At 38.3% G+C, this 61,431-nt stretch overlaps 2 protein-coding genes across 2 annotated transcripts; one reads left to right on the top strand and one right to left on the bottom strand.

Annotated features, from left to right (window-relative positions):
• Positions 1–23,227: 23,227 nt before the first annotated feature.
• On the bottom strand, positions 23,228–27,088 carry LOC115959348 (purine permease 3-like). The gene is made up of 2 exons (XM_031077698.1): positions 26,336–27,088; positions 23,228–23,977 (listed from the first exon to the last, which is right to left on the bottom strand). The coding sequence occupies exons 1-2, from the start codon at positions 27,047–27,049 to the stop codon at positions 23,633–23,635; spliced, it is 1,059 nt and encodes a 352-aa protein (XP_030933558.1). The 5' UTR covers positions 27,050–27,088; the 3' UTR covers positions 23,228–23,632.
• Positions 27,089–32,912: 5,824 nt separating this feature from the next.
• LOC115961302 (6-phosphogluconate dehydrogenase, decarboxylating 1, chloroplastic-like) lies at positions 32,913–33,446 on the top strand. The gene has a single exon (XM_031080302.1). The coding sequence runs from the start codon at positions 32,913–32,915 to the stop codon at positions 33,444–33,446; it is 534 nt and encodes a 177-aa protein (XP_030936162.1).
• Positions 33,447–61,431: the final 27,985 nt, after the last annotated feature.

Genomic DNA, 61,431 nt, shown 5'->3' with positions numbered 1-61,431 from the left:
CAACCTCGTTAGAGTAAGAAGCTTGGAGGGCTTAGGTACATCGGGTAGATTAGGCTTGGAGGGTCTATTGCTGTTCATGTATCCCAACTACATTTTCTAGTGGATTATTGACCGCTTGGAGGACAGCGGAGAGGTTTTACGCCGAGGGCTTCGGTTTCCTCTTCGATAACACATCGCGTGTTGTCTTTGTGTTTGCTTCTTCCTTCCTCTCTATCTTTGCCTTTTTATTATCTGCTGTGGATTATATTTTGCTTTGGCTTAGATAGTTTTTACCAATTCCATATTATAGCATATGTTAAGTTTTCGCACACTAGTTGTTTGACATATTGCTTGAATTGGTTAAGTTGTAATTTGGGGGTCTAAACGTTCAAAGGTGTTTTGTACACGTTTTTGAACTTTCAAAAACATATTAGGCATGTGCGGAGTAGTTTTGATATATAGAACATGATGGTGATTTGTAGAGTTATCCACGACATAGGTACAAAAGGAAACTGCTATGATGTGTGGCTAACAACAATTCAAGATTCCCATCGGGCTTCATTCTGTTAGGTGATTGCTTGTCGTCCTACGTACCAAAGCAATATTGTGGTCGATTCTTGGGATATTATTGGTTGTTTGTGCTAGGTCCCTGTCATTATTTACTATTTAGGAACTTTTTTCCATTTCTGATTGGTTTTTTTTTTAATATATCCTTAATATTACCTTCCTACTATATATATATATATATATATATATATATATATATATATGTATATATAAATATATATATATTACCTTTTATTCTTTTTAAAATTGGTATGGATTTGGATATGATAGAAACATAGAATGCTTTCACTCAATCTTTAATTTCGATCAAATGTTTGATCATGAAACTCCTAGAATTGTTGCTGAGATTAAGAAAAGAGAGAGCAATTATAGAGCATAAATAGTATTATAGTTTGTTTGAATACAATTTATTTTTACTAAAACTGAAAACTGAAAACACTGTAGCAAAATAATTTTTAAATATGTGAATAGTGTTGTGGGACCCATGAACAGTGCATAAACAGTGCACTTTGTCTCCTGCAAAGTAAATCCATGTGATGTTACGGTTTATACGCGCTCGAAAAAAAAAAGGCAGAAAATGCAAACGTGGATCCAAACACTCAGTGTAAAATTGGCTTGATGACCTAAGTCCACAACACACAAAAATTGAGTGTATATTTTTATAAATTTTTTTGATAAAATATATTTTCATCATTATCACGGATCTTCTTGTTCTTTCAGGTTAAAAAAAAAAAATTTACTTTAGTGACTTCTTCTTCTTTTCTTCTCTTTTGTCTTCCTAGTTACACCATTATTCGTCTCAATTGTCAACTTCCTTCGTATGGTCCGTCAGATTTTCCGTTCCTTGTTTTAGTTTCTAGTTTTCTGCATCATTACATATGTTCAAATCATGTTGGAGTTGGATCAAGAAGTGTGGATGATTATCATTATCCTGTCGCGGTGGGAATCACCAATACTGACAAAGAGAAAATAATTAAATCTAATGTTGACAATGTGTAAGGACTCAGAAGTCCAAGCAGTATTTATAGACTCTAAATGACTGTCAGTAACAATTATGTTTCTTCTCTTAAAAATGCATCTTACCTAAGAAATATAACCTGTCAATATATAGTAAAAGTGCACTATATTATATTATGGTGTGATCACCCATCACTATTATTATATAGTAACATCTCTTACTTGATCGCACCATAATTAACAGTGTTAACTATGATAAACATACATTATGATATCACCAAGGTCCAGTATTGCCCAATGTTATTCTTATTTATACTCTTTGTAGATTGGTGTCAGTGTCGGACTCTAACAAAACTGTGTACACATCTTGTCTCGCACAACTAACCTACTAGTCTTGCCTTTTGAGTGGAAGATAAATTTTCTTTTGTCACTCTCAAATGTAAATACTACTAACTAGTAACTACCAAGATTAATACCCATGCAAATGACTCCTGACCCATTTCTAGGTCTCATTGTTTCACAATACCAGTTTTTGAAATAGATCGTTCCAAAGTAAATTGTAGAAATTTGGATACAAAATTTTTGAATGATGTAGACAAAAGCACTTGTCATTGTAAAGTGGCTTTAGGATGTGTTTGTTTTGGCTTCAAACCACTTTCGGAAATGCTTTTCCGTAAACGTGTGTGTTTGGTAGTTACTGAAAATTGGGTCAAACTGAAATTGCTTTCTGCGTTGACCATAAAATAAGAGCTCCCAGGCGTAAAAGCATTTCCGTTTTTATTTTACCTTTAAATCACTTCCGGAACTCACAGACGCACAAAGAGAGAAAGAAGGACTCACAAACGCGCAAAACGGTAGAGAGAGAGAAAGAAGAGAGAGTAGGGAGAGTGAGCAGCGGCCTAACCCCAGACACAGCGGCGAGATCACGCCCCAACCCCAGACACAGTGGCGAGATCGCGCCGTCAAGTTCCGCCGCTGAGTTTGCAATTTGCGCCGCCGATCTCTCTTTCTCGATCTCCCTCTCCTTTTTGAATCGGATCGGATCGTCTCCAATCTGCTTGATCACCGATCACTCTCTCGTCGATCTGCTTTCTCGCTGATCACTCTCTCACCGATCTGCTTGATCTCTTTGATCTCTGATTTTTTTTGTTGTTGTTGTGGTGGTGCGGGTGGTGGCATTTTGGTGGTTTCTGTGTTGTGTGGTGGTGGGTTTTGTGTGGATAGTGGTGGATTTTCTGTGGGTGCTGGTGTGTGGGTGGTTGTGGATTTTTTGATATAAAATTTGTTTGGTAACTGAGAAAATGGTTGAGAAAGTGTGAAAAATTTGTAGCAAAATAGCATTTTTAGAATATAACTGTGGGGCCCAAATGATTTATGGGCCAGACCCATCTACCTGGAGAGAATCCGAAGGCCCAAGCCGAGGAGGGCTACGGCCCAAGCTCGACAAAATAGCCTATGGATACCGCCGAGAACAGCTCAGTCCTCGGCAGACCCAAAGTCCCCCCTGAAAGAAGGGTAAAAACGGTATAGGACTGAAACTAGGAAGAAAGATCTAAAATATCCAGGGAAAGCTGCCCTTACTGCCATTCAATGCTCTGAACTTGACAGAGCCGCATTCTTTGACTTTTACAACCACCCCCAACGACTTTGAATATGGGCTGATGGGACAAGTATCAATCTTGGAAAGGTTGACCCTATACCTGGACGAAGGACAATGAACGCAGGCGAATATAAAAGGAAAAAACAAGTAACCTAAGGGAGGGGTTGGGAAAAGTGGCCAAAAACCAGAGCCTCCCAGCCCACCTCCAGGAGAAAAACTCCAGGGGTGAAGGAAAACTTAAACTTGTATGAACACCGCGAAAAACCCACCGCCTGTCAACCAGGGCCTAGCCTTCCAAACCCACGCTCTACAAATGATATTGTTAGGGGCTTTTTTACGTGCGAACCCGACACTGTTACGGTCCGCCACGAATCGCGTCCTTACAATTGGTGCCGTCTGTGGGAAAGGCTTGCGTGTTGGTATAGGATGTGGGTCGATAGAGTTTCTTTGTTATTTCTAACCATTGGTTATAGAGTTCTAGTACAAAGTTCTGTTAGGGGCTACGTTTCTTGACTAGGGGCTTGGCTGAGGAACTAACACCTTTAAAGCCAAGGTCCCCCGTAAAGAGCAAACTAGGTACTTGATAGCGTTAATCGTACGGATAAACTTTAGGGGCTTGGTTGAGGAGCTAACTCCCATAAAGCCAAGATCCCACACAAAGAGAAAACTAGGTTTTGGACAGAACCAGGGCATTGCATGGTCCACGGACTCAAGCCTATGGGGAAACCAACTACCTGGATGAGGAAAACTAGGTTTTGGACAGAACCAGGGCATTGCATGGTCCACGGACTCAAGCCTATGGGGAAACCAATTACTGGATGAGGAAAACTAGGTTTTGGACAGAACCAGGCATTGCATAGTCTCGGACTCAAGCCCATGGGGAAACCAACTACTGGATGAGGAAAACTAGGTTTTGGACAGAATCAGGGCATTGCATGGTCCACGGACTCAAGCCTATGGGGAAACCAACTACGGATGAGGAAAACTAGGTTTTGGACAGAACCAGGGCATTGCATGGTCCACGGACTCAAGCCTATGGGGAAACCAACTACCTGGATGAGGAAAACTAGGTTTTGGACAGAACCAGGGCATTGCATGGTCACGGACTCAAGCCTATGGGGAAACCAACTACTTGGATGAGGAAAACTAGGTTTTGGACAGAACCAAGGCATTGCATGGTCCACGGACTCAAGCCTATAGGGGAAACCAACTACCTGGATGAGGAAAACTAGGTTTTGGACAGAACCAAGGCATTGCATAGTCCTCGGACTCAAGCCTATGGGAAACCAACTACCTGGATGAGGAAAACTAGGTTTTGGACAGAACCCAAGGCATTGCATAGTCCTCGGACTCAAGCCTATGGGAAACCAACTACCTGGATGAGGAAAACTAGGTTTTGGACACCAAGGCATTGCATAGTCCTCGGACTCAAGCCTATGGGAAAACCAACTACCTGGATGAGGAAAACTAGGTTTTGGACAGAACCAAGGCATTGCATAGTCCTCGGACTCAAGCCTATGGGAAAACCAACTACCTGGATGAGGAAAACTAGGTTTTGACAGAGCCAAGGCATTGCATAGTTCTCGGACTCAAGCCTATGGGGAAACCAACTACCTGGATGAGGAAAACTAAGTTTTGGACAGAACCAAGGCATTGCATAATCCTCGGACTCAAGCCTATGGGGAAACCAACTACCTGGATGAGGAACCAACTATCTAGAAAAAAAAAGCTATGGCACATAAATCTCGAAATCCATCCAAAGAGAACTCCGCATTAACAGATGGGTTAATACCTTGATTGCGCGGATTCCTCGGTCTACCCTCAGATCCCCAGTATCAAAGGGGTTGATGCGATACGGCGCAACATATTACCCAAAAGCACAACCAAAGCCCCTCGATACTCGGCTACCCTCTCGGACGAATGATTTAGAGTTTATCGTTCTCGGACATCGCTCTAGTATGCATCGCGCAGCACTCAGCGGTTATCCCGGTTAGTTCGAAGAGTTTAATTTATTGATGATTAACCTTGTTATGCTTGATAATATTTGTAAGTTTAAACTAGTATGAATCTGTGTTAAGACATTTTTCTGCCTAGAATGTCATTAAGGGCAAGCTTATATTTAACATTCATGCACAAAGTAGTGGTTACGGAGAAGAAAGATATGTATAGAGAAATAGACACATATTTTATTAAGACAAAGGAACAGTACAGTGTACAATGAAAAGCCGAGACAAAGCCTATATTGAAGCTAACTACGTAAGTAACGAAAAATACAAGAGAGTGAAGATAAAGCCGTGGAGGTAGCAAAGAGGAGAGGTTGACTGCTGCCTCGAGACCTTATTTCTCCTCAATGCTTCTGCGCGCCCATAACTCAGGCAGCAAAAGAACCCAACTTGAGGCCTGCACCGGTGAAGAAAATGTGCAGGGAACCTGACCTCAGGCTAACACCATCTACAGGAAAGGTGCAGGGAGCCGGAAGTTGGGGAGCCCCCACAAAAATTTGCCTGCTACAAGGCAGACGGCGCTGATGGCGGAAATTCTTTTTTCTGACATACCAAAAATCTGGCATGACCAGAACCTGCTTCGGATTTTGGCTAAAAGAAGGAGGAATACTATCTTCCTCCTGTCAAGGCGGAGGACTGGCTTGGATCTGTGCCATCCTTGTCCATACCACATCACCTTGAGGATTCGGTGCCTCTGAAGCGGGTGGAGACCTTTCATCCCCATCCACGCCTCAAACATCTTGCTTTGAGGCAGTGGCACTAGAAAGAGAGATCGCGGATATGGAAGAAGTATGGTTCTGAAGGGAACATGAGAGTTCATGTGCAAGTGAAGTGACCCCCTATCCCATTTATACCCAGAAATAAACCGGTGGCATTTAATTCACGCAGCGTCCCAAGGAACGCTACAGACAAAACGTCTCAGGCTCGATTTCCAACGCCTTCTGCAGCCTTGAGGTTAAAGAAGTCTCGAGAAAGCGCACCTCGAACACTGGGACGCCAAAAAGTACCGCGTGATCAAAGACTATGGAAATACCTCTTAATTTATGGGCCCAGTAAATTCGCGGCCCAGGCCCGTTCAGCATATGGGCCCAGGGACAGAACCAAGGCCTTGCATGGTCCTCGGACTTAAGCCTATGGGGAAACCAAGTACAAAAAAGAAAAAAATCACAAGTTTTGGACAGAACCAAGGCCTTGCATGGTCCTCGGACTCAAGCCTATGGGGAAACCGAGTACAAAAAAGAAAAAAAATCACAAGTTTTAGACAGAACCAAGGCCTTGCATGGTCCTCGGACTCAAGCCTATGGGGAAACCAAGTACAAAAAAGAAAAAAATCACAAGTTTTGGACAGAACCAAGGCCTTGCATGATCCTCGGACTCAAGCCTATGGGGAAACCAAGTACAAAAAAGAAAAAATCACAAGTTTTGGACAGAATCAAGGCCTTGCATAATCACAAGTTTTGGACAGAATCAAGGCCTTGCATGGTCCTCGGACTCAAGCCTATGGGGGAACCAAGTACAAAAACGAAAAAATCACAAGTTTTGGACAGAACCAAGGCCTTGTATGGTCCTCGGACCCAAGCCAATGGGGAAACCAAATACTTGGACAAGGAAAGGTTTGAATTTTGTAAGATGGGTTACTTGATAAAAATGTCAGGTCACTTCACCCACGGCTTAAACACCATAAAGAGGTTAAGACCAGTAAAGTTGTGAGGAAGGTGGTGAAACGCCCCAGCATTAAGTCGCATAAGAAGGCTATTCATTTGGTGAGTGAGATATCTTCAAATGGTTATTCCTCACACGGCATCAAACCTTCGTTTTACTCCTCGGCTAGCATGGGGTAAATATTACTTTTCACTGGTCGGCCTTATTGTGCCAAGCGTTTCTATTAAAGTTATGGCGACATCTTTTTATTATCAAGTATTTTGATCTTAGTCGTCATTGATTTAGATGTTATATTATTGTGCCGAGCAGCGTTTGTAAATTTAAAAAAAGAAAAAAAAAAAGAAAAAAAAATCCATAGAGACAAAACATGCGAAATAAAGTAACAACAATTTTTATTAATACGAAAAATTATTACAACGTACAAAGAGGGGCTCAAGCGAGCCTATACAAAATGAGAACTGCCTAAGCAACAATTACATCCGTAGTACAGATAAGTAAACTGTCAGGCGTCTTTTAAACTCGTCTTCAAAGTCTCTCCAATCTCTGCCTCAATACTGCTCATATTACGATAAGAACTTTCTTTGAAAAAAAAAATGAATGAAGGAGAAGGAAATAGTAAGGAAGAAATCAATGAAGAAGATGGAGGAGATGAATGAAGAAGATGGAGGACATGAGTAAATAAGGAGGAGAAGAAGAGAGAAGAGATGAAAAGAAAGAAAAAGGAACAAAAGAGGGAGAAGTGAAAGCACCAGGATGGAACTGGTGCTGGGAAGACTAAGAAAGGGAGACGGAGGATAGCACCAGTGAAGGAAGAGAGGAAGAAGTAGGGGCACTTAGTCCCTGCCTCGATCCTGACTCCCAACACACTGGAGCCATACTAGGTATGCTCATAGGAGAGCGGTTGGTACTGATGGTAGGTGTTCTCGACTCAGTCACGCCGAAAGTTGGACGTGACAAGCCCCTGCTTCGGATTTTGACTGAAAGAAGGGTGAGGTTGATTTTGAGTCTTCGCCATCCCTGTCCCGATCGAGCTATAATGAGCTTTATTGGAACATGGCGTTTATGGGAGGGGTTTGGCTCCTGCATCACTCGTTGTTATGATAAAGTATACCACGATTTAGTTTGTGAACCAATGGGTAAAATGAACCCTAAGGGAGGCCAAGTATTTCAAATCTCAAAAAGATGAGAAGGAATTCTTTACGAAAACAATAACCTCCTCCCTTCCTTCTTATACAGAGGGTGGAGCGGGAGACATTTAATAGGTTCAGATCTCCAAAGGAATCTGCCAACACCAACATGCCGGTTCCGTTTCTCCACCCCATCAAAACAAACCGCCGAATTAAAGTAGTCTCGTAAATAGTGGTCATTAAAAGCACGTTTTGGGAAACCCAAACGATAAGAGCGCATCAAGTGCGAAATCAAAAACTGTCTCATAGATCGGCGCATTTCTTGGACAGATGAAGAGCCGCCAGTATTATTAATGGGCCAAATTGATTGGGCCGTAGGAAGAGGTTCGGCATCACCAAAACCCCCCCTTTCCAACCAAGAGGTTGGACAGCTGAGTTTTGAGGGGCTATTGTGGGGCCCAAATGATTTATGGGCCAGGCCCATCTATCCGGGGAGAATCCGAAGGCCCAAGCCGAGGAGGGCTACGGCCCAAACTCGACAAAATAGTCTATGGATACCACTGAGGACAGCTCAGTCCTCGGCAGACCCAAAGTCCCCCCTGAAAGAAGGGTAAAAACGGTATAGGACTGAAACTAGGAAGAAAGATCTAAAATATCCAAGGAAAGCTGCCCTTACTGCCATTCAATGCTCTGAACCTGACAGAGCCGCATTCTTTGACTTTTACAACCACCCCCAACGACTTTGAATATGGGCTGATGGGACAAGTATCAATCTTGGAAAGGTTGACCCTATACGTGGACGAAGGACAATGAACGCAGGCGAATATAAAAGGAAAAAACAAGTAACCTAAGGGAGGGGTTGGGAAAAGTGGCAAAAAACCAGAGCCTCCCAGCCCACCTCCAGGAGAAAGACTCCAGGGGTGAAGGAAAACTTAAACTTGTACGAACACCGCGAAAAACCCACCGCCTGTCAACCAGGGCCTAGCCTTCCAAACCCACGCTCTACAAATGATATTGTTAGGGGCCTTTTTACGTGCGAACCCGACACTGTTACGGTCCGCCACGAATCGCGTCCTTACAATTACCAAACACTGAAAATTGTTTTCTAATATAATTTTTAAAATGCAATCAAACACTAGAAAATATTTTCCTTTCCCGAAAATATTTTCGCCTGAAAATATTTTACACCCAGAAAATATTTTACACCGAAACAAACACAACCTTAATTAGATTACTCTTATAAGCTGGTTTCCGTGCATGGCAACAAGATTCTAGCCTTTGTTTTAGCACCTTTGGCCGACCTATCTTGTCAAATTTGATTGGAGTTAAAATGACCACTAGCTGAATTTGAAAAATATATATCAATTTGTGTCTTTGTCTAATGTTGTTTTGTGCTGCAAATTATAGTAGAGTAATAAAAAAAAATTGTTTTTTTTTTTTTTTTTTTTTTTTTTTTTTTTTTTTTTTTTTTCGTTTGGATTTTGTGAGAATTATTTTAGTATCATCTATATTTTATTAGTGAAATTTCCTTCTCATTATCACTTGCAAATTTTTAGTATCCTCTCTCGTGTGTTTTAGTGTTTATTTTTCTCTTAGATTTTCTTTGTTCCTATCATTTGTTTATGAGAATATTTCTCAACCCCATGATAGTTTTTTTCAATCGATTTTGTATGGGAGTGCTTCTAGAATCTCTTTCACATGTATAACAGTTGTAATTAACAAAATGGTCCTCTCAGGGCACTGAATAGGATATCCCATGAAAATTTTATTGTCTTTCTTTTGCATACTAAATCCAGCACAGGGCTAATGTTTGCCTTATTTATATGTTCAAGTGTACAACACATCATTTTTTTTTTTTTTTTGAGAGTAAAACGGCAGGTGTACAACACATCATTAATATCGATAACAATGTGTTCCTCAAAAAAAAAAAAAAAAAAAAAAAATATATATATATATATATATATATATATATATATATCGATAACAATGCAACAAAATATTCTTGTCTTTCTCCATATATTGCATTTGTACTATCCTAGGCAATCACAGCTGTGCAGCTAAAGATGATGTTTTTCTTTCATAGAAACTAGTGGCACAGCGCCATCCACGATCTTGATACTAGTGATCCAATAAAAGTTCACAATATCAAAAAGTTTACAATATTTTGATATGATGTTGCTCTTTAAGTACACTTGGAGAAGCGGGTTGTAACCTTCCATTAAACAAATCTTAAAAGTTTGGTCGTAGCCTGTAAAACTGTTTTTTAAAAGTCGTTTAAAAAACACAAACTATTTCACAAATTTAATTTAACATGTAATTATGTTTGTTGCTTCACCATAAGTTACTTCTAGTTTGTTTTGTTTTTTTTTTTCAATAGTATCTTTCAGTTATTTCACAGAAGACAATTAATTTGATTCAAATCCTCCTATCCAAATTTTTTGTGTAAAAAAAAAAAAAAAAAGAAGAAAGAAGTAGAAGAAGCTATATATCCAAAATAAAATCTTAAACAATGTCAATGGGGAAAAATTTAAGTTATTCAAATTTTTATATGTAAAATACGCAGGAGTGTTGTTAGATAAGAACGTATATATAAGTTTAGTTTTCCCATCAGTTTGCTCAAAAGTTCTGCAAAGATTATCTTAATCAGTTGAACCTTTCTAGAAGAAATGAGAAGTAATTTCATTTTGCAAAACAAATGGACCTAACTCGGATTTGATCAGATTGGTGCAATTGTGACGACAGTGGAATCATGTGGCACGTTTTGAGGGATAGCGTGCTGGTCTAAGCCCATAATTATATCATAAGTGAAATAAGTTATTGGGCCTTAACTGTAATTTTGGACTTTCTGGTGTTTACGATGCCATGCCGTGGCCTTTCTCTTGGTAATTTTCATTTACACGTGCAAGTCACGTGATTGACTAACGGCACTTTAAAGTTTAAGCAGTTTGTCTACCAGATGGCTTGAATCTTGATTCCGGAACTATGTAGAGTTTAAGAAATAAATTGGTTAAAATAAAAGTTATTCATAAAGTGTATTGACTTATTGAGCATTTAAGGGGTGTCTTGGTATTCTTATAAATTTCTTATCAACAATTTCTTGAGATAGGTTGAGTAGTTTCATGAGTTAGTCACAATTAATATGATTTTGACAGTGCGATATTGATAGTAACTATGAAAAATAGAGAAGAAAGATAAATAAAAACCATAAAAAAAAAAAAAAAAAAAAAAAAAAAAAAAAACAATAAAGAGTTACATTAAAATCTGTAATTTATTTATTATTTTTTTTAGTATGTGTTAGGTGGTAGATAAATTAGTTTGTTATTGTGAAATTGTTGCAAACTTAGCTTTATATAAATATATATATATATATATAAATTAATAATATAATATCCTCACTTGTATTTATTAGTTGAGTGGATGTGCAGAGAAAGATTTGATTGAATTTAATCTATTGTTTAATGGAAGCGTTGAATCTAAGTTACATATGTTTCATAAAAAAATAGAATCTAATATGTTACAATATAAAATACAAAGGAGTTAATGAGCAATATTGGGTTTGCTCTGATCTTAGACACGAGATGGCAAAACAATTGCGTGGCTTATCAGTTGGCTCGCTATGCAATGAAGTGGTTCGGCCCATATGACGATAATCGGCACGGCAATTATTTTTAATGAAATTTGATATAGTTGTCAATATCATACATATCTAACAAATGCTTTAAAATACATTTTCCAAAAAAGAAAAAGAAAAAGAAAAAAGAAACTAGGTTATTTTGGATATATACTACTATAAGTTTTTTTAAAAAACCTTCTCTCTCCCTGTGTGTGTGTTAATACTTAGTATTCTAAAAAAAAAAAAAAAAGCTTTAAAATGAGTTTTTTTTTATTATTATTTATTTTATTTGAGACAAACAAGTGGTTAGACTTGTTTCAACTCCAAAAAAAAAAAAAAAAAAAAAAAATAGATTACTTAATTTAACATAATAAAATAATATATCCATAATTTTTTTTTCTTCTCTTTTTTGATTTCCTACTAAATTTGGACTGCACATTACACTTCACGTTTATATTTACAAATTTCTTTTTCTATACTATGAATAAGGTATTAACCGACAATATAATAATTTTTTATTTTTGTAAAGTCAAAGAAACTAGAATACCAATAATAAATATTTTTTTTTAAAAATTATTAAAGTAAAAGAAAAAGAAGAGATAGTAAATGTTGATGATAATGAAGAAATTTTCAATTAAGATATAAGTTTGTAAAATGATGAACATGATGATATAGTATTGATTTAGATGGAGTTAGTAAGGCAATATGATGAAAATAAATTATTATTTTTGGTTATTTGTAATGTGTGGGGGCCGGTTAATCAGGAGGTACTATTAAGGCTGTACTAACTAGGCATATGGCCTAATCTGAGGACATTAGACCATCCGAGGATGTCCAGATGAGATTATAAGGGGAACAGAGTAAAGAGAAGAGTAGAAATAATAAGAGATAAGTCCAACGAATGTCCGAGGAGAAAATCCATCTCGGTAACAAGGGTCTGAGATTAGTAAGAGTGCCATATCATCATGGACCTTCTTCGAAGTTACATCGCAACTAAGGGTTAGACGTTGGATAAGGGGTAAGAAAGGAAAATGGTAACAAATATCTTCAAAAAGCTGCTACCTCCGTATTAAATGCCTCCCAACCAACTCTCTGGCCGCATTAATGTGGAGGTGATGCCTGAGCAGTGGTTAAGTAGCCTTACAGCTACTAGTTGATGGTTTTGGGAGGTGTTGGATGAGACAGGAAGGAGTTCCCCGAATCTAACCTACATGTGTGTGGTAGAGATGATACTAAGATTGTAGTATATAGCATGGGAAGATGTACTAAAAAGGGGGATCGGGAAAGAAATCAAGTAACTTTTCGATAAGACTGTGAACTCTTGTAAAACTGTTGAAAAACAAGACAATATAATATAAGCTCCTCAGGCTACTCCCAGGACAGACTTTCTTATCTTACTTATGTTTAGTAGCCTTAAATTAGCAAATTTTATCATTTTATTTTGGAGTAGATCTAGTTCTTTCATCCATGCTCTATAAATTAATTGTTTGGGCTTCTTGGGCTTAAACCCAATCCTATATTGGGTCCAATCCAATTTCAGTCCTTACATAATGTATTATCACTTTTGAGTTTAATTAATATGAATGTGTATGTTATAGACACATGCTAGTTTGATTTATTTAGTTAGCTTGTTAATAATTATTACATAAGTGATAAATAAATTAGTCATTAATTAGTTGAATATATTCAAAATTTATATGAATATACAGTTTATATATCTATATTTGTAATTTTTAATAAGTTTTATTAATTTTATTAAGTGTTTGTATATTTTACAATACATGATACAATATATAATACGGAAAAATCAAAAAATAATTCATGATACGATTTACATTTTGACAACTATGAAACTCGATATCTTAGAAATCAAATGCCATGTAAAATGTAACTCAATATCTAAGAAGTCGTGTACCATGTAATATTAACCGCCGTTGTATTCTCTCTCTCTCTCTCTCTCTCTCTCTCTCTCTCTCTCTCTCTCTCTCTCTCTCTCTCTCTCTCTCTCTCTCTCTCTCTCTCTCTCTCTCTCTCTCTCTCTCTTTGAACCATCCAATGCTCTTCATTCACTGGGAAAATTGTGAGGTCTCCAAATTTTACCTGGCAAACTCTCATGAAATCAACAAAAAGTAAGAGGCTTCAGTACATATAGTTATAGATATAGATATAGATATAGATGGTGCCTAAAAAAAAAAAACAATAAATACTGTAATATGACCCACTTGAATAATAACAAATACATTTTAGAATTATTTGTTCAAAGCAGTTACCTAAAATCATGTTTATTTTTTCCAAACACTCTCTTTAAACTTGAGTTTTAGTGGTCCAAACTGACTCCAAATCTTCTATTTCACTTTTTTTGCTCCACTCTATCCACTCTATACTTTACAAATAAAAACTTTACACATGTCCACTTTTTAAATTAAATTTTATTTTTTTCCCTTTCTTATTTTAGATACCTAAAATTAATATTAAAAAAAAAAAAACACATGTTGCCGGTGATCTTTTCTAATGGTGACTAGTGGTGGCGGTGGTAGTGGGAATGTGTAAAAACAAAAATTTAGAATTTAATTAAATAGGTGGACATGTGTTAAATTTTTATTCATGGAGTATAAAGTGAAGTAATAAAAGTGAGACAGAGGATTTGGGCTCGTCTGAACCATATTGAACCCAACACTTACTATTAAACAGTTGAATCGTATATAATTTTAGGTCGAATGAAAATAAATACCAGATTTGCAATAATAACAATAGTTAAAGAGCTAAAAAATCAATTTTTTTATAGAAAAAATTGAACCGCACTGTTTTATTCGAACTATTTGGTTTTTAATGTTAAGTTATTTAACCCAAATAATCATATTTTACTTCTATTTTACACTTTTATTTATGGCCTATTAAGTGTTTTGCATATAAACTAGAAAAGGTAGGCAAAATATTTGTAAGGTTAGAGCATCTCTAGTAAATTCTCCAAATTTTTATATTGTTTGGAGAATGAACAGTGACTTTTACCTTTTAATTACCTACTTTTTTAAATACAATTTCCAACAGATTTTCTATCCATTCTCTAATTCATTTAAATATTATTTCTTTATTTTTTTTAATATTTTTTTATTCTTTCTTTGCAGATCACCCTTTGTAGTAGAAAGAGAACAAGAGGAGAGAATAACTCCTTTTTTTTTTTTTCTTTTTTTCTTTCAGTTGTTTGATTTTGTTGGTTGACGTCAATGATCTCACGGTGCTAGAATTTGAGAAGACAACAAGAAGAATCCAAGAAAAAATATAAAGGCAGAGCCTCCTTTCACTTGTTCTATGAGAAGCAACAGAGAGAGAGAGTGCGAGAGAAAAAAAAAATCCAAAGAAAGAGAAAGAATTCATATAATAGTAGCTGGTATAATATTTTAATAAAAAAAATCCAATTGCTAATGTATAGTAGCCCATCAGACTCTTGATGAGCTACTGTTTATGAGCACAAAAAAAAATTTTGTGATTTAAAGAATCTGCTGGAGACCATTTTTTTGGTTTCATTCTCTACTATAGAGATTATTTTGCTTTTACCTAAACTATTGGAGATGCTTTTAATAGTTTATAGTATTAGCAAACCATGTCAAATTGTACTATTTTAGTAATCTTGAGTCTCTAAGTTGTGAAGAATATGTTGAGGATCGTATACAAGAATAATTTTAAAAATAAAAAAATAAAAAATTTAAAAAGGTTGTTTCTATCCTAGAGAGAGCCACCTTGATCATCTCTCAACCGATTGAGATTAAGCTACCAATAGCCAGCTTGATCGACTCTCAATTGATCGAGATGTATAAGGCCAAAATAATGCCGAGGCCTACAAGTCGACAATTGTTTAGGAATTCGTGCCCTACTACTTATTGTATATAAGAAACCATTAAAGTCAGATCAAAAATAGTTTTTAGAGAACTGTATTTGTCCATCTAGGATTTTGTAACCAAGTTATCATTCACATCAAAATTAGAGAAAATGTAAAGATTTAGATTAGTGATTAAGCTGAAGCTATTTAAATTGAGAGAAATGTTGAAAAATGCCTTAAGGGAATTGGTAAATGAACTATTTTTGGAAATATTTTTTATGGAAAATGATAAAATAATTAATGTTGTTGACAATTTTTTATATTTCTCATAAAATTATGTTAAAACTTTCTTAATATAGTTTATTAACAATTATCGTAAAAATACTCGTTAACATGACCCTTTAATTGATATAGATTTTTCTTCTTAAAAAAAAGCTAAAGCTATTTCAATCAATATAGACGTGTTGCTATGAGAAGCTTCTAGGCAGTCATTAAGGTCACGAGTTGTTTGTTCACGTGAATATAGTCCGAAATAGAAGATTCCACAACTGGATTGGAGCTAAGTTTGGTTACGTTAGTAAGTCTATACTTGAGGTGGCATTAGAATTAGGACTAATTCTTTTGTAAACACTTCACATTTTACTAGTGATTTTGTTTTCTTAAGCATTCACAATGGGAATGGTATATGCCATATGTTACCTCTATTTAGCATTGTCTCTCAAAAACCTCCACCATCCGAAATTGTAAAAACTTAGAATTGTAAAAAAATTTACAATTCTACTACATTGCCATCCTACTTTTATGATGGCACTGTAGCAACTTGTATCCTATTTATATTATATTTTATATGCCTCCTTCTTTGAGTTCTCTCTCTGTGTCCATCTTCTCTCCAGAACTAGAAATGCTCCAAGCTTGTCTCTTCAGTCTTCTCTCTTCGTATCCATGGTAGATTATTTTCAGGTGTGGGTGTGGGTTGGCATGGGTCAAGTGATAGCGTGGGTCTTGCGGCTTGGATTTAGCGGTGTGGGCATGGGTTTCTAATCGGAGGCTTGGGGTTGCTGATTAGCGTGTGGAGATCGACAAGTTGGCATGGTGGGTTTCTTCAATATTTTTTTTTTCTCTTGGTGGTTTTTATGGTGGCCGTTTCTTGTGATTGTGGTTGTTGGTGGTGGTTTTTGGCAATTTTTTGTGTTGCTTTTCCTCTTGGTGTTTGTTTCTTGTGGTTGTTGTTGGTGGTGAGTTTGGTTATGGTGGTGGTTGCTGGTCGGTGGTGTGGTGGTGGCAAGGTGGCAGATTTCATGTGGTTGTTCTTGCTATGGTTTTTGGGTTGGGTGGTGGTGGCAATCGGCATGGATTGATGGTGGGTTTTTCTTCAATTTTTTGTTTTGGGATTGTTGTTGTGATTTGCTAGGGTGGTTGGTGGTGTAGCAGTGATTTATGTCTGTGTTGTGGGTGATTGTTGCTGGGCAGAGGATGGGTAAGTGATTGTTGCTAGGTGGAGGTGGTTCGGGTTTGGGTTTGTTCACGGTGGAAAGAGAGAGATAGGGGAGGAAGGAAGAGAGAAAAAATTAGAGAGAGGAGATTATTTATTTGGTCATATATTTTAGTGGATAATATATATTATTTTAATAAGTAGAATAGGAAAATAAAAATTGGGATGTTGGGTGGGTTGTAAAATGGTATAGTATAATTGATAAAGTAGCTTTTTGAGATTGTAATACAGGATAAGATACAATTTCCCATTGTGAATGCTCTAAGAGCATTCTCATTGGCAATTGTAAATGGGAAATGTAGGGGAAATTTAGCATTAAGGCACAAAAAGAACCCAGTAGCCGAACTTGTAAAATCTGAGAATTGCAAATTTTTTTGCAATTGTGCTACAGTAGCACAATTGTAAAAATTATAATATATTTTAATCCCTTTAATTCTTTCTCTCTCCTCTGTGTTAGACTCTTTATTTCTCAACTCTCTCTTTCCTTATCTCAGATTCTCAGTAGTTCGTCTCCCTTTCTCTCTATGACTTCTCTCGTCTCTCGCTCTCTCTCTTTGTGCTGGTGGTTGGGCCTCAACACCGGTAAGAAGTAGAGGCGGTCCAACAAAGAGGCGAAGTAGTGGTATCTTTCTTTCCATTACAAACAACATGCTTCACTTGCTCCCTCCTCGTGTCCACTAGCGCTCCTGTCCAGAACGAAGAGAAGGCTAAAAAGCGTCGCTGAAGTGGGTTTGAATTCGGGTCGTGAGTCGGATCTGGTGGCGATTGCAGCTTGGGCCATGAGTCAAATCTGGTGGGTTAGGTGATAGGACCTTGGGTGCTGGTTATTTGATGGTGGGTTTGGAATTTTGGGTTCTTCTAGGTTTTGTGTGTGTGTGTGTGTGTGTGTGTTTTTTTTTTTTTTGTGTGACGGATGCCTAAAGGAAGAAGGGGGTATAGCTGAATTGGGTACGGGTTTGATATGGATGGTGGCGAATTTATCTCTGCTATTTCTTCTTTGTGAGTATGGCTAAATTGGCATTGAAGAGAAAAAAAAAAAAAAAATCAAGGCCTTTTTTAAGTTGCAGGCGTGTATTGGTGGGTGGTTCTTCTGGGTTTGGGTTGGTGGTGGGTGGATGAGAAAGAGGGAAAAACAGAGAGACAGAGAACAGAGATGAAGAGAGAAGAGAGAGATTTTTTATATTATTTTAATATGTTGTATGAAAAAATAAAAATTAGGGTATTAGGTGTGTTATAAAATTGTAAGGTATAATTGATAAAGTAGCTTTTTGGGATGGTAAAATAGGGTAGGATGGCATTTTCCATTGTGAATGCTCAACGTTGATAGTAAACTCTCATAGTACTTTTTTCTATTAGGATTTTCACTTCATAAACATATTGCTTGTATCCTTTTATTTTCCACATTGTTCTTTAGCATATTGTTTACGTGGCTTGACTAATTGAAACTAAACGTTATACACATAATTTGTTAGTAAATTGATTTGGCTTGAAATTGATAATTGGGGTCTAAATTTCCCAAAATCAATTCAAGTGCCTTAATTTTAGTCATTTTTTTTAAAATCATCAAATTCAATATTTGAATACATTTTTTGAATAGTAATATCTTATCAATTTCAATCTTTGCTACACTTTTTTTTTTTTTTTGGTAAACGGGAAATATATTAACACAAAAACTAAGTGGTGTCCACAACAATATTACACAAACGGTCCTGGGTCAAGCCCATCTTGTCATAATGCAACAGGTTCAAAATAAAAACAGGGGAAGACTCAAAGACAATAAAATCCTCCTCCATGGTGGTGCCAAACTTTGCAAGGGCGTCTGCACACCGGTTGGCCTCTCTAAAGCATTGTTTCAGCCGGATCTGATGGATGTTCTTCATAAGGTTCCTATAGTCATCAATAAGAGAAGAAAACTCCCCATTAGTATGGATATCTTGGGCTAACAATGATATCGCAACCGAGGCATCAACCTCAACTTCCACCGCCTGGAGGGATAAATGACAGCATCTAGCTAATCCATCGTAGATGGCCCACAGTTCAGCAGCTAAGCTCGACGTAATGCCAATGGCCCTTGCAAAGCTCGAGATCCAATTGCCATGACAGTCACGCAAAAGGCCCCCACACCCTGCCATCCCGGACTTCCCTTCACTAAACCGTCTGTGTTCAACTTCACCTAACTCTCTGGAGGTTTAGCCCAACTAACAGCAACAATAGATCTACTCCTAGGCTCAACATGGTCAATAACACAAAACCAGAACTCATGAACTTGTGCCTCAACAAGTTTGTATAAATTTTGATGGGAATGGGAGGGTTGGAACATCACCTTATTCCTACTGAGCCATAACTGCCAAATGCCAAAAAGGAAGAAATAAGCCCAGGGGTGACTTCTCCTCTTTGCGAGCACTTTACAGCAAGCATTTACTTTAATCCATTCCATCACTTCTAATCCAAAAGTGTGGATCATCTCATCAGGCCGATTGGCCTCAACCCAGAAAGCCTGTGCTGCCTTACACTCCCTTAAAACATGACTTATGGTTTCCGGTTGATCATGACAAATATCACAAGTTGGAGAAATTTGGATGCCTCTCTGAGCTAGTATCAACTTAAATGGAATGCTATTATGATAGCATTTCCAAAGAAACATTTGGATTTTGGGCATAGTTTTTAGCTTCCATAACCAGGCACCCCTAAAGCACTCGTCTCCTGTGTTAGCTCCACAGGCAATAATGTAAGCTCCTTCGGGATCAAAATCCCCTCTCGGGCTAGCAATCCATGACAAGTGGTCCTCACTAGTTGAGGTAGTCCTTATCGGTGTAGCTTTGATGGATTGGCTGAGAAAAGGCAAGAGTGAGAAGGATAGCTTATGTAGTTCCCACATGCCATTGTTGTAGATATCACAAACCCGTAAAACTGCCTCATCCTTTTGCAGTGGCCCCTCAATGCATTCTCGAACAGTACCCAAGTCCAACCATTTATCATCCCAAAAGGACCGTTGACTATTATTTCTAAAAGACCATTTCGAACCCACTTCACATACCACAACACCGTGAATAATTGCCTTCCATGATCTTGACTTAGGAGCCTTACTTGAGATTGTCCTTCTTTTGTATTTGAACTTCAGTACTTTAGACCAAAGTTCCCCATTCTCTTCCCTCATTCTCCAACAGAGCTTAGCTGCTAAGGTGGTGTTTCTTTCCTTTGCGGCATGCAAACCCAACCCCCCTCTGTTTTTTGGCTTAGTCACTTTAGGCCAGCCAACCATATGAAGCTTTTTCTTCTCGTCCGTGGACCCCCATAAGAAATTCCTGCATTCCTTATCCAAATTTGTAAGGATTCGACTTGGCAGTAAACACCCTTGCATAGTGTATAAGGGAATGGCTGAGAGCACAGCTTTAGTTAGCATTAATCTACCAGCCATGGACAACATCTTAGCTTTCTATCCCTGAAGCTTATTATGGACTCTTTCCAAAACAAAGTCAAAGTCAAAGTCAAAGTCAAAGTCAAAGTCTCGAGAGGAAAATTTTTTGTGTTAAATGGGGAAATCGAGATATTTTCCCAAGTTGGGCATTGATCTAAAGCCCAGAATATTGCATAAAGAATCCCGGGTCTCCTCATCAACATTTGGTGAAAAAAAAACTCGCGACTTGTCCATACTCACTTTTTACCCTGATAGCTCACAAAAGGTATCTAAAGTGTCTCGAATACTCTGACAATTTTTCATATCTGCTTTGGCAAAAAGAACAAGGTCGTTCGAAAAAAAATATGCAAAAAGGAGGGTCCACTTTGGGAAGATTTGAGTGGGTCCCAAAGATTTGAAGCACACTGGTCAACGATTAGAAACCCCAACATCTCCATGCATAGGATGAATAAATAGGGAGAAAGAGGGTCACCTTGTCTGATTCCTCTTAAGGGAAGGAAATGATCAATTTTTCCTCCATTAAAAAGAACCGAGATGGAAGAGCCCGAAATGCAGCTCATAATAAGCTTCACTGTGTCCTGGGGAAAGTTATAGAGAGTAAGCACATCCCGGATAAAATGCCACTCAAGTTTGTCATAAGCCTTCTCAAGATCAATTTTTATTGCCATATATCCCTGCTTACCCTTCTTCATGCTTATAGTGTGAATGAGTTCCTGCACGATGATCATATTATCAAATCCTCTCCTGCCCAGGACAAAGGCAGTCTGTAAGGGGGAGACCATCTTATCCAAGAGAGGTCTAAGTCTTTGTACTATGATTTTTGTCACAATCTTGTAAATAGTATTACAAAGGCTAATTGGTCTGAAAAGGCCAAGGCAGTCAGCTCCTGAGCACTTAGGTAAGAGAGTGATCAAGGTTTCGTTAAGATGGCTTGGCATGACCCAAGTGCAGAAAATTTCACACACTTCCCTCACCACCACGTCCTTCACAACATTCCAATTCCTCTGATAGAAACCTGCGTGCATTCCATCTGGACCAGGGGCCTTAAAAGGCTTCATGCTCCAAAGCCCCTCTTTCACCTCCTTTTCTGTGACTGGGTAGTTAATCATCTCACCTTCCTCACTTGACAGCTTGTTATGCCAGCTTGTGATATCCCAACTAGAAATGGGAGCACTTTCTTTGTATGTAGTGAACAAGGAAATGTAACCCTCCCTAATAATTGAAGCAATAATCTCCTCATTATGCATCAGATTACCCAAGCTATCCTTAAAGCAATATATCATGTTCCTTTTCCTCCGGATCAGCGCTGACATATGGAAGAAATTTGTGTTTCTATCTCCCTGGATCAGCCAGTTATACCTGGATTTAATCGACCAAAATTCCTCTTCCTGCTGATTTAATACCCAGTACTCTTCCCTCAACTCTCTCTCCAAAACTAAGAGGTGGGCATTTGGCCCATTGCCAAGGGCTTTCTTTGGTACACTTAGAACCATACGGTACCCTGGCTAATCATTTTAGGGTAGAAGGAAAAACTCGACACATGTCACATGATTTCATCATGTATCCCTAGAGGTAGATCATTGTCTTGTATGTTTGTATAGGAGGTCCAAGGGGTCTTTCTTCCCATTGAAGGTCTTGAGCTGTGAGAGTGAGCACAGATAAAATTCTAATTAAAGAAGCAAGTGATTTGGAGGAGAAAGAAACTTTTAGATGATTTTAATTAAATGTTATGTTAACGGGTGTCTTTAGGACAATGGTTAATAAACCATATTGAGAAAATTTTGACATTATTTTTATGGAAAATATAAAAAGTTAACAAAAATTAATTGTTTTGTCATTTTTCCATAAAATGTTTCTAAAAATAACTTATAAATCAATGTACTTAGGACATTTGTCAACATTTTTCTTTAATTAAATGTGGTTTGCGCCTAGGGAGCACATTGAATATTTTAAAAATGTTTTGGTAGAACCTGGACTCTGGTATTAAGCACCTTAGGGATGTTTTCCCAAAATGTGACTATATTGAAACGGTGAAATAAATTTGGTAATTAATTTTTATCTGATCTCACGGTAAATTGATTTGTCTAATGCACTTAATGAAAACAGCTCTCATTGAGTCATTGTCTTCTATAAGTTACGTCCATAAATTTTACTTATGTTGGAGTTGATGCAATAGTGCTATATAAAGCATGATACATGCACAAGAATAAGCACCACTACCACCATCGATCCTTGATACTATATGAATATGGGTGCCTCGGGTGGTCCTCATAACAATATAGGCAGCAGTTTCATGGTATCACTTATTTTATTGCTCATTTTTGTCCCCTCATCACAGAGTAGCTTCTCTGATAAATTGAAGCGAGCCTGGAAGCTGGAACAGTTTTGCTCATCCTTATCCATTCACTAGTACACTTAAACTCACGTCTTATATGGTGTTCTCTTCGTTTAGCTTGTGTGTTGGATGAAGGAATTCGGAAAAATGGCCACCATTAAAACAGGCCAGTCGTTTAGCTTTTAATTTACAGAAAGATCCCCTGAAAGAAACAACATGATGTGTTTGAAACAATCCATGATGACAGACCTGCAACATCTAGCACAACTTGGTTTAACCATCCACACCATTTTAGACTTAGCTTCTTTAGCTATTAGAATGCCGATCCAGTATTACTGGGGTATCTCTAGTAGTTCTGTAATGATAATTTAACCTCTTCTTGTTAATGTTTTTCATGGTACCAAGAAAAGAAAAAAAAAGATTGAGTTGGACTTGGAGGATTGCAAAATTTCACAAGGGTGATATTTGAATAGGAAAAGTAGACACAATCCATAAAACTTTTACTATTTCTACTATGAATGAGTAGAGTAGTAGTATATAAGATAATATATCTTATTTATTTATGAGAGAAACCATGATAGAATGGTATCCTACATTTCTACCAAAGTTCATGGGCTCACACTTGAAAAAAAAAATGAAGAACAAGAATTTTGTTTCATCAAAATTGAGTAAACCAACATATTACATTTACAAACAAACAGCTTCACTGAAAACAAAGCCAACATGTAAAACAGTGCAAGCATTTATAGTGTATCTTAAATTAAAAACAGAGTATAACAATTTCCAAATACAGCACAAAGCTTTGAGATGCATTGTACATATTCTTCATCTTGATCCTATTAACCACTCTTGCTATCGCATGAATTTGCATATTAGATAAGCAAAGTAGGACATCACAAGTATCACCTTCGAAATTTTCCACATGCATGCAAGCCAAATTTAGAGTTTTTTTCCCCGTGATATTATCGAATTCGAGTGAAGCGAAGCCATGCTTAAATACCTTCAAACTTCAAACATATCCTACTATATGTGAAAAATCAAGAAATACAACTAGTTTTGTTATCATGGATTAGGAATATCTTGAGGTACTTGTGTTTTTATCAGAATCTGCTTCTTTTTCTTGTCATCTTTTATCTCACCATAAAAATATGAAACAAATCCCCACAGAGAAAGTGCTAGAGCAACTCCTTTTTCTGCTTGAAATTTTTCTCGGAAGAAAATAACTGCTAGGATCTCTGTCACTGGGAGTAGAACTGCAATTACAATTCCAGATAGCAAAGACGAAGCACAAAAGATGATTCCCACTGCTCCCATGAAGAAACACTGCCAAATAATTGCACTCCACACTATCACCACGTAGTACTTTGTTTCCCCGAGCTCAAATGCCCTCGCTTCTCTTGGAATTGCCTACAGAATAATAGAATTTACACTGCATGAAATATTCGTAGCTACAATATTATGGAATTAACTTGTTAAAATTTCACTTGGGTTGGTTTTAAACATGTTGTGATATACCATCACTGCTTCTTTACATAACATACAACCCACAGCTCTAGAAAATGTTTTATTAGGAGAATTTATTATGACGTTTAGCTTAATTAGGAAAGTGATCCAATTGAGCAGCTACCACTAGTTGCTTCCGTACGCAACTATAGATCCATTTTTCATACATGATGCAACTTCGCAACCCTTCACATCAGACCGTCTTGCGCTTATAAAAGGTAATTTTTATACTTTCAATGATGAGTTTTTCAATATTACTAATAAAAGGTAATTTTTATACTTTCAATGAGGAGTTTTTCAATATTACTAATAAATTTTTTTAATTACTTAATTCCATATATAAAATTTAAAATTTTATTGAATAAAAGTGACATTTGTTTACATAAATTAGGGAAAATTACACTTTACCCCTAAGTTATACTCTTTTTTACACTTGCACATCTAAATTATGAAAATGCACACTTTATCCCCCTAAACTATTTCTCAGGTAATACTTGTCCCCCTAAACTATGTGCATTTTCATAGCATAAGGGAGGTAAGTGTAGAAGGATGTATAGTTTAGGAGGGTAAAGTGTGTATTCTCATCATTTATGAGGGTAAGTGTAAAATGGGTCATAAATTAGAGGATAAAGTGTAATTTTTCCAATAATTTAAATAGGTTCGTATCAAAACTGGTCAACCCAATAATGATATGAGTTATTTTAGGTTGTAGGAAATACAAAAAATACAAAATTAACCCATTTTTTAATCAATTTGCATCAAGCCAAACCACTTTGACATAAATTTATTAGACTAAACATTAAATAGCAAAAAAAAAAAAAAAAATCATTTCATGTTTATATTGGTGGATTAAGCTAAATATTGTCACACTTTACGAAGAAATTTGAATATGAAATGATTTTTTTCCCTTTATTCAATAGTGACAATCAATTGATCACACATATCAAGAATGACACTATCATAATAAAACTCACAATTTTGCAACAATTTGTCCAAATAACAAATTGTGAGTGATGGAGTGGTAGACTAACCACTTTTATTCAACTATGTACAACTCACCACATAGATAAGTTGTAACAAAAACTACAAGTTTTATGGGCAAAATTTAAGTACAATACTTAGATAATGTTTCTTAGATTTCTCTCTTAAAATTCAACCATGTCACTATACTTAATTAAAAATACACTTCCTTCTCATAAGAAAAAAAATTATATAACTGAATTTTAAGAATAGAGTTTAAAGATCAACACCTAAATTTTGTTTGGGCTTTATTTTGACACAAGTATTATTCTACTTTAGACTTTCTAACCTTGGGGGGCGCTGAGGTGATTTCCATATTTGGGGAACTCATTGAATTGATGTGATATAAACATCTTGACCCATCAAACACCTCTAAAGGACTTGTAAAACACATAATTTCAACAATGTTTTAATATTGGAAAAAGTCAAAATGTAGTGATTGGAGTTTGTGTAGAAATTTTTTTTTAATGATTTTAGTCAGGGTATATATAAGTAAAATTAATTTTTAATCATATTAAATTGAAATATTATTGTCATTTAAAAAAATTAACTCTTTGAAGCCATGACAAGCGTATAAAACAATTTTTGTTAAAAAAAGGTATTAGACAATTTCTGTTATTATTATTTAATTTATTTCTTCGATGGATATGTATATACACACACACGTGAAATGACTACTTAATTTTATATATATATATATAAATATATATATATATATATATATATTTTTTTTTTTGCTGAAGTGTGATGAATACTTAATTATTATGCCAAAGAAAGTTCTGACATAATCCAACGTTAAAAATATAGAAAATTAACTTCTCCTATACTTTAAGAAAAGAAGAAAAAAAAACAAAACCCCTTCTCCCATTCTCAAAAATATATTGGTCAACGAAAATAATTAGGCCAGCGAAGAAAGAGAGAGGCCAAAGATGGACTGGCCGAGACACTAACATATACCAGAAGAATTTGAATTTCACAAGCCGTAAATTAAACTCATGGTTTATACTATTTAATAGATTTTTATTTCAACTTTTTACTTAAAACGTAATATATTATAATACATCTAATAATATTTTTATAAACTTTAAATTAAATTCGATTTTCAGATAGATAGTAATTTTGATTTGGTATGGTTATATTTAATTTTTAATATAAATTATCAGTTATTCTAAAACTTTAAACTAAATTTTAAACTATTAAAAAATGTAAATTCCATTATTTAACTATAATTATATCACATACCTGGAAGTCTTTGTTAATCAGCATCCCTATGGTGCAAAAAAGAGTTGCAAACAAACTCATCACCATCTGAATCTCCATCACCAATGAATAAGTGATGGCCTGCTTGGCCTTCTTGTAGGTCAATTCCACCAACGGCAACACAAACCCATATAGTGCCGAAGCACCTAGTGTCATGAAGAACCCAGCAAAGTACTCCTTATTAGATTCACCATTAGGACGATCATTGCTCGTATGTAAAGCCAAAACACCAGCACCAATGGTGAGCAAAACCACTGCGTTGATGGAATAGGAAGTGAACTTTTGCTTCACTAAAAGGAAAGCAAAGGCAGCAGTGAAAGCAAGCTGTGAGGCAATGATTAAAGAAGAAGTTGAGACGGGAAGGCGAGCCACGCCATACGCGTAGAGATAGTCATCAAGGCCTGTGATGATTCCTATAACTGCGGAGGCAATGAGCAAAGGTGGTTTCATGAAGAAGAGCTTGGTGGTTGTGCCTTGTTTGGCTCGGCGGTTTAAGTATGTGATTATGAGAGGGAAGAGAATGATAGGCCAGCCACCAGTTTCAAGCCAACTTGAGAACCAAACTCTTTTTCCGCCATGGATGAAGTAAAGTCGCATTATTAGTGGGCCGCCACAATTACCTATAGATAATAGGATGCAGCTTAGTATGAGAAAAACTTTGTTCATGGCGGGGTTTCCTTGAGCTTCCAGTTCCATGATTGTAGAGCTCTCTTTCTCGTCCTCTGTGTCTGTGTTTCTCACTTTCTCTTATCTCTATCTATGATAATATATAATAAAGTAGGGGTGAAAAGGAGACAAAAGAAAGGTCAAGAATCAAGATATTTTATTGAGGAGGTATGAATGAATTTCAAAGTGCCTTTATATTGGAATATTTGAGTATTTATTTTTGGATCCGTTAGCATTTTTAACGATTATTTAAAAAAAAAAAAAATTGATACGATTTTTATTGGAAAATATAAAAAGTTATAACAAAGTTTACATAAAAATTTCTAAAATTATTTATTAAACTGATGTTTTTATAAGGAAATTTGTTAACTTTTTTTTTTAAAATAAATTTTGGACAAGACTTAAGTACAGTTTTTAAGTGCTGTTTCTTAGACTTTTATTTTAAAATTCTGTCATGTAGATTTTTTCTAATGAGTAATACTACAGACATAAACTATTTTATAATATTTTACAAACTGCTGATGTGATTTTAGTATTTTTCAAATAATTATTGTAAGTAAAAATATGATATTAGTGATGGACCCATATTAGAATTAGTAAGAATTTGCGCTACATCAGTAGTTTGTAAAAATATTGTAAAATAGTTTGTGTTTGTAATATTACTCTTTTTTTTATAGAATGGAAGTGTATTTTTTAGTTAAGTAGCCGCATGAGTAAATTTTAAGAAGAGAACCTAAAAAACAGTACCTAAGATATTGTAACTAAATTTTGTCTTTTATTATTTATATATAGGGTTGTTTCAAAGTGTGTGTTACCGACCTTTAATTCGACCACAATTTGAACAAGTTGGTTTGATTGAAAGTGACTATATATATATATATATATATATATATATATATATGTTTAGCTAAAAAAGAGTGACTATATATGAGGCAATAAATGCAATGATACATCCAATTTCATAACATGTTAAAGTGATTTTTTTTGTTTGTTGAGAAGAACATGTTAAAGTGATTGATTAATAATTCATCAACAAGTTCTGTTCACTATATTTTATTTGGACCTATCCCTCTTTCTCTATTATTCATATTTGACATTTTCAATCTGCTAACTTTCATATATATGATGTTAAGAACATATAGAATATATAATCTAATGGTGAGATTTTTAAAATATAAATTCAATAACAAATTATTGGATTGTGTAATATCGCTTAGAATTACACCATTTGTAACTTGAATCTAAGCTCTCTCTCTCTATAGATATATATATATATATATATATATATATATATATAGTGAACCTAGGTATGTGCGGAGTAGTTTTGATATATCTAACATGATGGTGATTTGTAGAGTTATCCACGACTTAAGTACAAAAAGAAACGGCTATGATGTGTGGCTAACAACAATTCAAGATTCCGTTGGGGCTTCTTTCTTTTAGGTGATTGCTTGTCGTCCTACTAAAGCAATATTGTGGTCGATTCTTGGGATATTATTATTATTTTTTTTTTATGGGATTCTTAGGATATTATTGGTTGTTTGTGCTAACTAGAAAAGCTTTCGGAAAGTTAAAATAATAATCATAATGCTAGGTCCCTGTCATTATTTACCATTAGGAACTTTTTTCCATTTCTGATTGATTTTTTAATATATCCGTAACATTACCTTCTTACTCTCTCTCTCTCTCTCTCTCTCTCTCTCTATATATATATATATTATCTTTTATTCTTTTTAAATTTAAATGGATTTGGATATGATAGAATCTCTCTCTCTCTCTCTCTCTCTCTATATATATATATATATATTACCTTTTATTCTTTTTAAATTTAAATGGATTTGGATATGATAGAATAATAGAATGCTTTCACTCCATCTTTAATTTCCATCAAATGTTTGATCATGAAACTCCTAGAATTGTTGCTGAGATTATTGAGATTAAGAAAAGAGAGAGCAATTATAGAGCTTAAATAGAATTAATGTAGAATCGGCTTGATGACCTAAGTCCACAACACACTAAAATTGAGTGTATATTTTTATAATTTTTTTTTTTTGGTAAAATATATTTTTATAGGGTTTTTTTCTTCTTCTTTTGATAGGTATATTTTTATAAGGTTGAACTATATATGACAATGGAACCTACTATTATAATGAGATGGGTACATCATCATTATCACGGATCTTCTTGTTCTTTTCCCTTTAAAAAAAAAATAAAAAAATTTACTTTAGTGACTTGTTCTTCTTTTCTTCTCTTTTGTCTTCCTAGTTACACCATTATTCATCTCAATTGTCAACTTCCTTCGTATATGGTCCGTCAGATTTTCTGTTCCTTGTTTTAGTTTCTAGTTTTCTGCATCATTACATATGTTCAAATCATGTTGGAGTTGGATCAAGAAGTGTGGATGATTATCATTATCCTGTCGGGTTGGGAATCACCAATCAGAGGCGGAGCCAGGGGGGGGTCGAGGGGGGGCCACTGCCCCCCCTAGCCCACCCAATTTTTTTTTTTTTTTTGAAACTATCATTTTTATTTTCAGTTTTGAAGGTGAGAACAGTTGTTGGTTTTTTTTTTTTTTTTTTAATTGACTCGTTTTGGTTGCTGATGAAGTTGTGAAAAATGAAATTTATGTATATATATTTTATACTTGTTTTCCTAATCATTAATGGAACAAAATCACCTTAGCTACTTAACATATTTGTTGTTTCTATTTTTTTTTCTTTTTAAATACATAAGATATATGTGCATAAAATGCATATATCTTATACAAGTTTTGCCCACCCTCAACTCAAATTCTAGCTCCGCCACTGTCACCAATACTTGACAAAGAGAAAATAAATCTAATGTTGACAGTGTGTAAGGACTAAGAAGTCCAAGTATTTATAGACTTCTAATGACTGTCAGTAACAATTATGTTTCTTCTCTTAAAAATGCATCTTATCTAAGAAATATAACCTGTCAATGTATATTAAAAGTGCATTATATTATGGTGTGATCACCTATCTCTATTATTATATAGTAACATCTCTCACTTGATTACACCATAATTAATGGTGTTAACTGCGATAAACATACATTATGATGTCACCGCGGTCCAATATTGCCCAATGTTGATTCTTATTTATACTCTTTGTATATCGGTGTCACTGTGTCAGTGTTAGAATCTGACAAAACTGTGTACACATCTTGTCACACACAACTAACCTACTAGTCTTGCCTTTTAATTGGAAGATAAATTTTTTTTTGTCACTCTCAACCGTAAATACTACTAACTAGTAACTACCAAGATCAATAACCATGCAAATGACTCCTGACCCATTTCTAGGTTTCATTGTTTCAAAATACCAGTTTTTGAAACAGATCGTTCCAAAGCAAATTGTAGAAATTTAGATACAAATTTTTTGAATGATGTAGACAAAAGCACTTATCATTGTAATGTGGCTTTAATTAGATTACTCTTATAAGCTGGTTCCGTGCATGGCAACAAGATTCTAGCCTTTGTTTTAGCACCTTTGGCCGACCTATCTTGTCAAATTTGATTGGAGTTAAAACGACAACTAGCTGACTTTGAAAAATATATATCAATTTGTGTCTTTATCTAATGGTGTTTTGTGCTGAAAATTATGGTAGAGTAATTTAAAAAAAAATGTTCTTTTTTATTTGTTAAAGAGAGTTTTTTTATTTTTTTATTTCGGTTTGCATTTTGTGAGAATTATTTTAGTATCATCTATATTTTATTAGTGAAATTTCCTTCTCATTATCACTTGCAAATTTTTAGTATCCTCCCTTGTGTGTTTTAGTGTTTATTTTTCTCTTAGATTTTCTTTGTTCTATCATTTGTTTATGAGAATATTTCTCAACCCCATGATAGTTTTTTTCAACCGATTTCGTAGTTTTTTCCAATCGATTTTGTATGGGAGTGCTTCTAGAATCCCTTTCACATGTATAACAGTTGTAATTAACAAAATGGTCCTCTCAAGGCATTGAATAGGCTATCCCATGAAATTTTTATTGTCTTTCTTTTGCATACAAAATCCAGCAGAGAGTTAATGTTTGCCTTATTTATATGTACAAGTGTACAACACATGAGTTTTTTTAGAGTAAACGGCAGGTGTACAACACATCATTAATATCGATAACAATGTAACAAAATGTTCTTGTCTTTCTCCATATATTGCATTTGTACTATCCTAGGCATGCACAGCTGTGCAGCTAAAGTTGATGTTTTTTTTTTTTTTTTGTTTTTTCCAAGCTATGGAGTTTCTGTGTTATGTAGCTTCTCCTAGGAGCCCAACTCAAGTTGTGACTAGAAGCATCAGATGGGAGAAGCCAGCAATGGGATGGAAGAAATTGAACACTGATGGGTCGGTTTTGGGTAGACTTGGTCAAGCAGGCTGCGGTGGTGTTGTTAGAGATGATAATGGGAGTTGGATAGCGGGTTTCACAAGGCATATAGGTTCTACGAACTGTTTTGTAGCTGAACTTTGGGGTCTAAGGGATGGTCTCAGCTTGTGCCTTTCTCTAAATATTCCATGTCTTGTTGTAGAGTTGGATGCTAAAGCAGTGGTTGATGCCTTAAGGAACTACAACTATGATAACACTATTATATCTCCTATAATGGATGATTGCAGGAAGCTACTATCCTGTTTTCAGCAAATTCAGATCAAGCACTGCTACCGGCAAGCTAACAGATGTGCAGACTTGTTGGCCAAAATGGGAGTGGAGCAGGAAATAGATTTTCTTAATTTTTTGAATCCGCCTGTGGATGTTTTGCAAATTCTTCAGGATGATAGGATTGGTTTGCATGTAAATAGGACCTGCCATGGGCCTGTTTCTTCTCTTTGAGTTTTAATATATCGCCTATTTACCAAAAAAAAAAAAAAAAAAAAAAAAAAAGTTGATGTTTTTTTTTCATAGAAACTAGTGGCACAGTGCCATCGACGATTTTTTTTTTTTTTTTATGAACGCACCATCGACGATTTTGATACTAGTGATACAATAAAAGTTCACAATATCAAAAAGTTTGCAATATTTTGATATGATGTTACTCTCTAAAGTACACTCAGAGAAAATCCAGCAGAGAGTTAATGTTTGCCTTATTTATATTTACTAGTGTACAACACATCAATTTTTTTAGAGTAAACGGCAGGTGTACAACACATCATTAATATCGATAACAATGTAACAAAATGTTCTTGTCTTTCTCCATATATTGCATTTGTACTATCCTAGGCATGCACAGCTGTGCAGCTAAAGTTGATGCTTTTTTTTCATAGAAACTAGTGGCACAGCGCCATCCACGATTTTTTTTTTTTGATGAACGCGCCATCCATGATTTTGATACTGGTGATACAATAAAAGTTCACAATATCAAAAAGTTTGTAATATCTTGATATGATGTTACTTTCTAAGAGCATCCATAGCAGTGAAGTTAAATTTTTACCAATTTAGTTCCATCAAAAGTTATTTTATCTATTTTAGATATACACATGTTGCAGCAGTGGATCTATTTTAGCTTTCAACATAATAAAATAATATATTTATCACAATAAAATAATATTTCTACTACAATAAAATAATATATCACCACCACCACCACCACCACAAACATCCTCCTCCTCCTCCACCTCCACCACCACCACCACCACCAGTCCACAGCAGAGAAAAAAAAAAAAAAAAAAAAAAAAAAAAAAAACCCAAATCCTCAATCCAGACCAAACAAAATCACCAACCGGAGACAAATCCAGCACAAATCAGAGACAAGCCCACGCGTCGATGCTACCCACACTACACTCCTCGCGAATTCGTCCTCTCAATCCAGCGCCCTAGATCCATCATCATTCTCATCAAGGCCGGCTCCCCGGTTGATCAAACCATCGCCGCCCTCTCCTCTTTCATGGAGCCAGGCAACTCCATCATCGACGGCGGCAACGAATGGTACCTAAACACCGAGCGACGTATCGAACAGGCCTCGTCGCAAGGCTTGCTGTATCTCGGCATGGGCGTATCGGGCGGCGAAGAAGGTGCCCGATATGGTCCTTCATTGATGCCCAGAGGTTCTTATCAAGCATATTCAAATGTCCATAATATTCTTCAGAGAGTCGCAGCTCAGGTCGACGACAATTCTTGCGTGACCTACATCGGCGAAGGCGGTTGCGGAAACTTCGTCAAAATGGTACACAATGGAATTGAATACGGCGACATGCAATTGATTTCCGAAGCCTACGATGTGTTGAAGAATATCGGCGGGCTGTCGAATTCGGAGCTCGCCGATATTTTCGTCGAGTGGAATCGCAACGAGTTGGAGAGCTTCTTGGTGGAGATTACGGCAGATATTTTTAGGGTTAAGGATGAGTTTGGCGAGGGCAAATTGGTGGATAAGGTTTTGGATAAGACTAGGATGAAAGGGACTGGGAAATGGACTGTTTAGCAGGCGGCAGAGCTTTCGATAGACGAGAGAGAAATGAGAGCTTGAGAGAACTGAGAGTCGGTGAGACAGAATAAAAGAATGAAAAAAAATAAAGTGAGTTATATTATTTTAATTGGGGTTGGAATGAAAAATTATTATTATTTTTTTAGATGTGTGCTACAGTGCACATCTATAGATAGATGTGCACTGTAGCAAATAGGCTAAAATTTATAGATTTGCCTCCACTGCTGCAAGCCTTTTTTGGTATATTAGTGGAGCTAAAATAACATTATAACTTTTTAGCTCCACTGCAGCAAATGCTCTAAGTACACTCGGAGAAGCGGGTTGTAACTTTCTATTTAACATCTTAAAAGTTTGGCCGCAACCTGTAAGACTGTTTTTTCAAAAGTCGTTTAAAACACACAAACTATTTCACAAATTTAATTTAACATGTAATTATGTTTGTTGCTTCACCATAAGGGTTTTTTTTTGTTTTTTTAAGAAATAGTTGAAAAAGCCCCATGGATTGTGACCTCATTTAACTCGTTTTCACTAAATCTATATTTTATGAGTGATATATCTCAAGAGACGTTTAATTCAATAGCATCTTTCAGTTATTTCATAGAAGACAATTAATTTGATTCAAATCCTCCTATCTTAATTTTTTGTGTAAAAAAAAAAAAAAAAAAAAAAAAAAAAAAAAAAAAAAAAAAAGAAGAAGCTATATATTCAAAATAAAATCTTAAACAATGTCAATGGGGAAAAATTTAGGTTATTCAAATTTTTATATGTAAAATACACAGGAGTGTTGTTAGATAAGAACGTATATGTAAGTTTAGTTTTCCCATCAGTTTGCTCAAAAGTTCTGCAAATATTATCTTAATCAATTGAACCTTTCTAGAAGAAATGAGAAGTAATTTCATTTTGCAAAACAAATGGACCTAACTCGGATTTGATCAGATTGGTGCAATTGTGACGACGGTGGAATCATGTGGCACGTTTTGCGGGCTAGCGTGCTGGTCTAAGCCCATAATTATATCATAAGTTTAATAAGTTATTGGGCCTTAACTGTAATTTTGGACTTTCGGGTGTTTACGATGCCATACCGTGGCCTCTCTTTTGGTAATTTTCATTTAGACGTGCAAGTCACATGAGTGACCAGCGTCACTTTAAAGTTTAAATAGTTTGTCTACCAGATGACTTGATTCTGGAATTACGTCGAGTTTAAAAGATTCAGATACTTTAGATTTCCTAAGGTACTTTATTAATAAATTTTCTTAAATTTTAATTATTTTTTAATAATTTAATGATATAAATTCTGTCATGTCAGCATTCCACTAATTATTTTTTAAAATAATAAAATAATGTTGCAAACAAAAAAATTAAGATTATTGATAATAGAATGCTGACATGGTAGAATTTAGATCATTAAATCATTAAAGAATTATTAGAATTTAAGGAAATCTATTTGGTAGAGTACTCTAAGAAATTTAGAAAACCTAAATCTATTTGGTTAAAATAAAAGTTATTCATAAAGTATATTGATCATTCAAGGGGTGTCTTGGTATTTTTCCTTATAAATTTCCTATCAACAATTTCTTGAGTTAGGTTGAGTAGTTTCATGAGTTAGTCACAATTAATATGATTTTGATGGTGCGATATTGATAGTAACTATGAAAAATAGAGACGAGAGATAAATTAAAATAATAAACTTAAAAAAAAAACAATAAAGAATTACATTAAAATCTGTAATTTATTTATTATTAATTTTAGTATGTGTTAGGTGTTAGATAAATTAGTTTATTATTGTAAAATTGTTGAAAACTTAGCTTAAAATATATATATATATATATATATTAATAATATAATACCCTCACTTGTATTAATTAGTTGAGTGGATGTGCAGAGAAAGATTGATTGAATTTAAACTATTGTTTAATGGAAACGTTGAATCTAAGTTACATATGTTTCATAAAAAATAGAATCTAATATGTTACAATATAAAATATAAAGGAAAGGAGTTAATGAGCAATATTGGGTTTGCTCTGATCTTAGACAAGAGATGGCAAAACAATTGCGTGGCTTATCAGTTGACTCACTATGCAATGAAGTGGTTCGGCCCATATGACGAAATTTGGCACGGCAATTATTTTTAATGGAATTTGATATAGTTGTCAATATCATACAACATGCTATACATATTATACAATGCATATCTAACAAATTCTTTAAAATGAGTTTTTTTGTTATTTTTTTTTATTTGAACCGAACAAGTTGTTAGACTTGTTTTCAACCAAAAAGAAAAAAGAAAAAAAAGAACTAGATTACTTAATTTAGCATAATAAAATAATATATCCATAATTTTTTTTTTCTCTTTTTTGATTTCCTACTAAATTTGGACTACCCATTACACTTCATGTTTATATTTACAAATTTCTTTTTCTATACTATGAATAAGGAATTAACCGACAATATAATTATTTTTTATTTTTGTCATTATTGTTATAAGTCAAAGAAACTAGAATACCAATAATAAATACTTTTAAAAAAATTATTAGAGATAGTAAAGGTTGATGATAATGAAGAAGTATTCAATTAAGATATAAGTTTGTAAAATGATGAACATGATGATATAGTATTGATTTAGATGGAGTTAATAAGGCAATATGATGAAAATAAATTATTATTTTGGGTTATTTGTAATGTATTATCACTTTTGAGTTTAATCAATATAAATGTGTATGTTATAGACATATGCTAGTTTGATTTATTTAGTTAGCTTGTTAATAATTATTACATAAGTGATAAATAAATTAGTCATTAATTAGTTGAATATATTCAAAATTTATATGAATATACCGTATATATATGTATATCTATAATTTTTAATAAATTTTATTAAGTATTTGTGTATTTTACAATACACGATATAATATATAATACGAAAAAATCAAAAAATAATTCATGATTCGATTTACATTTTGACAAATATGAAACTCGATATCTTAGAAATCAAGTGCCATGTAAAATGTAACTCAATATCTAAGAAGTCGTGTACCATGTAATATTAACCGTAGTTGTATTCTCTCTCTCTCTCTCTCTCTCTCTCTGAACCATCCAATGCTCCTCATTCACTGGGAAATTTGTGAGGTCTCCAAATATTTTTACATGGAAAACTCTCATGAAATCAACAAAAAGTAAGAGGCTTTAGTACATATAGTTATAGATATAGATATAGATGGTGCCTTAAAAAAAATACTATAAATACTGTAATATGACCCACTTGAATAATAACAAATACATTTTAGAATTATGTGTTCAGAGCAGTTACCTAAAATCATGTTTATTTTTTTCCAAACACTCTCTTTAAACTTAAGTTTTAGTGGTCCAAACCGAGTCCAAATCTTCTATTTCACCTTTTCTGCTCCACTCTATCTACTCTATACTTCACAAATAAAAATTTTACACATGTCCACTTTTTAAATTAAATTCTAATTTTTTGCCTTTCTTTAGATATCTAAAATTAATATTAAAAAAAAAAAAACACATCCCCACCACCGCCGTTAACACCTAATTACAAACAAAAATCAAACGTTATTTGGGTTTGCTGAACATAGAGGCAACTCCTTTGTCAAAACAATAGGTATTTTTAATATTTGGACTTGCTAAACATAAAGGCAGTTCCTTGAACATAGAGGCGGTGGATGGCCGTGACCAATGTGTAAAAGAAAAAATTTAGGATTTAATTAAATAGGTGGACATGTGTCAAATGTTTATTTGTGGAGTATAAAGTGAAGTAATAAAATTGAGATAGAGTATTTGGGCTCGTCCGAACCATATTGAACCCAACACTTACTATTAAATAGTTGAATCTTATATAATTTTAGGTCGAATGAAAATAAATACCAGATTTGCAATAATAACAATAATTAAAGAGCTAAAAAATCAATTTTTTATAGAAAAAATTGAACAGCACAGTTTTATTCGAACCATTTGGTTTTTAATGTCAAGTTATTTTACCCAAATAATCATATTTTACTTCTGTTTTACACTTTTATTTTTGGCCTTTTAAGTGTTTTGCATATAAACTAGAAAAGGTAGGCAAAAGATTTGTAAGGTTAATAGTTTATAGTATTAGCAAACCATGTCAAATTGTACTATTTTAGTAATCTTGAGTCTCTAAGTTGTGAAGAATATGTTGAGGATCGTATACAAGACTAAAATTTTATTTTATTTTTTTTTTAAAAAGGTTGTTTCTATCCTGGAGATAGCCACCTTGATCATCTCTCAATCGATTGAAATTAAGCTACCAATAGCCAGCTTGATTGACTCTCAATTGATCGAGACGCATAAGGCCAAAATTATGCCGAGGCCTACAAGTCAACAATTGTTTAGGAATTCGTGCCTTACTACTTATTGTAGAACACCCTTTCCAAATAACAATAAATATAAAAAAATTTAGTTAATCGTCACGTTTCAAAACAATAATGAAAACTAGCATCTCGAGCGTCTAAAACTCGAGTTCCAAGATAAAACTCGAGTTTTTAAGTCTTGATTTGTAAGCGGATGGGTCTGATGTGGAAAAAATCCACGTGGAAATCGAGTTTTAAAGACTCGATTTCTATAAATTACAGAAAAACGCCGCTATAGGGCATTAAAACGTCACTATAGGACTTAAAAACGCCACTATAGGGCTGATAAGACTTATAAAAAAAATTTGCAGGAAAACGCCGCTATAGAGCTTTAAAACATCACTATAAGGATTAAAAACGCCACTATAGGGCTCCCTGTGGGGTGATCACGCTTATAAAAAAAATTTTGCTGGAAAACGCCACTATAGGGCTTTAAAACGTCACTATAAGACTTAAAAACACCACTATAGGGGAAATTTTTTTTTTCATGGAACTCGAGTCTTAAAGACTCAAGATCTATGTGGCATTTTCAGTCCAAATCATCCAACCAAACACTCGCAAAGCGAGTTTATAAAACTCGGGTTTTAATATGGATCTCGAGTTTGTAAAACTCGAGATGCTATTTTTCTTAAAACTTTGAAACGTTGTCTAACTTACTACTTTGAATCCCTATTAATAGCTATTCTGCACATTCCCTCACTTATTGTATATAAGAAACCATTAAAGTCAAAAAAAGAAACCATTAAAGTCAGATCAAAAATAGTTTTTAGAGAACTGTATTTGTCCACCTAGGATTTTGTAACCAAGTTATCATTCACATCAAAATTAGAGAAAATGTAAAGATTTAGATTAGTGATTAAGCTGAAGCTATTTCAATTGAGAGAAATGTTAACAAATGCCCTAAGGGCATTGATAAATAAACTATTTTTAGAAATTTTTTTTATGAAAAATGATAAAACAATTAATGTTGTTGATAATTTTTTATATTTCTCATGAAAGTTATGTTAAAACTTTCTTAATATGATTTATTAATAATTATCGTAAAGATACTCCTTGTTGATGGCCATTTCGGAAGCTCAAGTGGAAGGGAGAAGCCCAGCAACACGGACAGAAAAGAGTTGGCAAACGGATAAAAAAAACTCATTAAGCCCAAGCGGCAGAAATAATGGATCACAGGCCCATGAGATAAACAAATGGGCCTTGAGGAGGTAAATGGGCTTAAAGGAGCCTGGAAAGAGAGAAAAAGCAAACCATGGGCAATATATGATGTGGAAAAGTGAGAATGGGCCACGATAGGCCTAAAGTAATGAAAGTAAAGAAAGTAAGGGGTTGATGGCAAGCCCATGAACCCCAAGGATAAGGAATAATGTAATTGGGCCGAAGAAACCCAAACAAATTCAGTAAAAGCCCATGGTAATGCAAAGTTAAGAAAAGGGTCGAGAAAGCCCAATGGAAGCAAACGGGTCTAGGACGCCCAAGGGAAAACAAATGGGACACAAAAGCCCACCAGTGATATAACAAAAGAACCAATGGCCTTGCTGGGCCATTAGAAGAAGAATAAATGGCAGGCCCAGCCAGATTAAGGCAAAACAACTTCACAACAAGAATGATAGAGTGGTATGGCAGGAGATGGTAGTAGGAAAAATGGTGGGCTGAAGAAAAAGCAAAGCCCACCGTCAAGCAAGGCCTAATCCCAAATAGGGCAAGCCATAAAAGGAAAGGAAAACTAGAAAATAGTCAAGAACGGACGGTAGACTGTGCAGGCCAGCCACGGCAAACGCATGAGCAGCAAGTAAACTTTGGATATACATGGAAGAGAGGCACGCGCAAGGCTCAGACCTCACCAGCTTGTACCCAGCCAATACAGGACACGGTGAGGTCATGGGTCAGAGGTAGGAGGGCATGGTTTGGTAGTGGGGAGAGGGGAAAACCTATTTTGAGGTTCTTGCTAGGGCTCTTTTGGGGAAAGTGTCCTGTTAGGATGACATACCACCCAAAGGGGCAAAGCTGAGCTGGAACCACTAGGTGCATGCCATAAGGGAGAGAGAAGGCACCCACACCGTAGCAAGAAAGGGTGCCACGACAAACAAACAAACAAAATAGCTTTCTTTTGTTTGAAGATGGGGAGTGGCACACAGACGGATCAATGGTGGTCGGCAGGTACACCCATACCAGACAAAGGTGGTTAAGGGTTAAAATAGTAAAATCTAGTCACAGCAGGCACTATAAAGAGGCCATTGCTGTGTGCAAAAAAGCAAGAGGGAAAAACACCAAAGTATTGAAAACTTGAAAACCAGGAAATAGAAAACAAGGATTAAGAAAAAGAAGTAGAAAGAAGAAAGATAAGAAAAGGGGAATATTAGAAAAGAAGGAAAGAAAAGGATAGAGAGTTAGAACGGCAGGCATGCACCATAAGGTTGATTCCCTCTCCCCTTCTCAAAATCTTGCTCTCTGCCGGAAACAAACAGTGTTCTTGTGTACCAACCATTCAAGCCTGCTTCCCTCAAAGTGATTAATTTCCGTGGTAGGATCTCCTTGAGAGATTATTCACTTTGAGAAGAGGCGTTCTTCCCTCTTTGGTTTTGGTCTTGCGGATCAGACTTGACCTGATTTATTTCCTCTCTCAATCAACTCATATACTACCCCCTGTTTCCCTTACTTTTCTTATAAAATAATTGTTGTTAAACTGTGATTATCTTTTTCTTAAGTAGGGATTATTTGTTTACCTTAATAAAAATGTCAAAGTACTTTATTTTATCTTGTTATTATCATATCTACTTACCGCAATCCATCTAAAACAGTTCTGCCCGCCGTAAGTGTGCTCCTGATAGACGAGGCATAGTTTGTGCACAAGCCAGACTAATTTGAATTGCAGTTGGACCAGTCTTAACTCCCTTACTCAGAATACTTGGGCCCAATGCCATAGGAGGCAGCCCAGCCCACTTTAATCACAAAAGGCCCACTACATTAAATTGGCGACTTCACTAGGGAGTTGAGAAGCAGATAGGGATAGAAGCCCTCGCAAACAAATGCCTCCAAAGTCCAGAACAACGTGAAATATGAGTGTCGTGCCCTCACAAGCAGAGTTCAGGCCAATGACGCCTCACTAATAGCAACCTAACTAGGAGGAAAGTGACAATGGAGTGGGGGCTGAACCTCAGCCATAGCTAAGAATTCCTACTGACAATGCCAACATTTTCATTGAAGTTTTGCAGTTCCTGTAACACTCACAGCAACAAATGATGGAAGAAATTCGTCAGCTGAAAACAGACAAAACAAAGGAAAAAGGAAGCCAGTATGACCCAAAACATGCGGCAGACAAAGAAGAGACACCAGCAGGAGGTGTCCCACAGAATACTGAACAACGTTTCATTACTATGGCCGAAGTAGCAGCTCTCTTGGAATAAGAGAGAGTCAGAGCACCTAAGGAGAGATTCTACGCATGAAGGCCTCCTTACCCACTAAGGGTACTCAACAAACCGTACCTCGAGAAGTATGAGCCAAGGGCCTTTGCACAATACGATGGCAGGAAGGGAAGTGCAATTGAGCATGTAAGCAAGTTCATTGATACTCTTGGCCCTTACGCTGCAGATGAAGACTTATGTCTTCAAGAATTTTCCAAGTCACTATGCGACCGGGCATACACCTGGTACATCGGCTTAAATCCAAGATCGATCCTAACTTGGGATGATATGGTGGATGTATTTTGCATTAAGTATTTCCACGGGGAAGAAATAGTAACGCTTGCAACCCTGCAAGCAACCAAGCAAAGGAATGGCGAAGATTTAATGGAATACATCAAAAGATTCAAGGACATAGCACTTGATTGCTATGATCATTGTGAAGAAAGAACATTGGTGGAAATGTGTATGACGAACATAATTAGGGAGTACAGGGCAGTCCTGGAAAACTTAGAAATCTCCCAGTTTGCGTAGTTGTTGCAAAAAGCCAGAAAGGCTACCCAGTCCGTAAAACCAAGTTCGGACAAAAGAAACGCTTTACAAGCTATGGCAGTATCCACTAGCGAGCGGAGAAGGAAGACTGATGGAAGGGAATATGATACTTTCCCACCAATACCATGCACTCCAAAAGAATTAGATGTGTTGCTAGACAAGTGGATAGCAGATGGAGTTTTCAAGCCTAATCAAGTTTCTAGAGAACCTAAAAAAGTGGAGCGGAGGGACCCTCCCTTCTGCCATTTGCACAACTATGTGCAACATCCTACCACAGAGTGTTGGGCGCTTCGCAGATTGGTGCACCGTAGGATCAAAGAAGGGACTCTAGAACTATCCCAACAAGAGGTTCAAAGAAACCCACTCCCAAACCACAAAGGGAAGGGTGTAGCAGCGGTGGTGATTTGCGCGGATCCAAGGGAAGACAAAGAAGAAAATCCAGCCCTGCCTATCGCAGCAATTACCGGAGCTCCAAATTCAAAAATTTGTTTAACCAGCTGGGGCTCACAGCAAAGGAAAGAAAGATAGCCACGGAGGCTCTGGTGAGCATCGCCTCCGGGGCAGGAGTAGAATGCTTATCAACAGAAATTCCAAATGACAAAGCCGTCCTACAGGAGTCAACCGAGATCACTTTTAGTAATGAGGATATGAAGGTGGGATACTCAGATCACCGGAGGCCCCTTTACTTGGTGGCATCTATAAATCAAATTCCCATCAAGAGAGCCTTGGTAGATACAGGTGCTTTTGTAAATCTCATTCCATTGAGCACTTTACAAGTAGCAGGAATTTCGAAAAGAAAGATTTAGGGATGCTTAATGGAAGTGACGGGGTTTGGCAGAAGGGGCGAGTACACCGTAGGCCACATTCAGTTGTGGTTGAAAGTGGGCCCCATAGCTTTTTTAGCACGGTTCCATGTGGTGAAAACGGAGGTCTCCTATCATATGCTTTTGGGGAGGCCATGGTTGCACAAACACTGATTGGTCCCGTCCACCTATCACCGGTGTGTAAAAGGAAGGTTGAACGGCAGGATGATATGCATAGCAGCAAACCTTTCGCCATTCGAACAGGTGGAAGCTCATTTAGTAGAAACTATGTTCTACAACCAATGGGTTCCATCTGGGGAAAGCTCAATATCAAAGCCACGAGGTACCTTCGTGCCTAAGTGGGAAGATGTCCAAGGTGACCCAGAGCCTGACTTAAGGGAGTTGCTAGCACAAAAGAAGAAAAGAAAAGAAGCACCCGCTGTAGAATTAGATGACACACCCCAATGTGTCAGGGTCCGAGGCCTTGATGACAAGATTATGTACAAATTATGAAGGCACACGAGTGAAATACAAGCGGGCCCCACCCAAGAGGGGCAGCGCAAGAGTTTGGCGTGTTGTGTGGCACAAGAAAGTTCGGGGGAAGAAAGTAATAAAGAGAAAGATGAAAACATTGCGGCAGAAAAGGAGGTGCAAGTTGTGGCAGAAGAAGAGTTGGAGGAAGTTGACCTGGGGTCTGGTTCACAAGAACCAAGGCCTATCTCAATTAGTGCAAGTCTGATAGAAAAGGAAAAATTAGAGTTATTACTACTGTTAAAAGAATTCAGAGACGTTTTTGCATGGGATTATAGTGAAATGCCAGGGCTAGACCCTAGGCTAGACCTTGGGCTAGTGGTGCATACGTTAATGTGGACCTAGAAGCCAAACCAGTGGCCCAGCCTGCCAAGGTATTTCACACTGAAATAAAATGGCAAATAGTCAAAGAAGTACGGAAATTACTGGCCGTAGGTTTCATCAAACCTATTTAACACCCGCGCTGGCTATCCAACATAGTACCAGTAAAGAAGAAGAACGGGTAGATAAGATGTTGTGTAGATTTCAAAAATCTCAACAAAGCCTGTCCTAAGGACGAGTTCCCATTGCCAAACATGGATTTACTAATAGATTCTGCGGTAGGAAGCGCCATGTTTTCATTCATGGATGGGTTCAGTGGATACAATCAAATCAGAATGGCACCAAAGAACGTGAAGAAAACTGCTTATAGAACACCCATGGGCAACTTCTACTATATTGTGATGCCCTTCGGGTTAAAAAACACAGGTGCAACTTATCAACAAGCAATGACGACCATATTTCACAACATGATGCATCAGGAACTAGAGGACTACGTGGATGACGTAGTAGTTAAATCAAGGCGGAGAGAAGAGCACTTCCACACGTTGAAAAGGGTATTCGAAAGGTGTAGAGCCTTCAAACTAAGAATGAACGCTCTCAAGTACGCATTTGGAGTGTCCTTTGGGAAATTCCTGGGCTTCCTAGTGCACAGCAAGGGAATAGATGTGGACCCGGCCATAGCCACTATGAGACCACCGGCCACAGTAAAGGAGCTAATGAGCTTCTTAGGAATGGTCTCGTATATCCGGAGATTCATCTCTGGGTTGGCATCAATCACCTCTACTTTCACCAAATTGCTTAGGAAAGGGCAAAACTTTGAATGGGGAGAAACGCAGAAGATGGCCTTCAAAAGGCTACAGCAGATCATGATGAACCTCCCAATGGTATAAGCCCTAGTCCACTACATTAGTAGCCTAAGAGGATGGAGGTGGTGTTGAGCAACTAGTATACTACATTAGCCATGCCTTAAAAGATGCAGAAACTCATTACCCAAGGGCAGAAAAGGCGTGTCTGGCTATTGTGTATGCTTTGTAGAGGTTACGCCATTATTTCTTGGCCTACGAAGTATGGATGATGACCAAGACCTATGCCATCAAGGCTTTGTTGCAACAACCAATCCTCTCAGGTAGAATATCCCAGTGGTTGTTACAATTGTCACAGTATGACTTAAGAATGAGGGCACCCAAGGCGGTGAAAAGTCAGACTATAATAGATCTATTGGCATAATTTCTGGGAGAAGAAGAATTCCCGCTGGACGATGAGTTCTAGCAGAAGTAGCCATGGCAGAAGAGGTTAGAGAACAATGGGTAATGAAATTTGATGGGTCTTCTACCACCCAATCAGGGGGAATGGGAGTAGTTCTGTACCATGAAGAACATAAGGCAGTAGCGCTATCATTCAAACTGAAATTCCCCTGTTTAAACAAAACGGCAGAATATAAAGCCTATCTAACCGGGTTGGCCATGGCTCTTGAAATGGGAGTTAAGCACTTGAAGGTGATGGGTGATTCGAACTTGGTGGTCTGCCAGGCCAAAGGAATCTTCTCCCTAAAAGAACTAAGCCTAGCCCTATATAGAGCAATGGCCTAGAAGATGGAGGAGAAACTTTCAACCTTCGAAATAGAACATGGTCTAAGGAACGAAAATCGGTTCGCAGATGCGTTGGCCGCACTAGGCTCACAAATAATGTTCGAAGGGGATAACACCAGGGTAGTGGTCAACAAGAGGGAAGAGTCCATTATTGAATTGTTAAAGGAAAGATTCCGGGAGGAACGGTGCGAAGGGGATTGACGGATCCCCATAAGGGAAGCCTTGATGAAAGAAGGAGGTGCTGCAGAATTAAAAGCGTTGAAAGACTACGCCCTGGTGAGAGGAGAACTGTACCGCAGGATGCTTGGTGGGGTCTTGTCCAAATGCGTGAGGCAGGAGGAGGCCCAGAGAAAGTTGAAAGAAGTACATGACAAGACTTGCGGATCCTGCGGGGAGGTCAACTTTTATCGCAAACTTCAAAGGGTAGGCTTCTATTGGCCAAGCATGGGTAAAGACGTAGACCGAGTCCAAACCCAATATGGGACCTGCCAGCTCACAGCAAACAAAGAAGAAAGTTATGCTGTGTTCATCAGCGAAGACTGGAGAAGCCACGACTACCTATCAACTCTTTTTCAAACGAAGTCATCACAGCCTGCCAATATCCATGCATGGCAGGGGTAGAAAGACCTTCCCTTAGTGAGCCCGGAACGGTGACTACAGTAAAACGCTGACTCCAAAATTCAAAGGCAGTGGGCCACAAAAAGGGTCGGACAGAGGTGGGGGACTCTATAAGAAAATAAAGGTCATTAGGGATGTTCTGATCTAATCCAAACTACCTTCTCACCCGGTTGGCAGGATAATGAACAAATCTAATCCCTTCGTCTGCCAAATAAGGCAACCACCTAGCATTGGTGGACGCCAAGTAAGTGATTCTGGTCTCATCAAAACCGGTTAAGGAAGTAGTAGTCCCGGCGGAGTCAACAAACAAACCCATAGCAGAATCTACACATACATAACCGGCACCCAATTTTCTATAAGCTCTCCAAGAAAATTCGACGCCTTGATCAAAGGATTCAACAGCAGAATGGTTAATTGGTTTCAAGCCTACCTAGCAAAAGGCCAATGGAAAGTCTGACTCAAATTTGCCACAAAAATCACTAATGTCCTGCGGACACGACTGGTACTTGTCTCTAGCGAAACGAGAGGGCCTACACTTCGACAAATGCTTAGCACAACGCTCGTACAGCAGGTGTTGCAAAATAGTACTATGAACAGAGGAAGTGACTATATGATAGGAGCCTACCTGGCTCTCATCACTCCGCAGGATGTCCAGTTGAACATACAGATGCCCCAAGAACATAGGAGCCAACGGCAGACTAACCCCAGTAGAAATCTTAATGGCCAAATGGAAATATAAAGATTTCACGACGTAATGAGGGTAGGACCCAAAAACAAACTTGCAAAGCCAAATCACAACAAAAACTACACGGCGGCAGACTCAGAAAATTTAGAAGAAAAACTAACCCAGAAAGACAACTTGGTGTTTCCGCTTATCCTTTTCTTCAACTCAGCTTCCACAGCCTCTTCTTTCGGGGAAAGCTTTAAGGTGGTAGGATCAACGTCTCTAAGGATGGGCAGGAGTAACTGGTTGGCCACATCTTTTAAGGTCACGGTGACCTCACCGTAGAAAAAGAAAAATGTATGAGTGGTGGTACACCACTAGCGGACCAAGTGACGAAGGTTGAAGAGGTCCTGGAAGTTGGACAAGCAGCGAGATGAAACTATGGCTTTCAAAACACCAGCCTATTATAACAACCCTATGAAGCCGGTGTCAGATAAATCATTGTCCACCCACTCTCTCCAACCCAAGGCGGTACTCGACTCGAACTCGAAATGGATGGGCATGGGGAGTGAAGTACCCTGGCGAATGACTAGATCGGGGATCGAAAAGGCCAACGAAGCCCAAGAAATGTCCGTATTTCTCCTGCAAAGAGCAAGTCACACACGGCCTAGCGGCGGCGGCGGCGCAAAATCGCCGGGAATCTTTGGGAAATGGGGATGAACGTCGTACTAGGGATCTATGCACACTCACTGTCTGGGTCACGCTCTGTTTCTTCATCGTCGGAATGGTCCGACTCGAAGTACACCGCCTCCTCGTCTACACCACGTGTGGCAGGAGGATCGGAGATAACTCTTTTCCTTTACGATGGGAGGATCTTTGGCTTTTCGCCGCTGTCATTGTGCTGGAATTTAATCGAAGAAGATGTATGAGGTGTTTGAGGAAGAGGAAACGGAGAAGAAAGGGAAAACGGAAAGAGAGTTCTAGAAAGAAGGAAGGAGTTTGTGTTTGGATTATAGAGGGACTCCTTCTTAAATACCCAGGTCATTAATGTCGGCACGAAAGGAGGCGACGGGTCAGCCATCAGAAAGAGGATGAAATTAATGAAACGATGGTTGTGTTTCAAAATAACTGCCAAGTTGGGAAATCCGAAGAGACAACACTGTTCATGGTAGGAATATATATATATATATATATATATATATGAATATATGTGTGTGTGTAAGGTAGGGACAACTATTCAAAAAGCTCGCGAAAGAAACGAAGATGGAAAGACAGAAAGGGCAGAAAAGTTTTTATTCACATATGAATCACAGGAACGCTTCATATGTTCAGTGGGCTAAATGTTGATGGCCATTTCGGAAGCCCAAGTGGAAGGGAGAAGCCCAGCAACACGGACAAAAAAGAGTTGGAAAACGGATAAAAAAAATCCCATTAAGCCCAAGTAGCAGGAATAATAGATCTCAGGCCCATGAGATAAACAATTGGGCCTTGAGGAGGTAAATGGGCTTAAAGGAGCCAGAAAAAAGAGAAAAAGCAAACCATGGGCAGTATATGATGTGGAAAAGTGAGAATGGGCCACGACAGGCCCAAAATAATGAAAGCAAAGAAAGTAAGGGGTTGATGGCAAGCCCATGAACCCCAAGGATGAGGAATAATGTAATTGGGCCAGGGAAGCCCAAAGAATTCAGTAAAAGCCCATGGTGATGCAAAGTTAAGAAAAGGGCCGAGGAAGCCCAAGGGAAGCAAATGGGCTTGGGACGCCCAAGGGAAAACAAATGGGACACATGAGCCCGCCAGTGATGTAACAAAAGAACCAATGGTCTTACTGGGCCATTAGGAGAAGAATAAACGGCAGGCCCAAAGAGGCCCAGCCAGATTAAGGCAAAATAATTTCGCAGCAGGAATGATAGAGTGGTATGGTAGGAGATGGTAGCAAGAAAAAGGGTGGGCTGAAAAAAAAAAGCAAAACCCACCGTCAAGCAAGGCTCAGTCCCAAATAGGGCAAGCCATAAAAGGAAAGGGAAACCAGAAAATAGTCAAAAATGGACGGCAGACTGTGCAGGCTAACCATGACAAACGCATGAGCAGCAGGCAAACTTTGGACATGTGTGGAAGAGAGGCACGCGCAAGACTTAGACCTCACTAGCCTGTACCCAGCCAATACAAGACACAGCGAGGTCATGGGTCAGAGGTAAAAGGGCATGGTTTGGCGGTGGGGAGAGGGAAAAATCTTTTTTGAGGTTCCTACTGGGGCTCTTTTGGGGGAAGTGTTTTGCTAGGATGACATACCACCCAAAGGGGCAAAACTAAGCTGAAACCACTAGGTGCATGCCATAAGGGATAGGGAGAGAGAAGGCACCCACATTGTAGCAGGAAAGGATGCCACGGTAGACAAACAAACAAAATAAATTTCTTTTGTCTGGCAATGGGGAGTGGCACATAGACGGACTAGTGGTGGTCAGCATGTACACCTATACCAGACAAAGGTGGTTAAGGGTTAAAATAGTAAAATCCGGTCACGTCAGGCACTATAAAGAGGCCCTTGCCGTATGCAGAAAAGCAAGAGGGAAAAACATCACAGTATTGAAAACTTGAAAACCTGGAAATAGAAAACAAGGATTAAGAAAAAGAAGTAGAAAGAAAAAAAGAAAAAGAAAAGGGGAATATTAGAAAAGAAGGAAAGAAAAAGATAGAGAGTTAGAACGGCAGGCATGCACCAATAGGTTGATTCCCTCTCTCTCTTCAAAATCTTGCTCTCTGCCGGAAACAAAGAGTATTCTTGTGTACCAACCATTCAGGTCCGCTTCCCTCAAAGTGATTAATTTCCATGATAGGATCCCCCTGAGAGATTATTCACTTTGAGAAGAGGCATTCTTCCCTCTTTAGTTTTGGTCCTACGGATCAGACCTGATCCGATTTATTTCCTCTCTCAATCAACTCATATACTGCCCCCTGTTTCCCTTACTTTTCTTATAAAATAATTGCTGTTAAACTGTGATTATCTTTTTCTTAAGTAGGGATTATCTGTTTACCTTAATAAAATTGTCAAAGTACTTTATTTTATCTTTGTATTATCATATTTGCCTGCCGCAATCCATCTGAAACAGTTCTGTCTGCTGTAAGCGTGCTCCTAGCGGAAGAGGCGTAGTTTGCGCACAAGCTAGACCAAGTTGAGTTGCAGTTGGACTGGTTTCAACTCCCTTACTCAGAATACTTGGGCCTAATACCGCAGGAGGTAGCCCAGCCCACTTTAACCACAAAAGGCCTACTACACTCCTTAACATAACCCTTTAATCAATATAAATTTTTCTTCTTAAAAAAAAGGCTGAAGCTATTTCAATCAGTATAGACATGTTGCTACGAAAAGCTTCTAGCTAGGCTGTCATTAAGGTCACAAATTGTTTTTCCATGTGAATGTAGTCCAAAATAGAAGATTACGCAACTGGATTGGAGCTATGTTTGGTTACGTTAATAAGTCTACACTTGAGGTGGCATTAGAATTAGGACTAATTCTTTGGTAAACACTTAACGTTTTACTAGTGATTTTGTTTCCTTAAGCATTGATAGTAAACTTTCAAAGTACTTCTTTCTATTAGGATTTTCACTACATAAATGATGATGCCGTAAAATCACCAGTGAGCTACACGATCCTCATAGACTTGAAATAGTGACCTACAAGAAGAAAGAAGTGATTTAACAGAGAGCATCAGTGTGGTGCCGGCCAAATACCTTCCGAAGGTCAAGTCAGAAGTATTCTGAACTCTAGAGTGCTAGAGAATGATAAATTATGCGTACCTTGATTTGTGAGGGTATTAAGGCTTTTATAGTAGTAGAAGGTTACTTTCTCTTCCTTGATGTAGAAGTCTTTTCCTTATGGGAATCCTCTTGAGTAATCCCAAACATGATGGACAAGACATTTCCTTGTAGAGAGGGTCTTTCATTAACGCGCGTATCTTCTGGAATTCTCCTTGCACTAGGATTCCGATTTCCTTTGGGATTTTACTAGATTTCAAGCGTGTGTAACAAGTGTTTTAAGTTAGGGTTCCTACTATGCCTTGGACTTACCCATTGTCGGCCCATGGGCTAAGATCCGTTAAGCCCATCATGGCGAAGGTCCGTCATGCCAATTTTTACCCCTTCAGCTGCCCTCTTCACCCTATAGTCTGTCATGATTGGGTGGACGGACTAATAGGGTGACGGTTCAATATTCTTTGGGTTTGACGGTTTAAGGTTTCTTGACAGTTGAAGGTTTTTTTATGGTTGAAGGTTCTTGGAGTTGACAGTTTTCTAGGAGGACGACAAGAACTGCGATCATTTGTTAACAGGTTGTCAAGCATTTATGAGGTACGACACGTGTCACGTTTTGATTGGATTTTGTCCCGGATCGAAGCGTTGCTTCGTCTTCCGTGCATTTCACATATATATACTACACTTCACCTCCCTCATTTCTCCATTTTTCAGCTAAAACATATTGTCATAGCACCATCGTTAACCTTGTTAGAGAGCTTTCTGTTGAATATCTGTACCCGTCATCTATACAACCGTCGACCTTCAGTTACTCAGACTTGGTGAGTATTATTATTATTTTACAACTCTTGCATTTGTGCTTTTCATTTTGTTAGACTTTCATACACACCCGTCAACACTCCTAGATCCGTCAGTCTTAGGTTTTGTTGTCACTTGTAGGCAATGTCTAGTGCGTCAAGTAATCAGTCAGTAGTTCGTGACAGGGCAAATTACGAGGAAGTATACCTGTCCGGTCATAAAGACCAAGAGAGTCCGGGCGAAGAGAGGAGTTCGTCCGCCTCTTCCTCGTCCTCAACAAATGAGGATATGGAGATGGCTGAGCTAGAGGATATTTCTGATGACAACGAGGATCAACCATTGAGATCTGTCATTGGTGCTGATGGACTTAGGGAGTTCATCATGCTACCAGAGTGGACGGTGCATAAATTCACATCCGTCATCAAGGAGAAACACTTCAGCACATTTAGGGCCATTTTTCAAATTCCAGACTACATTTCAATCCGTCTACCTTACGTATCAGAGAAATGTTATTATGAGGGGGTAGAAGGTGTTGGAGTGTACGAATAGATGTTGAAGGCGGGACTTAGGTTTCCGTTAAGTACCCTACATAGAGAACTTCTAAAGTATTTGGGTCTGTCCGTCACCCACATATCCCTAAACGCCTGGAGGGTCTTCATAGCAATGGAGATTCTTTATGGTGCTATGACAGACGGTGCTAGGAGGCTGATGGTGCGTGAATTTCTTCATTGCTACCGTCCAGATGAAATTGACAGGTCAATGGGAATGTATAGTTTTGCCAGTAGGAGTCCATTGTTGAAGGTCATCTTTGAAACACCCGACTCAAATAGAGACTGGAAGAGTCGTTACTTCTTCCTAGAGGGCGACGGGTGGATGGGTCGTCCAGGGCAGACGGAATATATGCCCGTCGACACAACCTGGGGAGTGTTAGATCCATCTCGTATGCATCCATCCTAATTTGTAAACTCTTTTTATATTCTCTTAGTTATGATTTCTCTTTTAACCGTTCGTTTTTGTAGGTAGACGGCGTCCACAAGTTAGTGTCGAGGAGTTTAGTTTTCTCGAGAAGATTTTTCAAAAGACCAAACCGGAGGAAAGGACTTGGGCGAAGTTGGTAGATCCAAATACCATCCACTGGTATTGTGATGGTCCTGAACCCACGCCGAAAGCCGTCAGATATAACGAAAAAATTCACAGACGTAAGTCCGTTAACCTTTATTTTGCATAAATGGCTTCAACTCTCAGTTAATAACTTTACCCGTCCTTCTTTGCAGAGATGGACGACGCTAAGAGGAAGGCGCTGATAAAATCACAGACTGCCAAAAGAAAAGAGTCCGGCAAGGTGGTTCCTAAGGGGACGGCTCCGTTGATAAAAAGAAAACCTCCGTTCAAATCTGACCGTCCACTTAAGCAGCATAAAGTCTCTCTGGAACCCGTCGTAGGGTTAATGGCTGAGGGTGTGAAGATCGTCACCCTAGTAAAGCATGGGTCAGGCAAGGGTTTAATGAAGGCCCTGTCCACAAGCCAAGAGGAGCCTTCTCCTCTCTTTCGTGACGACTCCAAATATGCCCTGGAGAAGCTTTCATCTATTATTTTGTCGGAGGATTACGAGGATTTGGGCAATCACTTGACGGAGGCAATGGGGAGACGGGTCTCTTTGCTGTTGCACAGGTAATTTTTGTCCGTTGATTTTCGCCCGTCCACTCCACCTAGTTTTTGTCTAACACTCTTAACTTGTTTGTTCCAATCCCTTGTCATAATGAAAGGCCTAATGGATCGGTGCCTTAACCATGAAGCGGCTCTGGAACGTGTGCAAGCAAAGGCAGAGCAGACAGAGGACGAGCTGGGTCAACTTAACAAGTGGAAGTCCACTATGGAGAAGAAGTTTGACCTTTTTGAGCAGGTAAGGAAGGAGCTTGAGCAAAAGATGGATGAGGCGGGGAAAGCCTTGGAGGTCAAAGAAAAGGAGATCCAAGAACTGAAGGAAAAGCTCCATCAAGCTAAGGAGGTAGCAGTCCGACAATACTGTGATTCCGACGCTTTATTGGCCGAGCTGGGGGACTCATTCCTGCAAGGTTTTGACGATGCCCTCCGTCAAGTTAAGAAAGCCTACCCTGAATTGGATGTGTCTATGATAAACGTTGAAGACCAAGGCCAGACATCTGCTTCTCCTGTCGCCTCAGAGAACACAGACGACCTATTTACGGAGGAGGCGGCTCAAGGAAACGGAGAGTCAGCTCCAGCAAAGAATGTCCAAGATGCCGACCCAAAAAAGTAGATAGTTGTTTTTTTTTTTTTTTTTTTTTTTTTTTTTTTTTTTTTTTTTTTTTGAGAACAATCCGTCCTTAATTTTGTGTATTAAACAATTACCCTCTGAGGGTTTTATCCGTCAATGTTTTATTTCACAATTTTTATGCCTGCTTTATCGATCTTTATTATTTGAAAGTTGCATAAATATACGTCCTCTTAAGTTGTTCACTATATGAAGAGTGGGCCATCTTTATTGACTTGCATAGTTTTAGTTTTTGGACGAACCGTCCTTGTAGTTTATCCCATCTTTCATTGTGGACTTGGAAATTTTCACCTAGTGGGGTGATCTGTGCAGTTGACGGGCTTGTATCCATCCATTTAGAACTTGTTGTTATCCGTCCATTTTATGGGCTAATCGTCACCCGTTTGGTGGATAAACGCGATATTTACGGGCTTAGGGGTTTCACCTGTTCGTGACTACCTGTCTAGTTTGTGGGTTTTTTTTATCTGTCCATTTTTATTGAGTTAAGTAGTTTTCCCGTTAGGGGCGATTCGCATTCTTAGTGTACTTTATTTTTCATCCGTCTGTTTATGGACTTTCACTATCACTCGTCTATGATGATCCGTCAACCTTGTGGAGTTTACAATTATGGAGATCAACCTTTTTTGGGGTCAATAAATTTAGCTTATTTGTGACCCGTCCACTTTGTGGACTTGACGATTATTTCTGCCTTATGGGTGGTCCGCCTACTTTGTGGAGTACACTTTCAGTCCTTATGGGTTATCCGTCCACTTTGTGGACTTTGTAAATATTTTCACCCTATTGGTGATCCGTCCACTTTGTGGACTTTGTAAATATTCTCACCCTGTGGGTGATCCGTCCACTTTGTGGGCTTTGTAAATATTCTCACCCTATGGGTGATCCGTTCACTTTGTGGACTTTGCAAATATTCTCACCCTATGGGTGATCTGTCCACTTTGTGGATTTTTTTAAATATTCTCACCCTATGGGTGATCCGTCCACTTTGTGGACTTTGTAAATATTCTCAACCTATGGGTGATCTGTCCATTTTGTGGATTTTGGTAGTCATCTGCACCCACGTTTATCCGTCCTCTTTTTGAGAATTTAAGTAGAAAAACACGGTTGTGTCTGAATAATTCTTCTTTAAAAAGAAAATGCATTTGTAAGGAAAAGTACCTGCCCCCTTGGGTTTAAAAAGGCACAAAATATTGTTGCAAAAACTATTAAAGGAAAACTAGTAATTGTAGCTAAAATTAAATAAACTGGGAAATTGGGGATCGTCGTTGTTTTTCATATTATCTCTACTGGTAGTATTTCTGTAGATGCTCCGTGTTCCATGGGTGCTACAACTTTTGTCCGTCCATCGTCTCGAGGTGGTAGGTGCCCTTCCTCTGCCATGATGTGATCCTGTAGGGTCCTTCCCAGTTAGGGCCAAGCTTTCCTTGCGAAGGATTTCTAGCGACACCCATTACCTTTTGTAGCACAAGATCACCGACCTAAAAGTCCTTATGCCTCACTTTGGTGTTGTAGTGCTTTGCCATGAGATTCTGATAACGCGCCAACCTCTGCTCTGCTGTCGCTTTGACTTCGTCCACTAGGTCGAGTTGGAGGCGCATGGCCTCTTCGTTCTTATCCTCATCGTAGGTCTCCACCCGGAAGCTTGTGAGCCCCACTTCTGCGGGAATGATAGCTTTACTTCCATATGCAAGTTGAAATGGTGTTTCTCCAGTGGGTGTTCTTGCTGTGGTCCGTTACGCCCATAGGACGCTTGGTAGTTCGTTCGGCCAGATACCCTTTGCCCCTTCGAGCCGGGTCTTGATTATCTTGAGCAAGGATCGGTTCGTGACTTCGACTTGCCCATTTGCCTGTGGGTGTGCGGGCAACGAGTAGTGATTCTTGATCCCTAGCTCCGAGCAGAAGTCTCTGAATGCACTGTTGTCGAATTGCATACCGTTGTCAGAGACTAGTACTCTGGGTATCCCGTACCTGCATATGATATTCCTCCAGACAAAACTTCAGATGTTCTTCTCCGTGATGGTGGCTAAGACTTCTGCTTCTACCCACTTAGTGAAGTAGTCTATGCCAACTACCAGGAATTTTAGCTGCCTGATTGCTGTCGGGAATGGACCCATGATATCAAGTCCCTATTGTGCGAACGGCCAGGGTGCCGTCATAGGGGTCAGTTCTTCAGACGGTTGTCTGATGAAATTGCTGAAACTTCGGCACTTGTCGCAGGACTTGACATAAGCTTGTGCGTCCTTCAGCATTTTTGGCCAGTAGTATCCTGCTCGAATTAACTTATGTACTAATGATCGCGTGCCTGAGAGGTTTCCGCAGATACCCTTATGTACTTCTCTCATTACGTAATTTGCTTCCTCGTGCCCTAAACACCTCAGGTATGGTCGAGAGAACCCTCTTTTATATAAGACATCTTTCATCAGCACAAACCGTGATGCCTAGACCTTCAACTTTCTTACGGCGCCCTTCCCGTCCGGTAACACGCCGATTTTCAGGTAGGATATCAATGGCGTAGTCTAATTGTATTTAGAGTCTACTTCCTGCATACTTATTTCATCATCGATCAGTGAGGAGAGTTGAACGAATGATAATACTTGTTCGGGGACAAGTATAAATTCGGCTGATGCAGCCTTTGCTAAATGGTCAGCACATTCGTTTTCGTCCCTTGGGATTTGAACAAATTTGACTTCGAGGTCCCCAATTCAGTATTTTACTTCTTCTAGATACCTCTTCATTCTATCGTTCTTGCACTCGTAGTCGCCATTGATCTGACTCGTTACCACCTGTGAATCGCAGTGTACGACTATGTTTTCCGCACCCGCAGCCTTTGCGAGGTCTAGCTCTGCCACCAAGGCTTCATATTCTGCCTCGTTGTTGGATGTGGGGAAATCCAGTCGAATCATACATTGGATCTTATCTCCCTTTGGGGTTTGGATCACAATGCCAGCTCCTCCGGTCGTCTATTTGAAGATCCGTCTGTATAGATATTCCATTGTCTTTTCTCCTCCGCCACCTGGCTATCTCTGAGAGTGAATTTGGCGATGAAGTCAGCTACTACCTGCCCTTTTACAGCCGTCCGAGGGCGGTATTGGATGTCAAACTCGCTTAGCTTTACTGCCCACAAAGCCATTATTCCTGCTACTTCTGGGCTACTCATGGCTTTTCTCAAGGGCTTGTCCGTCAAGACAATGATGGTATGCGCTTGGAAGTATGGCTTAAGTCTTCGCGTTGCGATTATCAACGTGAAAGCCAACTTCTCCATCTGAGGGTACCTCTCTTCTACCCCTCGGAGTGCTCGGCTAGTAAAGTAGACTGGTTTCTGGGATCCATCCTCCTCTCTTACCAAAGCTGCACTTACAGTAGCTTATGAAACAACTAAATATAGGTAAAGCTCTTCTCCCGACATGGATGGACAAAGCAACGGTGGAGATGAGAGATATGCCTTTAAGTCGTTAAATGCCGTCTAGCATTTGTCCGTCCACTCGAATGATTTCTTTAGAGTGCGAAAGAAGGGTAGACACCTGTTCGTCACTCTTAAGACGAACCTGTTTAGGGCTGCAATCTTTCTGTTCAAACTTTGGACCTCCTTAACCGTCCTTGGTGGCTTTAACTTCATTATGGTCCGTACCTTCTCTAGGTTGACCTCTATTCCTCTTTGGGACACCATGAAGCCCAAGAATTTCCCGGCCGTTACTCCGAACGCGCACTTGTTTGGATTCAGCTTCATGTTGAATGATTGTAGTGTGTCGAATGTCTCCCTGAGGTCGTCTAGGTGATCAACTTTATGCAGGCTTTTTACCAACATGTCGTCAACATAAACCTGTATGTTCCTGCCAATCCAGTGTGCAAACATCTTGTTCATTAGCCTTTGGTATGTTGTCCCAGCATTTTTGAGTCCGAAAGGCATCACCTTGTAGCAGAATAATCCCTGGCTTGTAACGAAGGAGGTCTTCTCTTGATCAGATTCGTCCATCCTAATCTGGTTGTAGCCAGAGAAAGCATCCATGAAACTTAGGAGCTGGTGTCTCGCAGTCGAATCTACCAAGGTATCTATCCTTGGGAGTGGGTAGCTGTCTTTAGGGCAAGCCTTGTTGAGGTCCGTGAAATCTACGCACATACTCTAAGTTTCCGTTGGCCTTTTTAACCATGACGACGTTTGCCAACCAGTCGGGGTAATATACTTCCTGGATGAAACCTGCCTCTAGTAATTTTCGAACTTCCTCAGCTATGGCCTTGTCCCGTTCCTGGGCGAAAACTCATTTCTTTTGTCAGATTGGAGGGAATGAGGGTGAAACATTTAACTTGTGGACCATGACTGAGGGGTCGATTCCTGGCATGTCTTCATGACTCCAGGCGAACACGTCTTGGTTATCTCTGAGGAAAGTCATGAGCGTTTGGCGCACCAGCCAACTAGCTAGTGTGCAAAATTCTAGTCGTTCGTTCCGGCCGTGTGTTATCAAGGCTCACCTCTTCCAGCTCTTCAACTGGCTCTGCTAGTGCTCGTTGCTTTTCGATACACATCGTTTACTGTTGATCCTCCATCTCTAGCATGGCAATATAGCATTTCCGTGCTACTATTTGATTTCCTCACAGTTCTCCTACCCCACACTCCGTCGAGAATTTGATCATCAAGTGGTATGTTGAAGTCACCGCCTTCCAGGAATTGAGAGTGGGCCGTCCGAGAATCGCATTGTAAGCAGACGAGCAGTCGACTACGAGAAACGTTACCTCTTTAGTGATCTGCTAAGGATAGTCACCTGCCGTCACAGATAGTGTAATTGCACCCAAGGGGAACACCTTCGTTCCTCCAAATCCCACAAGTGGGGCATTTTTTGGGGTTAACCGCGCCTTGTCAGTCCTCATTTGCTGGAATGTCGAGTAGTATAGGATATCCGATGAGCTGCCGTTGTCGACGAGGACCCGATGCATGTTATAATCCCCTATTTGCAAGTTCACCACAAGTGCGTCACCATGAGGATGGTGAAGTCTCCGAGCATCATCCTCTGAAAATCCGATAACGGGGTTATCTATTCGTGGCATCTTAGATACGGATCCTGTAAGTTGGACATTATAGACCATTCTGAAGTAAGTTTTGCTGGCTTTTTTGGAAGAACCAGCTGCGGTTGTGCCCCCTACGATCATTCTTATGTACCCTATAGGTGGTCTAAGGTGCTCATTCTCCCGTCGTGGGGCCTGTTCCTGGGGCGGATCGGTTCTTTACTCACTGACGAACCTCTGTAGCTTTCCTTGTCTAATTAGGGCCTCAATCTGCTGTTTCAGATCGTAGCAGTTGGCTGTGTCGTGCCCGTGGTCACGGTGGAAGCGACAATACTTGTCCCTTGGCCTCTTGTTGGGATCTCCCTTTAGTTTACCAGGGAACGTCAATGCTCCTTCATCTTTGATCTGCATCAAGACTTGATCTATCGGGGCGGTTGATGGGGTGAAGTTGGTGAACTTTCCAGTGGGGGGTCTAGGGCGCCTTTCATCTCGTTGATCTCCAGTTCTAGCAATCTTTCACCCCCTATCCTGTCATGTGTCCTCATGTCTCTCCCGCTTCCTGGGCTTCTCCTCGCGGGCCAGCAATGCATCTTCTGCGTTCATGTATTCGGTGGCTCTGTAAAGTACGTCCGACATGGTCTTTGGGTGATTCTTGTATAAAGAAAACAAAAATTTACCCTTCCGCAACCCGTTAGTGAATGCAGCTACGAGTATCTTATCATCTGCTTCATCAATTAAAAGGGCCTCCTTGTTGAAATGAGTTATGTAGGACCGCAACGTCTCGTCTTCTCGCTGCTTGATGCTCATTAAGCACACGGTGGACCTTTTGTACCTATGTCCCCCAATGAAGTGCGAGGTGAACTGGGCGCTTAACTCCTTGAAAGTATTGATGGAGATTGGTGTTAATCTACTGAACCAAACCCTCGTAGGGCCCTTCAGCGTCGTCGGGAATGCCCTACACATGATCTCGTCTGGTACCCCTTAGAGGTGCATTAGGGTCTTGAAAGTCTCTAGATGATCGAGGGGATCCTTGACCCCGTCGTAGCTTTCAATCTTAGGCATGCGGAATTTTTGCGGCAGGGGGAATGAGTTGATGGAGGTAGTGAATGGTGAGTCAGTTCTGTTTACTAGGTCATCAAGATCATTAGACACTCGTCCCTTGAAGGCATTCATCATGACCTCCATCTGCTCCTTCATCGCCTGCATCTCTGCGACAATAGGTGGAGGGGCCAAATCCATGAGAGATGGAAGGCTCATGTTTTGCCACTCTGGTCTGCTTGGGGCGTTGCTGCCCACTGGCTTCTCTTGGTCCCTTCGTTCGGCACTGGTATCTTCTTGGTTTTCCTCCTGAACGTTATGTCCTGCGTCCCTTTGGCGTAGCTGCTCCTCTAGATCATGTTTCTGTTTTGTGAGACGTTCTATTGCTGCCATGAGAGTTTGGACTTGCCTCTCTAATGCAGTAGATCTTGGCGGCTCGCCTTCTTGAACGTTGTTGGTGGTAGCCATCGAGCGAGTGAGTACCATGCAACTCTTTTGTCCGGGAAGCGATAGTCTGGCTAAACTCTTCGATTTCCCACAGACGGCACCAACTGATGATGTCGTAAAATCACCAATGAGCTACACGATCCTCGCAGACTTGAAATAGCGACCTACAAGAAGAAAGAAGTGATCTAACAGAGGGCACCGGTGTGGTGCCGGCCAAATACTCTCCGAAGGTTAAGGCAGAAGTATTCTCAACTCTAGAGTGCTAGAGAAGGGTAAATTATGTGTACCTTGATTTGTGAAGGTATTGAGGTTTTTATAGTAGTGGAAGGTTACCCTCTCTTCCTTGATGTAGAAGTCTTTTCTTTATGGGAATCCTCTTGAGTAATCTCAAACGTGATGGACAAGACATTTCCTTGTAGAAAGGGTCTTTCATTAACGCGCGTATCTCTCGGAATTCTCCTTGCACTAGGATTCCGATTTCCTTTGGGATTCTACCAGATTTCAAGCGTGTGTAACAAGTATTTTAAGTTAGGGTTCCTACTATGCCTTGGGCTTACCCATTGTCGGCCCATGGGCTAAGATCCGTCAAGCCCATCATGGCGAAGGTCCGTCATGCCAATTTTTACCCCTTCAATAAACATATGGCTTCTATCCTTTTATTTTCCACATTGTTCTTTAGCATATTGTTTACGTGGCTTAATTAATTGAAACTAAACGTTATATGCATAATTTGTTAGTAAATTGATTTGGCTTGAAATTGATAATTGGGGTCTAAATTTCCCAAAATCAATTCAAGTGCCTTAATTTTAGTCATTGTTTTTAAAATCATCAAATTCAATATTTGAATAAATTTTTTAAACAGTAATATTTTATCAATTTCAATCTTTGGTACACTTAGAACCATACGGTACCCTGGCTAATCATTTTAGGGTAGAAGGAAAAACTCGACATGTGTCACATGATTTCATCATGTATCCCTAGAGGTAGATCGTTGTCTTGTACGTTTGTATAGGTGGTCCAAGGGGTCTTTCATCCCATTGAAGGTCTTGAACTATGGGAGTGAGCACAGATAAAATTCTAATTAAAGAAGCAAGTGATTTGGAGGAGAAAGAAACTTTCATATGGTTTTAATTAAATGTTATGTTAACGGGTGTTTTTAGGACAATAGTTAATAAACCATATTGAGAAAGTTTTGATATTACTTTTATGGGAAATATAATAAGTTTTCAACAAAAATTAATTGTTTTATCATTTTCCCATAAAATGTTTCCAAAAATAGCTTATAAATCAATGTACTTATGACATCTGTCAACATTTTTCTTTAATTAAATGTTGTTTGTGCTTAGGGAGCAAATTGAATATTTTAAAAATGTTTTGGTAGCACCTGGACTCTGGTATTAAGCACCTTTGGAACCAATCATAAATTTGAATATTTTCCGTATGCACCAATTGGGGATAAATGGTGGTTCATCGTCTATCCGGGTGGAAAGCCATCATAAATTCATAATTTGTTTTATTTTTTTTTTATTTTTTTTTTATATTAACATAATTTTTTATGCTCAATAAAAATTTAAGATTATTATATATTATGAATAAACTGGCTTGTAACATGTGCTTAGGCACAAAAAAATTGAACAATCTAACCCGTACGATGTACATGATTATATAATTATGTTTTTACATGTTCTATGAGGATCCAAACGGCTAGAATGAGATTTTTCCATTGCCATTGGCATTGAAGCGCTTAAAGATATGTTCACACCTACCTTTTGGATTTAATAAAATTCTTAATTTACT

The sequence above is a fragment of the Quercus lobata genome, chromosome 9, assembly GCF_001633185.2.
Source record: "Quercus lobata isolate SW786 chromosome 9, ValleyOak3.0 Primary Assembly, whole genome shotgun sequence".
Classification (NCBI taxonomy): Eukaryota; Viridiplantae; Streptophyta; class Magnoliopsida; order Fagales; family Fagaceae; genus Quercus; species Quercus lobata.
The sequence above is the reverse complement of the archived record's forward strand: the minus strand, read 5'-3'. Positions and strand labels throughout refer to the sequence as shown.

Coding starts and splice junctions, on each gene's coding strand:
- LOC115959348 (XM_031077698.1), bottom strand. CDS start 27,049: ATGGAACTGGAAGCTCAAGGAAACCCCGCCATGAACAAAGTTTTTCTC. Junction 23,978..26,335: donor TGATTAACAAAGACTTCCAG/GTATGTGATATA, acceptor ATTATTCTGTAG/GCAATTCCAAGAGAAGCGAG.
- LOC115961302 (XM_031080302.1), top strand. CDS start 32,913: ATGGAGCCAGGCAACTCCATCATCGACGGCGGCAACGAATGGTACCTA.